At 37.9% G+C, this 61,030-nt stretch overlaps 1 protein-coding gene across 2 annotated transcripts; it reads left to right on the top strand.

Annotated features, from left to right (window-relative positions):
* Nucleotides 1-576: 576 nt before the first annotated feature.
* TTC39B (tetratricopeptide repeat domain 39B) lies at nt 577-54,048 on the top strand. 2 transcript variants are annotated; one of them, XM_014952607.1, is made up of 18 exons: nt 577-607; nt 23,133-23,237; nt 25,158-25,289; nt 27,176-27,252; nt 28,405-28,472; nt 30,453-30,517; nt 30,694-30,799; nt 32,178-32,243; nt 33,860-33,968; nt 34,852-34,919; nt 35,007-35,066; nt 35,390-35,551; nt 36,628-36,719; nt 37,033-37,153; nt 40,325-40,436; nt 44,011-44,128; nt 47,246-47,362; nt 48,372-54,048. In XM_014952607.1, the coding sequence occupies exons 2-18, from the start codon at nt 23,143-23,145 to the stop codon at nt 48,466-48,468; spliced, it is 1,665 nt and encodes a 554-aa protein (XP_014808093.1). In that variant the 5' UTR covers nt 577-607; nt 23,133-23,142; the 3' UTR covers nt 48,469-54,048. The 2 variants fall into 2 exon arrangements, with proteins under 2 accessions (XP_014808093.1, XP_014808094.1); XM_014952608.1 differs by lacking the exon at nt 577-607 and adding an exon at nt 9,774-10,063.
* Nucleotides 54,049-61,030: the final 6,982 nt, after the last annotated feature.

The raw sequence follows: 61,030 nt of genomic DNA, 5'->3' as shown, positions 1-61,030 counted from the left end.
CCCCTATCACCTAAAGAAGCCCCTACTTTTGTGCTGCTTTTAACCTTTGTTGCAATTGCTAATGTGGCTGCTTCATATCCATGAAAGCAGTTGAAAAAAACTCTGGAGTTTTGTGCCAGAGATATTTCGGCTCCAAACATTGCCTGCCATTAATCATACATTGTTGAAACTGGGCCTCAGTCTTTTTTTTTTTTTTTTTTTTTTTTTTTTTAGTGTGTAGGTATATTGGTCAGCTAGTGCATTCAGGATACATCAGATGTGGTGCACAAAATCCTGAGACATAAGTCTGTATTGCCTTCTCTGATTCACATGGTGGATGTTTGGGAGTCTGAAAAGGGAAGAGGTCTTTGGTTTAACCTCACTGCAGTCTGATGTAGGAGGCCCATAGAAAATATGTCTGTTTGGGTAATGATTTGCACTGAAAACATAATAAAAAATCAGTAGACTGAATATTCTGATTATTCTGTATGTTGAAAAATTAAGTGCTATCTGGTAATGGTAACTCTGTTGTTTTACAGAGAGTTCCAAAACACGTGGATATTTGACTGAAACAGTTTTTTTTATTTTTGCAGGAAAATTTTGAAGATGCCTTTGAAAACATCCCTGTGTAAGTAGAAAGTTTTAAATGTGTATGTCTTTGTTAGAAGTATTTTTACAGCAATGAAATACTGTGTGCACACCATTCCAGAGAAGCATGATTTTATATGCACTGATTACATTCACATTTTCCATATAGTTAAGGTCCCCAAGAGTTGGGAAATGGAAGTGTAATTAGGTTGATATATGTGATGAAGTATTTGTCAACAAATCTGAAACTGTAAAGAATTAAAAATAGCAAATTTAGTAACTTGTAGTTATACACTGATGGCTTCAGACGTTTCTGCATGGTGAAGAAACGGTAGCTCAGCATTAATGGAAAAACTTCGGATCACACTTTATGCAAGACCATCTAAGCAAGGTTTTAAAATGGAAATTCCTGTACTTCATAATGTGCTGCTGCACAGATTATTTTCCCTGGAGAAGTGTGATGCAGTCACTTCTCTGGCATTAGTTTTCATGCTGAAGTAACATCTTAAACTGTGATGGAAACAGATGATGCTACTCATAAGTGGCTTTAGCTTTTCTGTAGGATTTTACCACATTTTTGTGCCATGAAGCACGTGAGAAAGAGAATTCTAGTGATATCCTCAGATTGCTAAAACTCTTCTAGACCCAGGAGCAGTAGCTTTGGACTGAACTTAATTGCCAAAGCATCCGTGGCCATGGCAAATTATACTTAGAGATTTGCCAGACCCTCTATTTGTATCTTTCCTGGAATAGTAAGGTCTGCTCTCTATGTAAAACTGTAGTTGAAAAATTAAAAATACAGCTTCCTGGGACTCTGATGGAAGGAATTAAGAGTCGGATATATTTGTGTTGAGAACTTTTCATATTAAGGATTAGTTTTTCTTCCTTTGACTCCCTATCAGTTGCTGTATGATCAGGTAACTTCTCTCTCTGGCCCTTGTTTCCCTCATGAGAGGGAAGGAAGTGATTCTGTACTATTTACTTTATGAAAGTATTTATCCAACACTCATTCCTTCTATGAAAAGTTTTTTTTGTTGTTTGTACTGATACCTGAGTTGGGCATGGGTGTTTATTATTGTCATGCAGAACTTCGATTTGGTCTTTCTGAGTTTCTCTCTTGTGCTTTTAGCTGTCATACAGAGATGCTTTTTATAGTGGTGTAGAAGTTTAGTGTTGTTAGTTTACTGTGGCTGGTATTGCTTCTGTTTGTAATAACTGTTATGTTGAAGAGTAAACGTGTGGTGATGGAGAGAATATTAGTGGGACAGAAATCATGCTGTTACTTAATCTCTGTAGTTGAACAGTTGTCGCTGAGGTTGCTGTCCTTGACCACTGGCCAAAATTATGATGTCTGTGCTGTTATATTGTTGAATGATTCTGATATATGTGTATTCTAAAACTAACTTTACATTTGTTCAGGTTTCACAGCCTTTGGTTCAGCCTTTTTCAGTAATGTAGGACCACCCAAAGTTTTTGTTCGGGTGGTCCTGCACAAACCTAAGAGAAAGCACAGTGTGAGTAACTGCATTCCCCAAGCTCCTACTCATTTTTTCTGAAACATAATGTGGTTATAATGAATCTGATTATTTCAGTTTTTCATGTAGAAAATAAATGTACAAATTCATTTTCCTGTCTCAAGTTCTTATTTCAGTTTGTGGAACAGCTACATCCAAAAAAACCCAACTTGCATTACATAAGATCCATCAGAACGGTGTTTAAAAAGTCTCTGAAAATACCCTGTAGGATTTGAGCTGATGACTGCATGTGTTAAAACAGGCTGCACTAAATGTAGTGAAACTTGCATAGATAGAAAAGGCAGTATCTGTCACCCGTTAGAAGCCTAGCACACTGGCTCGCTGTAACATGTGCAGTGTGCACTAGATGTTCTTCATGGATAAATGCTCTCCTGGTTATTAGGTTAGTCGAGTAATGTGAATATAAGACAGCAGATTTAACCCTGAAATAATTCAGGGATTAACCTCTGTCTTCAGTGGCAGGCCACCAAACAGTATCTCACTTTTTTGTAATTGTCAGGAAGGTGTGATATCCACTGAAATGCAGCTTGCTTTAATGTTATGTTGAATGTTCAGACTCATAAATGACTCCACACATCCTTCTCAGGCATGCTTGGTGGTAACTCCCCCAAACAGTTGGCCATTTAAGTAATACTGCAAAAGTGAGATGCTTTAGTATTAGTTGATGCAAATGAAGAAAGTATTAAGCCTCTCAAAGCCAACAGGATGCGTAAAGGAAAGGACAAATATGTGGGTTTCTCAGCATCAGACTCTGAATGCTTTCATGTTTTGAGTATACATTTGAGTACTATATTTTTTAGACAGACTTTATTCATAAAGGCATGAGTAGTATTAAAGGGAAAATATTTCTAGTTTTCTGTGCTTTTCTCTGAAGTCTCCAGCTTTATTCCAACTCTTACAATATGTGACTTTAGAAATTGCTGTGAAATTATCTAGGGTTTTTAATTGTAATTTTTTTTTTCTTCTGTGGAAGAAAAACTTGGAGCTCCATTGATGGTTTTGATCTATATCTTGTCCAATTTGAATAACCTGATTGCAGCAAACTGGCAGAATATTAGTAATACAAGTCTGAACAGCACTATTCTTCCAAACTATTGTGATTTTCTCACTTTAGCATCTTAGAAATTTTTATTCCACTGTTATAGTATGAATGCAAAATGGGATTTGGAGTATATCTGTATCATAGGGCTATAAAAACTTGCGATGGGGGGGGGTGTCTTTGTTACTTTCAGAGAGTGTTACTGACCTTGAGTAGCTTTCATCAGATATTTTTCAGCTGGGAGGTTGTTGCAGGCTTTGGTTAGTCAACTTCAGAAGAGGTCTGTAGATTCTTAACCACCCTGGAGAGCAGAGGAAAAAGGAAATTTCTTAGTGAGATAGCTTTGCAGGATTCTTAAAAGCATTAATGATTGACAGTGTTGTCTTCTTGTTATAATTAAATACTTTGATTATCAGTGGCCATAGTAAGTTTTGAGTGTTTCTGTTGATGTTTTCTTCTGGATTCCCCGTGTGCACTTCAGCTGTTGGCAAAATGTGCCATGAGCACTGAGCTAATTGAGCTTCATTTCACGGAGATTATTGTCTTACGAACTCACACCTTCTCCCACCAGATGACTCAAGCTTTCCCTGCACATGTCCTCATGACCTACTTACCTCTCCTTTCCCCTGGCTGCACCTGCGTCCTCCTTACTCCTGGGTGGTCAACAGCTGGCTTAATTTCTCAGCAGGCTAACAAAACAGAAAATTAAGTGTTGTACTATGGACTTTACCTCAGTAGGTGCCCCATTCAGGTATTTCTTCAGTATCCAGGTGTTGATTTTTAATTATCTCCTGAGTCCATTGCTTCTCTGTCAAATTTATCTGATTGAAACTGGCCAACAGGTTAAAATATTAAGAGCACAGGGATACGTGTGTGGACAGTTGGCATAATTGTCTTTGAAAATTAAGTTCATAGAGAGACGTTTCAGTTTGTCAGTATTTGAGCAATAAGAGTAGGATATTCTAGCTGGAATACTTGCTGCTGCTGACTTGCTCTGTGTTTAGACACAGATACTCTGAAGTTACGGGAATTACATAGAAATGTGTGTATTCTTTTGTATCTAAGCAGGATTCTGCACTTGATTAGACTCTCTCCTTTACTCAAATTCTTCAGAAGGTTCAGCTATTAAAAAAAAGTTCCTAAGGAACTGAAAAAAACCTTGGGATTTCTTGTGGAAGCCTTCAGTCCTATCTTCCTTTAAGGTCTTTGGTTGTAGTTTTCAGATTACGTTGGTAGTTTGCCTGAGAGGAAACCTTTCCTCAGTCTAGTGCCACACTGGATATTCTTGATCTTTCCCTGTCTAAAATGAATGGTAGGCTTTTTTTCTATTAATAATACAATAGTAGAAATTTGATTGAAGCAATGAATGAACAGATATTCAACCTTTTGAGAAGCTGTGTCTATTTTTTTGATTTTGCTGTTGATAATGGTTATCTTAAGATTTTCCTACATATCAGTGTTTCAATGTCTTTTATTTTGGATAAGAAAGTGGCATTGTTAAAGCTCCATGATTCCTTTGAGTGGTTTATTGTAGCTTGGTTATACCCAATTGAATTTAACTAAAATGGACTTTTTTTATAGAGACTTGTGTCTACAAAAATTGTTGATGTTTACTTACAAGATCAGGACTGGTTCAAATTCTGCCAGATCAACTTGTTGGTTCAAGAATTCGGAAAGAATGTGTTGGAACCATGTCTTCATAATATTTCATATACCACTCTCTAATTCTTCATGTGAAATATATATAGAATAACACTGCTGTGTGTATTGCTCCAGGAAGTGCTAGCAAATGGTTTTGCTAATCTAACTTGGCTTTAACTGGCTTAATTCCCTAAATATTATTGCTTAACTCTAGATACCGGGTTGTGCAGGTTAGATGTTAAAAGGGCAATGAGTTATCTTAATAGGGTAAAATCCTTCCCTAAATCTCTAGTGCTGGCTGTCATATCTGAGGACAGGTCCAGCAGGAAATCAGTCTTTGCTCCAATGTTCTAAATGGATTAGATTCTTTATCTGGACTCTTTTGTGGTTTTCTACTCATGGTGGCTACTGTGGGTATACACAGCCACTCCCAAACAGGTTTTATAATGAGCCCAAGACACTTTGTGGAAAAGTGGAGGGACCATTAAATGGAGTTCCACCTGTAAATGCCGTTCTATAACCTTTCTTTGGCTTCAGTACCAGTGAGTATTACAGTAGGCTATTGCAGTAGCAATTCACCTAATGTCTTCTCTGCCAGAGAGAGTTACTAAGTTTTCAAAGTGCTGGCTTGGCGGTAACTTTTGATATAGCATCTTCAGCCTTACCAAGAGGATAGGTGGGATGTATGCGAAAATAAATTTGCCGTTACATGATTGTGTTAATGCAGAACTGGTCTCAAATCTTCATATTTTGTTGTTAAAGCAACCAAGTAACTGAAGACAAATGGTTTTTTTTCTGTTTTGGAAATTCAAACCTCTGCCAAGAAGTTTTGTGATGGTAAGCTACTTTTTACCAAATATTTCTCTACATTTCCACTGGAGAGTCTGCTTACCTTTAAGTTTTGAGGTTACCTTGTGAAACAGATTTGCTAACACTGTTATATGCCAAGCATCTAACAGGTTCAAAAACGTACATGGATGGAACAGATTTATGTGTGTTTTCTTCTTTTATTTAATTCTTGCTAAAAATGCTTTGTCAGTACCTGAATTGTGTTGTGGAAAAAACCAGAAAATTTAATTTCAGTCTTATTAAACAAGATAATTCTCAACTTCTATGACTTCCCCCCCTATATATTTCTGCTACCTTATTTTTCCCCCAAATTATTCAGAAATTATTTTTATGGAATACAGAGATCCATGTTGTCTGTTGTCAGAGTATAATTTTTGTAAAATTACCTCTTCTGTGGTTTTACAGGAAAAAGAGGTTTGAGTTCTCAACAATTTTTAACTGTCATCGTATTATGCCTAGCACATACTCATCTTGTCATTGCTATTTTGATTTTTGTATGTATTTTATCCTCTGAAATTGTCAATTTGTTCGGAACTTGTATGAAATTTTAATTGTATTTGGATTTCCTTCCATCTCATTTTACATACTGTTTCTTAAAAAGGCATTTGTGTGGGACAGGAATAAGGTACAATTGAGTTGTTGTGCTTTTCCAAGGGGGTTGGCATGCAATCTTGGTGGGTTTTTTTTTTTTTTTTTTTTTTTTTTTTTTTTTTTTTTTTTTTTTTTTTTTTTTTTGAGGTAAAGGCAAGATGTTGTTTTCAGTTACCACCCCATTGTCAGAGGTTTATGCAAATTAATAACAACACTTAGAGTAACTGTATTATGGTAGCTGCCTGGGTATGTTTATAAAAGATGCTCTGTAGTCGTCATTGGGAAGAAGCACAGTAGTCTGCTTGACTGCTGCAAATAGTTCATGTGCAGAGGAAGCCTTCATGTTGTGCTATTTGTGTGGAAATTTCTGACACCAGACCCTGAGTTGTGGCATCAGTGGAAAGATAGTGAGATCTCATTTAAAAATGAAATTGTGAAAAGATGAAAGGTGGAATTCTGTAGAAAAGCAAGATGTATGATTTTTTTCATGACTACTGGAATTACTAGCATTTTTTAATCTTTATCAATATCAGCAGAAAAAGGCATATTTCAATGCTATGTTATCATTCCTCTTTTGCATTTCCTTTTCCTAACCAAGGCTGGATACTGTTAATCCTTGATCCTACCAAAGCAGCTCTGTGTGGTATTACTGGGGTGATAGATTAAGGGCCAGAAGTGTTTAAGGAAGTTAGAGCAGGTTATCCTTGTAATCTCAGAAGTGTAGTTAAGATTTCAGTTATACCTGCACATATGTGTGTTTTGTCAGTGAGTGAAGTTGAACAGCTGAGGAAACAGCCCTAAATTCAAGTTTAAATTCAGGGAGCCAAAAACTTTTAAGAACAGTGCTTGTCTCAGTATGTTTGAACACATGGTCTGACATTGTCTTAAAGTGATGAGAAATAGCTCTGACAACTTAAATGATCAAAGTTTTCTTATGTTTGGTCCCCAAGGTCAAGGGAAAAAAAAAAGTCCAGTAAAGGTGATTTTTGTATCTAGTACGTAGTATTTTCGTAGCTACTGTATATTGTCAGTCTCAAGATTTGGAGCAGCGGCAGCTTAATCTCGTTAATCCTTCTCTACCCCAAAACAATTCTTGGATTATAAATTGTTTAAGTTTGAGGGGGTTTGAGTGGGCAATAATTACGTCATTCCTCACTCTTACATATTTATTGCAACTACACCTTTTGCCTCTGCTGTAAGATTTCTCTGTGTGTTTGTATTTGAGCAGAAGTCTTCAGGCCACACTGTGCAAACTTTTATATTGGTATTTTCTGTTGACTTTGAAATGCGCCATTCCACCTGTGTCCATAGCTTCTTAGAAAGCAAGGGGGTCGGAGGTGGGAAACCTGAGAGGGAGGGTTTTAAAAAAAAAAAAACCAAACAAAACAACCAACCAGGCACCCCCCTAACAGAATATCTCAGGGGCATTCTACACAGAACTGCCTGAAACTCTGCATCTCTTCCACGCCGTGCTACTCTATTGCAAGCCTTCACTGAAAGGCTGGCACACAGAAGGATACCACAGCCTGTTTTTTCTGTGATCCAGTGTTTACCAAAATAAGCTTCTCCTAGTTGAGCCTAAATATTTGTGTTGCGGCTCGTGGCTTGCTCTTCCATGAAAAATAAATTAACACCATGACAGTAAACTTGAGTAGTATTTTTTGGGTGGGCGTTCACGGAGTTTCCTGAAATTTATTAATTGTCATGTTGGAATCTTGATGTTGTGCTGGAAGGCATAACCTAGTTGATTGCATCTGTGTTTTCTTTCTTTAAATTCCTTTCACGGAATTAATGTTTATCCTGTGTTTTCATAACTTGTAGGCTATAATTTGCTCAGATACTGAGGAGGGTTGTTTTTAGGGAAAAGGGATTGGAAACCAGATTTGCCACATTCTTAATTTTAAAATATCAAACACAAAAAATATTCTCTGATCTGTGGTCTTTAACAATGTTGTGTTTGGTTTGTTTTTTGGTTTGTTGCATTTTTGGGAAACAGTCTGAGCGGAAAGTGGCTTTGAGTCTGTTCTAGTGGTTTTTTTAAGACAGTCCAGGGAAAATCTTTTGAATGTGTGTTGATACTTGCAGACAGAAAGCTTACTTTCGTCAGTTTTGCGGAAACGTACTGCTGACTCTTTCTTAGCTTTTACTGGGAAGTACTTTCTGAGGCCTCAGGTGTGGACTGTCTTCAATTTAGCTTCGTTAAAGTCAGCACATGGTATGTTTTGTGTGTGAACTGAGATGATTTTTATGTTTTTTATGATTTTTTTTTATTATTTTTTTATGTTTTTACGTTACTGCTCAACCTTGATTCAAAACGGATTTACCTTTCATGTGCAAGCAGGATGAGAGAAATCCTGGCACTTTTGACCCTCTCTGCCACAAATAATGGTAACATAGTAAGTGACAATATACTTAAGCATTGCTTCTAAGTCACATGGTGAAGAACTTGGATATCTCTCAGTTCCTTGGTTTTTAACACTGTCAGGCAAAATTTCAGGGTAAAGGTAGGCACATCCTGATTTTTAAAGGTGCTGTTACAGCTGTCCATCTCATCTGTCCTGCAAAGCCTGTCTTACCTGATCCATAACCTTTGGTTTCCTCAGGTATTTTAAGAAATACTGTGCAACTCTTTCCTAGTGTGTTGCATTCTTACTTGTATTTTCAGAAGTAAATTTTTTAAGTAGATTGATTTGAAGTATTACATAGCCCCTGTCTGAAATGGGTAAAAGAAAATTGATAGTTTCCTACATTGTGTTTTAAAGGCTTTCTTTGAGGCATTTTTTGTGAATAAATCTCAGTTCATGATAGCAAACATAGCTAGGAGTAGGTGCTATTAGCCCAGGGAGTACAGCTTTAAAGAATACTTTTCAAAGGTAATGATGGGGGACATAGTTTAATTTTCTGCTGCTTAGCTCCCACGTGCTGAGCTTTCCCATATCTCATCTGGAGAGATTAGACCAAGGGGATGAAACTATCTCTGTTGCAGCTGTTTTGCTTCTGACTCCTCCTTTCTCCTATTGCTGCTGGTATTCATGAAGATAACTGTTTATTAGCTGTCTCTCTGCTGTTGATTTGGTTTGGTTATGAGCCAAAAATTTTGATTTCTGGGGGAAAAATTTCAAGGGGTTAATAAATAAAATAATATTTATATTTATTTGTTTGACTACTGCCAAATAATGAAAATCAAGCATAAGCTAGTTAGCTTTCTTCAGTGCTGCTTGCTACCAACTCTTACGTGTTTGATCTATTTTTACTGCAGCTGCATCAGTACACTTTTCCTTTTCTGCCTGACTTTAGTTATAGCATCTTTTCCTTTTTTTTTTTTTTTAAATCTTTTTTTGTTTTATTTTTTATTCAGGAGGTAACTCCCTGAGGTGCTTCCCTTTTTGCCTTTTAAATATAAATCACTTTGCGTTCTTCATGTCTCCATTTTCTCCTTGCAGTTAGGAGTGATGGATTAGAATTAGGCTGCAGCACAGATTGGGAAAATCTCCCAGCATCCTCTTCCCGCAGAGGCATCAGCTTCCAGCATTGACTGTAGCTGCTGCTACTCTAACTGACATTTCTTTTGAATTCGGCTATGGAGAGTGCCTCTGATGCCAGCTGCTGGCTTGTGAACTTTTACCCTTCTATTCTTTTTGCTTGATAACTCGTTAATGGAACCGCATGGATGTTGAGAAATAAAACAGAATCCGTTTTCTCTTTATGCTTTTCTTCTGGGTTTTTTTTTTTTGGTGTGTGTGTGTGTCCGTGCCGTGGAAAAAGAACAGAGTAAAAGAAGCAGCACTTATTTTTGCATAAGGATTGCATTTACATACCTGAAGTTAACTGAATTAATCCTGTAAGTATATTATTGCTGCCTACTAGTCCTTAAAATCTTGAATGTGGTGGTCAGATTTATGGGATTTTGTCTGTGAAAATTTACTTTGGCAGGTATATTGAACACTTAGATCTAAAAAAAATTTGTAGTTTATTTCCTTGAAGAGGAGGGAAGGATGATACATTCACAATGGGTTTATGAAATAATTGTTTCCCTCTGCACTTTGCAGTGATGAACAATGCTTTTAGAGAGCAGGAGCTTCTCTGCTGATGTCACTGCTTAATCAGCTCGGATGCAGTAGGCTGTAGAACACCGCAAGGTGTGTATTTTGGGATGCCATTCTTTAAATTGTGGTAGTTTAAGGACAGTATCAGACTTGCAGTTATTTTCTTCATCGGTAGAGTATGTCTTCTGTTTTTGGTAGCTGTGCTGATTTAGCCATTTGAAATTATATAATTTTTGACTTAAATATAAATGATTTATTTCATGGGATGCTGTTCTGTGCTTTCTAAGTAACGAAATGTTAAGTATAATACAGTGTGCTTTTAGAGATTTTAGTATTTTAAGGTTTCTGACACTAGCTATAAATTCACTGTAAAACAAATTCCAGTAAATTGAAGTTTAGGGAGAGGGTCTTACTTAAGATCGCGCTGTCCTAATTGTTTGGATCTGAGCCAACATTTGCGTGACGCAGTGTTAGTCCCATAAACATCTGGCCTGATCTGGTGTCCTACTTGCTGAATGATTTTTTTTTTTTTTCCTGTTGTGAGATAAGTAGAGTTTTTATTCGGTTGGTGTAAAACTGTCAGTAAGCTGTCTTTATTACTTCTATACGCTAGCTCTTTCAGGAGGATATTTCTCAACCTATTTTCTCGTCAGTTTGTCTTATTTAGAGCTACTTTCTAAGGGAAATAAGGAACGGGGGTTTTTTTTGGTGAACATCTACATATTGTATATTCAGTTTTGGCAGTATCACGCTTTGGCATATTCAGGTGCTCATTTTTCTACACAGTATTGCTTGTATTGACCTCAGCTGGATTATTTGATACAAACCGTTAGTCTTATAAGGGCTATTCAAACATGGCAAATTCTCAGTTTACTTGCAAAGATCTTGTGTTAAAACATACATCTAAAAATACTGTTGGATCACTGAGATCTATTAATAAATCTGATAACAACCTTTTATAGTGCTGTGCATTTCCATTGTTGTCCAGCAGAAAAGTGTAAGGCAGGTTTTTCTCCGACTTGCAAATCGACATTGATGCTGCTTTGTTTATTCTTTCCCCTCTGTCAAACTGTGGTCACTTCTACATACCTGCAATGTGATTGTTTTGCTGACTGTTTTTAGGGTTTCATGTATTGTGCAGTGCTGTATCAAATTCATGCTGGGATAGCTTGATACACTTGAATAGGATTATTTCGCAATCATTTCAGTGATCAGATAAACTGTATATGCATATTCAGGTGGGTAGATAAGTAACCCAGGTAGTTGTCATGTGTCCTGCTCCCACAATGTGGCTGATTCATTATGGAAAAATTTGTCTTGCTTACTGTGCATGTGCAGCGCAATTTGCTGTTGAACTTAAAGAACTTAGTGTCAGATGAAGCAGCTGATGTCTTGTTTTCCCCTCAGGCTGTAAAAACACCTGGCTTGCAGTAAGTTGATTATTGACACACTGATTCAGTTTTGGATCAACCATTAATCAGAAACGTTTGTGAACGCTCATTTTTTTTTCTTAAAAAAACCCCAAACTGTCTAGAAATGTATCCTGTCTTTTTTAGAGGGGCAAACTGTGATGTTGGCAATAGCAAGTGCTTGTCAGCCAGGACGATGAGTTTAGTCTTGGCACAGTTTCCTGTGGCACCTGGGACTCAAGCAGATGATCAGCTTTGCCTTGGTTTTCTTCCTTTGTGCTCATTCAGTTGCTGCTTTGTTGCATCTACAGAGTAGTCATAATATGTGAGATGCAGCAATCAATTTATTGTGGTGTTCAGGTACTGCATTGGTAATATATTGGTAAGCAAATTCCATGTTTTCAGGAGAGATGACCATCAGGAAACTTCCTTTATCTCATCACCCCTCCCTGCCCTCTCAGTCATGGACATAAAATAAATGTTTTTAAGTCAAATGTTTTCATCACTTTCTTGTATTTGGTTACCAGATTCTTATGAAGCAGCACTGGCAGGTGCAGTCACCAAAATTTGAATTTTTCAACCAAAATTTGAATTGCAAATAACACTCATTTGCAGAATGTAGAGCAAAGGAAGGTTATTGGCCTCCTGAGAGGTCGTGATCCAACATTTAAAGTTTAAGGTGAGATGAGACTTTTAAGAAAGAGTTCTAGTTTGTATATAAAATTTTTGGTGTGTTTGAGGGTTTTTTAAATGCTTTTAATTCATAAGACAGTTATCACAAATATTTCTACTGCTGTGACCAGTATTAATTCCTGAAACAAAACTGCTGATTCTGTAGCTAAATATGTATCTGTGAAGTTTAGAAAAGCTAAAATTAGAACTTGCTTTGCTGAAATGGAAGGGCAGGGAACACCCCCCCTGAAATGCCAGCAACCCCACCCCTTCCCAGCTTCTGATCTGTGAGGAACAGCCGTATTTGCCTTCCCTCCTGCCTTTCACTAAATTACATGTGCCTGGTAAGGCTGAGCTAAATTGCTCAATTAAAATGCTCTCAGTGAAATTCCAATAGTCTGTGAAAAGCCATCAGTTTCAACTTTTTTTTAGCAATGATAAGGTATGAATAAAAAGGTAAAGTCGTTCTCAGTTTATTTTCATGCATATCATTTTCATAATTGTTTATTTTTGTCCTACTCAGCTCTTCCCTTCTTACTGTCTCTGTTCTTCTGAGAGCTCCAACTCCTTTTCTACAGTTGTTCCTTTTGAAAATACAGTATTTGATGTTTTCTCTTTATTTTATTACATATACAGATACGCGTGTCAGGTAGCTACTGTTGCGTCTTTCCTCTCTGCATCAGCACTTCTGCCGCAGCTGTAAGATGAGGGAGAAAAAAGAATTTAAAACACAAAACAAAACTTGAAAGACCCCCAACCAACCAACCAACCAAAAACCCCAGTGCTGTTAAAAGGAAAATCCCTAATGATTGCTTGACCCATGCAGGGACTCACTGATACAGATTTGCAAATAACTGTCTAAATGCTACTATCTCATAACGAGGTAGCGCTGAGGAGGAAGGTGGAACCTCACTAACTGAATTGCCTCTTAGTGTGGCAGTTCCATCCTCTGCTATTACCAGTTCTGTGGGTGGGAAGGTGTCTTCAGAATTCAAGTGAAAGCTAATTCATTTGCCTCTGGATGCTCTAGAATGTGATTTTTAAATACATAGTGTGCAAGAAAATCCTGAGTTTTGCCAAAATACCAAGCAGTCTAAACTAGTATAATTTAAACTAAACTACTATGGTTAGGGCGGGTGTGTGTATTGTGTGTTTTCAGGTGGGGTTTCTTGATTTTTTTTTGTTGGTTCGTTTTTTAAAAAAATGTGTTGAGCGGATCATAATATAGTAAGCTTTTAGAGTAATTTCTGCCTGTTTTGCAAATCTGGCTAGCACAGCACTGGATAGCTTTGCTGCCAGTTGGGTTTCCTTAAATGAATGTTTAGCACACAGACTACAGCATGCGTTGGTGAAGTTCTGAAACAGTGAAGACACTACGCCTTCAAAGGAATTATTTTATCAAGTCTGTCTTGCATCAGCATGAAAATTTTTTCAGTGCTTTCCATAAGCTGATAACATTTCCAAGGAATATGCAAACTGCACAATTTTATTTATCTAAAATTCAAGCTGCTTATAAAAAGGGATGTGTGCATTATGAATGCAGAAGGTAAACCAGGACTAGTGAATTTACTATATGGGTAAAAAAAAAGGCATTTGTTATAACTGACACAGTCTAAAAATTATAGCTATTAGTGATGATAATAGCCTAGGATAGGAACTGATTTATTTAAGTTGGAAATAATTTCAAACCTCTAGCCTTGTGGCTTAAGGTTTTTCTGTTGTGTGATTATAAGTGGAGTTGAAGTCCGAATTTTAGATGAAATGGTAAAATGGTTTGCAAAAGTTTTCTGTTTACAATATTAAAAACTGTTTATCATGCAGTCTTACATTTCCCTAATTATTTTTAAACTAACACATCAGGTTAGGAATCCTTTTTGTTCGTAAACTGGAAGTGATTGGCAATTTAAAAATACTGTGAACCTTTTATGTAAAGGATTTAACATGCTTTAATTTGTTAGCTGCAAGATACGTCTAAATGCGAGCAAGGTTACTCAGTTTGATTCCACCTTTCTGAATTGCTCTCCAGATGGGAGGAATGCATAGCATGCATACAGGTAGAAGAATAAAATCCAGCCTTGTGGAAACTTACCTGATGCACCTTGCTTTTTCAGAGCCTGATTGCTGTACCTAGCCAGCAAGATACTAAAAGACATGTGACAGCACTGGCATAGTGTGGGGGGTGTTTGCAGTTCCTTACCCATGTCAGTAGCCTCCAAGACAATGATACATGCTCTGCGTTCGTGAGGGTTCCTTAGATTCAAACTTGATACAGAAATTGTTCCTGAAAGTGGTGCGTTTCTGCTTGTATTTATTAAAAACAGCCACACCCCAAACCAAAAACAAAATGACAAAGAAAAACCTCAGACAGAAGTCCCACATTTGTGAGTTTTAGTAGTAGTCCCTTGCAGTAAGAAGAAAATCCAAGATAACTAGAAAGCTGCTTTCTTTGGTTTTATGAACCCTTCCTAGTCTTCACTGTGTGTAGGTCTGTGGATTTTATTACCAAGGACATGTAAGCCTTCAGCCTCCCTTCACCGAACGTAAAATGGAGACTTAACATAGTATCTCAGCAGCATTTGGCAAGAAGCTTGTTTTATGTTAGCCTTCCCTTTGTGTCATAGTACTGTTGGGAGGGTATTTGTAATGAGGAGTGGTGCCACATGCTGCTCTGTGGTAGGGCTCTACAAAGTGTCTCACTGTTTATCTGAAGAGATTTATACTTGTGTTGCAACTTGGTGTCTGGATTAATAAAAGTGATAGCAAGTGACATTGTCCCTCAGGAAATGGTCCAAAGTAGATTTCGGCACACGGTTAATCTCAGGCACAGCTCAAAATTAGTAACACAGCAAAAAGGAGGCCAGGCCACGGAACAGAAAACCTTCATCTTGCAGTAACACATAGTGTCTGGGTTATTTAACAAGTGATTGGTGATGTGGTGGTGGCTGTTTTTAATGTTTTTGATCTTTGCTAAATCATAATACCAGCCAAGAAGACATCAAGTACCTTTTGGCAGGTAAAGCCATGCAAGACATGAACATGAAGTGGTGATTAATGATGTCTCTGTGAGCTGTAAACTGTGACCTTCAATACTGTAGGTATGAGTGCGGCATTTCACCTTGGCTGGGAGAAGGTCTTCCAGGGAGACGGTGGGTTCCAGCCCACCAGGACTCTGTTGAAGGCTCAAGTTTGTTTTATGCTAAGCATGCATGCAAGTAGATGTTAGCACAGAAGCACAGAGCTCTGCCACATAATGGGAAGAAGCAGAGTGTGCCTGCACAGTAGTCCCCTCAGTAAGGGAGGGAGGGGAAGAGAGATCCCATCAGCTATAAAGCATCAGAATCACCACTGTTCTTGGAAATCACAAAGGATTGATGCACGTAATGTAGAGCAGCATTCAAAAATATCCTGAGCCTCCTAGTGAAGAGGAACTATTGAGTCGATTATGGTGAGGATCAGCTGCTATTTACCATTCCAAAGTCACGTCCTGGCTATTTGAGATGCCTGACAAGATAATTACTCTTTTTGACGTGGTAGAACATAAACAGTTAAATATTGAGTTTTCTCGTTGAAGAGATTCATTACTAGAAAGGGGAAGATCAACTTCAGAAAATGCAGAAACGTTCTGAACAGTGACAGCTAGTATCAGATTTTGACAGTATATTTGACTTACCATCTTCCTGCAGATGACAAGAACCCCTGAGAAAATACATTTTAATGCTGTTTTGTCGTCATTAGCTTTGGCAGTAAATGCTCTTAACAGATGCCTGTGTATGTGTTACCCAAGAAGAGTGCTACAGATGCTAGTTTCTTTTTTCCTTACCTGTTGATACTCTGGTTGACACCCAGAACAGTTTTCGATTGAGTTTAAGAAAATACATGCCTCTGAAAGATTCTTCGTCAGGTGAAGCTTCTGTAGACGTTAAGGGTCACTTGTTTGCTAAAGTAGTTACTTCCTGGGAAAGTGTTCTCTTGGATGTAATGCATTTTGTTTTCCTTACCCTAATCATTGAAATAGCATCCTCTCCCAATTTTTGAAGACCTTATTTTCACTCCTTTTGTTTATGTCAGATTTGCATCTTAATGTGGGTGTATTTTAAAACTGAATTGTTATCACTAGTTTCACATTTCTATGGGTTTTTTTTCCCCTCAAGCTAATGTTAATAAAGTGATGTGAAGCTCAGTGCTAAATACATAATTTAAAATGTGGAAAATATAGTTAAAGGTAAACTTTTCTGCAATTCTCCTATTTCTAGCACCTGAATCCTTCTCAAGGGAAGAGTTGGTAGATCATTGCACCAGGGGTGATTGTATTAAAAGCTGACTAAATCTCTTCGAGATACAAAGACAGAAGCATGGTACCAAGTTAATACTGAATTTTAGCTATGTAACTGCCTTTCAGGAATGCTCTTACACTGAGCCGTGTTGTGGGTGGATAGGCGTTACTGTCTAACTTACTACAAGTTTAAACAGCTTTTTTTGAATACTAGAGCAATGACTTTTTTTCATTTGTTTTAGGCTAGTAGTTATGCTCCCTTTTTAATTAATCTGTAGGGAAAAAAAGGAAAGCGGCTTAATAAGCTGTGAACTGTTTTGACGTTTTAAATTACTAATGCTCTTGCATTGTGTACATCCTGGGAATTATCATGCTAATAGTGAATATTCCAGTACATCTCAGGGTTTTCAAGTTGGTATTCATATTCTTTGTTTCTATCACAGCTCCAAGTAGTTGATTAGAAGAACCTACTTAAAGCCGCTAATAACTTCCTTATGGACAGTGTATTCCCACTGTTTTGGAACAGTTTAATGAGTAGCTCAGCACCAAGCCCAAGATACATAAGCTATTTCTGGAATTCAGAACATTTGTTTTTTTATCATAAAAGAAGTTTGAAAAAGCTGAGAAGATAACTTTAAAAAATGCTGTGTGTCAAGAAAAAGTATCCTTAAAGTACCTAGATAGTAACACAGTGCCGTGTTTTATTCTCCTTGTAATGTGACACTGTTACCTTTGTCTAACACCCAATATAGCACATTTTTCTGTTCCTTTTTTTTGTTTGTTTAGAAGTGAACTGTATTCACTGGATGTAAAATCCATAGTAGGTAGTGTTAATCCTGAGGTAGTGTTAATTTGGTCTACTCCAGGATAAATTAAAGCATATGCTCATCTGAGGTGATAAAATGTGCTGTGTTTCTGTCAATTCTCATAAACTGTATGTGGAGGTAGGGAAAAAACTGAGATTGCCAAAATAACACTGAGTCAGAAGGAGAAGAACATGAGTCAGAAAGAGTGTGAGTCAGCACTGCTTACTGAACTGTTCATCAGTCTGCTAACTTGCTGAAGAAATTGATTTGTGATGTTTTGGGAGGAGAGGAGGAAATGTGCTTTTTCTGAGCCTCTACATAGAAGTATTCCTTGTCTGCCAGTGGAGATAGCCAAGTTGCTTCCAAGCCAGTATACTCCTTTCTTCTGACTGTTGTGGTATCAAGTTATGAATCTGAGTTGGAGTGATTCCTTCTGGTTATGCTCCTCTGCTGCAGAATGTGGGAAAACAGTCAAAAAATATATGTGAAGAGTAATTAAACTGGAGTGAGACTCTCTGGTAGGGAATATGATTCACTTGTTAGAAATAAGAGTCTGAGAAAACTGGCTTACCAAATTTTATACCTGAGGTAGTAGAATAATTTCATAAGCTTGCTTGTTGTGAGGAACATGTAAATGTATTGATGTAAGGAATACTGTTTGCGTTGTCTGCAGGCTTTGGTTGCACATAAAGGCAGCAGAGCAGGAACTCATCCGTAACACAGGAAAAGAACGTGACAGCAACGTGCTAGAGAGGTCTGCTGCTTTCCCCTTTAGTAGGAAAAGATATTTTTGACAAAGCACCGGGACTCTGTTTATGGAATAGTTTTGCAAATATTGATACGTACTCTGGTGATGCTAGAGTTGGTGGTATGATGGTGTTTGGGAGCCTGGTGGCTAATGGTCCCATCTGATAACAGCTAAAAAGTCAGCTATGTGCTGTAAAATAAAGATTAGATATTTTCCTTCCAAAGGAAGTCCAATAGTTGCTGATTGCAGGGTAGCAATTGTGTGGATTTATAGTGAACAAATACAGAAAATGTGTTTCTTTTTACTGAGATGAGGGGTAGTGAAGCAGTGGAAACAGGACATTGCCCTTACATCTTGATCCTTGCGTTCAGAAAAATGGTACAGCAGTGGGGTACTGTAATACTTTATTTGTTGTTTTCACATGAAGTGATAGGCTGCTTTCTTACTCTTTCTAGGCTGAACCCAAATATTTTATAAGTGAATAAAATGGAGATCAGTTGTTAAATTACCTACTGCTATGAATTATCCACCTTACCTCACATCCTTTTATGCACTGTGTGATTTTAACCTCTCCTGCTTGCCGTTCGGTGCCCTCTCTTGCTTTGGAAGACTGTTCATATTTCCTCCATACCCTGTCTCCCAGCTCATTGCTTCCCCTTGGGTTTTTGTGTTCCAATAGTTCATGGAGTTCTTCGCCCACCTCAAAGCTAGGAAAAGTGTTGTGTGTGAGGGGAGGAGGCCAGAAGGTCCATCTCTCCTCCGCAGTCGTGAAGATTCTGCCCCACCACTGCTTAGTGTGGCCACTGGAAATTGTATTGGATGGCACCTGGAGCAGGGCACTGCGTCAGTGGTAGTCACAAAATTGTGGTGTGCAAGTAAGGAGAGTGAAAACTCAACTTTGATTACTGGATATTTTTTTTTTTAAGGCAATCACTGCAAATTTGATACTTAAAATAGAAAACTCCACTTTTTTCCCCCTTTCTTGAGAAATTGTTTAAAAGCATCTAGCCATTTGTCCTACTGAGAAAGACAGAGTAAATGGAATGTATAACCCAAGCAGGCATGTACTGAGTGAAACATAGTTTCCTGAAAAGCAAATGTGGAATGAGAATGCAGAAGCGTGGGACCACACAGTGATGGTGATGGCATATTCTTGACGGACTAACTCAGGTCCTTGCTTTCATACTAGAAAAAAACCCAGCCTCTAAATCTAGCTAAAAATTCATTTTTTGAAAAGTATTTGGTAGCAGATGGTATTAATCAAGTTAGCTAAGAAAATTGTTTTTAAAAAACTTTCAGTCATTATAAATTAGTCTTTTTTTAATGTCTCACCACTGTTCTTTGAAGGGCATACTCTATAAGACATTTGAAGAGGATGTGTAAATATACATTTCTCTACTGCTTGTATAAATATTTTAATCTGGACAGATTTGTTTACATATTCAGAGTCTGAATGCAGTAAAACATAATTGCTTTCTTCATATTTGTTTTGATAAATGTTTTGATTCTGCTTTACTGAGTAGGAAGTGTAGGATCTGAAGAATACTTATTTCTGATGGTTGTTGTTAACGGGGAACCTTCAACCAGTTGAGCAGATTCAGTATGAACTTGAATTAGGTTAGGTCCATTCTTTTCCCAAATAGGTGGAATGCTTCATATAGTCTGGTTCTCTTGATCCAGGCTCTGGAAAGAAATTTACTTTGGGACTATGAAGAGGTTTTACAGGCTGAGGCTTTGGCAGGTGTCTGAACGAAATACTCAGCCAGGATATTTTGCATTCTGGATTTAGAAGTTAGAACATGCAAAATGAGTTTGTGGTTGGCTCTGATAGGTTGAGGTTTTTTCCCTAATTAAAGAGTAGGAGGTGTGAATTTGTGATGTGATAATATAGAGATACTCTGTGTGTCTACTACATGGCTTTCTTGGTATATAGGTTAATTTTTCAGGAATGAATGGTAGAAGACATCACTGTGTTAGAATTGTAAGGCAATTTGCATTTTAGCTTGTAAATCAATACATGAAGTGATGATTTGCATTTACAATGTAATGTCAGATGTTCTAATTTTTCCAGGATTGTTGATGTTAGATCTTAGAAGTGCAAAGTCCCCTGTTAATTTCAGTGCAAGTAGCATCTTAAAGATAAAAAAGCTGTGTCCACTGAAATGTGAAGAAGAAAGTTCTTAAACCCTATGTGACCTACAGCAAGCTGCTGCTTTCTGATAAAAATTGATATGCTTAATAACACTTTCCTTTTCCCCTAATCAAGGAGGAGCCAAATGGAAGGAGTTAATTGGGGTATTTGAGAGATAGGGGAAAAAGTAAAATATCAAAGAGATAAAGCAAACTGTATCAAAAGGGTAGACCAAAAATTGGGCATGGTACTGAATTCATAGTGAAAATGTTGTCTCATTTTGTAACCATCTTGGAACAATGCTACTAATCTTCTCTTTTAATTTTTCAATGAGAGATATGTTTCAGAAACTTTCAAGTTCAAAAAATAAACCTATGTTTACTCAGATATACTTCTGTCATTAAGTAGCCTTGATTATCAACTGTGCAAAGATGAATCACACAGGCTTATATACGAAAAGATTTATGACTTTCAAAATTAAAAAAAACCCACCCAACCACCTCTACTTTTTCACATTTCAATTGTAAGTCTTAAAGACAACACTTATTATAAAACCAGTGTGTTTAGATTTAAATACACAATGTGAAACATTCTGAATAATAATAAAACACCATAATATTCTTCTAATTAATGGAACTGCCTTGTAAAAAAAAAAATTATCTAGATAACAAATTAAGTAAGATTAGCCAGTGTAGTCTGAATTATAAAGTATACCTTTATGTTCTATATTTTACAGTGTAGGCTAGGGTATAAAGAGTGGTATATAAACAGCAACTGGATCCTAACTTTTTTTTCTGTCCCTGCAGAAGGAGAAAAGATACTGCTATTGCTTTATCTGAGGGATTTTTATTTGTTACTGGGGCTTGTGTGTTTATACATAGATCTAAGTAAATGTGCTGTACAATAAGTTCCCTAAAGTACTTTTAAGGACACTGGAAGGCAGTTTAGGTATGTTGCTTAAGGGTATTTAAGTGAGAGAACATGAATTGATAATAGCAACAAGACAGAATGTCACTGGGGACATGGGCCAGCAATGAAGAGAACATAAATGTAGACTTGCTCTCCAATAGCAGGCTCATAAAGTCTTTGGAGCCTGTACCCGGTGTAGTAGGGCAAACACGGGCCATGTCGCAGTGCTGGTTCCACAGGCCCACTGAGGCCCAGGTGCTGGGATGAAGCCTGGGGTGTGATGGGCTGGCTGGAACCCTGCGTGTGTGGGAAGAGAGGTGGCCACTTTGCTGGCCCACTTGTTGTGGGTGACTGGATCACGAAGGTGCCCCTTCTCTGCTGGTGTGACAGTGGCGCTTCTGTTGGAGAGCTGGGCCTTGAGAACACCTGGTGCATCTGCACAGCCAAAGGACCTGAAGGCTTAGCGAGTGGCTAAGGGTAACAGCATTTGCAGCTCTGCTTTGGTTTTTAAGAGCCATAGGATTTTGCTACATAAAACTACATAGATCTTAAAACTGTATACGTCATAGTCAGGTTGAGTCCCAGAATGGAAGACAATAAAGGTATTTAAATTGTCTTTAAAATTTTTGGTAACAGTCTGGTGGTAAAACTGCTATTCACGACTTCATTATGAAGAGCAAGATGTCCCCTTGTCCAGGTCATTTATGAATATGTTGAACAGGACTGGGCCGAGTATTGAATTAGAGATTTTATTTTTCTACAAAAGATGAATTTTTCAAGTACTGCCACTAAAAATGACATAAAATAAAGCTGAAAAAGAGTTTTGGGATGTCATCTAGCGTTATCCCGATTTTCTGCCCCAGAAGGCTTACAAAAGCCAGAGCCAGTGTTTTTAAAGCTTTTGGGTGATTGAGAGAGTAGGAGGGTGGGGAAAGTTGATGACTCTATGTATAAAAACCTGTCCAGTCATATTTTTGTGTCCCCCTTTTTCCTGATTTTTGGTGTGTGTGTGTGTTCCTGTCAGATTTAGACCAGCTGCACTTCCCTGTTGTTTCTCTTCTTAAATTCCTTCTTCAGCATTCTTTTCTTCTGGTCAGCACTTAAATATTCATCTCATTGACATGATCTATTGCTTGCTACTGCTTAACCTTACTTGGATAAAGCCCATTATAGAGCCTGAACTTGTTGTTCTAAAGGGGTAGACAGATTATCTTTTCCCCATCCAGCTGTGCACATTGAAGGCTGTGTAGCTTCTAGGTATTCGTCATGACCACAAATGTCCAGTTTGTCACCCATTCTGTTCAAGGAGCAATTTGTGAGTGCTCCTGAGCCTTTCAGACAAAACTGGCAGAGGTAGCAGTTTTGTTAGATGGCTTCCTCTTAAGCAAGTGCAAGTGATTTTACTTGAAGTGAATTAGGAAGAACAAAAGCTTTTGGCATAGCTGCAGGCTTCTGACAGGACTATTTTTGGTGTAGCTGTTTGCAGAGCGAGTGTCTATTTACTGCTTTCTTGGATTAAAATATTATTTTGTCATCTCTTCTGAGATTTAGACCCGAGTACAGAATCTGAAACTGCATTTGTACTGATACAGAGAATTGAGAGCTTGGACACGGTGATAAGTTTTGAATATTTGTATTGCATAAGTAACAGCAAAAAATTACTCCACTGCATATTGACCAGTTAAAAAAAAGGAGGACAAAGCCATAAACATCACTTGAATAAGCAAAGAGGACACACCCATGTAGCATGAATAATGTGTTAAGCATATGACTTGTTTTTATAAAGCTAGATTTTGAAATCAAGTAATGAAATTGCTATAAAAGAACTCCTGTGTTGTAAAAGGAAAAAAAAAAAAAAAATTTTATGTTTATGTTTCCAATTTGACTAAACTAGGAATCTTTTTTTTTTTTTTTAGGGCATCCAAGATGGATCTCAAGTGTGCTCTGGAAGAGTGTTCAATGGCACTGAACTTATTTCTAAACAATAAGTTCTCTGAAGCCCTGGAACTACTTCGTCCATGGTGAGGTCCTGTTATTTGCTGAAGTTACTGTAAACAGATAGTGTAAAGTGTGCTATCTGGTAGCTGAAGACTAATTTAAAGCCTCTGAAGATATACTAGTTCTCTTTTATTCCCATTTGTCCAAAGGCATTTCTCAGTGTCTTTGGGTTTTAGCAGTGCACTTGTTTCTCCTTAAGATGTTTGCAAAACCCGTTAATGAAGCACTGAATTTCTCTGCTAGAGTTTAAGACCAACATTAAACAAAATCTTGGGAGGATGACACAGCTATCCAGTGTTTGCTTTTAATGGTATGGGGAGCTCAAGTGTAGAGAAGTTAGGCAGGAATAAATTAGCTATACTTACACACAAGTTCTTTTCTCTGAGCGTTGTCCAGTGTTACTTGTAATAGGGCAATGCTTTGAAAGGCCCACCTGCACTTGTGTATGCTAAACTATTTTGGGGTAGTATTGCAAAATACTAAATCCTACATGCAAGGATTGTGCATGTGTGTATTACTAAATACACATACGTATTACCCAAATCTTTATGTTTCGTATTTATTTCTTTTTGCACTGTAAAACAAAAACCCACTTGTTTCATACAATGGTGTTTTTATCTGCAGTGAAGTATTTGTCTTAGTTAACATTTGCTATGAAGAAAAAAATAATATTCTGAACTCCATGGTTTTGATGCTTTGAGTTCCTGTTGCCTCATAGACTTTGATCTTCTTAGATAGCATATTCAGCTAATCTGCAAAGGAGGACCTAGCTTAGCAAGGAAACAAAAAGCCACCTTTAAAAAAGAACAAGACCGATTGTTTTACTGAAAAATAGCTTTTTAATGAAAGTTAAACTTAAGTCCTTAAATAATGTAAAAATTTTAGGGACATGTTGATATATTTTAGAAATAAACACTTATCCCAAGGGTCTGTCTTCTGGGATTCTGCCAAAATTTTCTGTCTTCAAAAACTGCTTGACAGGTGGCTTCTTGATTTAGGGGGAAGGAAAAAGTTGAGGAAACTGGAGAGGGTCCAACAGAGGGCTGGCAGCATGGCTAGAAGACTACAACAATCGGTGGGGTTGTGAGACCTGTGTTTGTTTCAGTTTAGCAAAAAGAAGTCTTGGTGATTAATCTCGTAGTAGTTTGGGGCTATTGAGAGAAAACTGCAAAGAGAGAGACATCTTTCTCCGTAGCGGTAGATGGTAAAACAAGAGGCAGTCACCACAAGTTGAGGCTTAGAGATTAAAATTGGACATTAGGAAAAGGTACATTGATAGTATAGTATCAGAGAGGCTGCCAGAGGGGTATGCAGTCTTGATTTTCTTGAACCTCTTGAAACTTGTTTAGACAAAACCTGAGTTCACCTGACATGACATTCCCAATAGTGCTGCTGCAACTGGTAGGTTTGACTATATGACATTCAGTAGCCGTATTCCAACAACAATCTTTTTTTTTTGATGGTGTAATTATGTGGAGAAATCCAGGGTGGTTCAATGTAGCCTCTTCTGCAGGACTGAGCATATGCGTACTGGCTCTTCTGTGACACAAATGTGGATTTTTGTAACTTTGGACTGAGTAATAATCTCAGAAAGATGTTCTTACTACTTATGTTCCGTGAAAGCAGATGGTTGAGTATTTATGTCAAGGCTTAATTGGCTAAATTAAATAGATATACCAGCGGACTATAAATGGCATATAATTAAGTGCAAATATTTGTGTAACCCAGATGGGATATTTTCTGGAACTTACTGTGACAGTATCCTGTGAAGGCAGATGTGTATCACCCAGAGGAAGGTGATACTTGCTAGGCTATATTTTCATGTCTATTAGTTTGCTACTTTATTCTTCTACCTTTTCACAAATTAAGGCAAAGTCTCAGCATTAAATTTTGTATTGTAATTTAGAGTTTTGCTTAATGCACAAAACATATGTTTGCCCTAGGTCTAAAGATAGTATGTACCATGCCCTTGGGTACAGCACGATTTTAGTAATGCAAGCTGCTATGACCTTTGAACAGCAGGATATACAAATGGGAATTTCTACAATGAAGGAAGCTTTGCAAACCTGCCAAAGGTAAGCACAAGCAATGAGGTACTTAATTCAGTAAGTGTTCCTTGTAAGATATCCCAGTTGCCTGTATGTTTTCAAAGAAGGCTATTGCCAGTATGATGGTGATCTAAATTTGGAAAGGTGAAGTGTCGCTATCCAATTATTATTGGTAAGGATGTATTTCTTAGTATTTGGGGAAAAAAAGAACTTGTTGGCTCTGCACATGCTTAGACTTTGAAGTTATTTAAGTGGCTGAATGGCTGCATAGACCTACATGTGAGCTGACACTACGTGATTGAACTGCCCGAGTTATTTAAACTTATGACTTCTTTTTTTCCATGGGGATCAAGAATTTTAAAGCTCCATATTTTGAATTTTCTCTTTCATCATGAAAATACTCTTTTTTTAAAAAAAAAAAAAAGTTGTTTTCAAAAGTGGATCCAAAAGTCTGATAGGATTAAGCTTATACTGAAGTTTCTTCTAAAACTATATAACTTTAAAATTACTGTTACAAATGTAAATGTTTAGGCACCTTAAAATTAAAGGGCTTTTACTGCCATCAGGAATGTTACAAACCTTGGAACAGCAATGAAATAGAGTAGAAAGAAATTATTAGTGACCTTTATTTTTTTTTTTAATTAAAAACCTTAGAAAATGGGTTGTCAAAGCTAAAATGCTTAACAAACCTATGACAAAATCAGAAAGGAGTGCTTTATTCTATTGTACCGGTTTTTCATCATACTAATTAAGTCATAATTTATCATGAATGGTTTCCAAAAGAATTGCCTCCAAATGTTCTTAGTTTAGGCATTTATCATCAGCTTCTTAGCAATGACAAAAGAAAAGGAAATGGGTCAAAATTATTAGATACTAACTGAAGAAAATAAGGCTCAGCAGTTTCTGCCTCTTTTTCAGGTGTGCTATTGTTTCACAGTTTCCTCTGAACTATGTTCTGTAGTATGTCTGAAAACTAGGTGCCTCTTTGTACTTCAGATAGTTTCAATAAGAGCTGATGTACCTGCAGGATACAAACTTCTATGCATAAGTGCTCTGTTCTAGTCTGTCACAAAACTCAAAAAAAAAGTGAGATAAAGACAATCAAACAACTCAAAAGTGAAGAATTGCCAGAACTACATGTGTGTGTCTTAATTGAACATGGTTTTGGTATGTGTTATGTTAACATGTAGTGTCATAATCTTGTTGTCAGGATTCTGTACTTTTCAATGTGCAAAAGATTGTGAACCAATGGTAAGCTAATGCTCAGTATTTATAATTAGTGACTTCCTGCATTACAAAATACATTTCTCTGCTGAATGTAGAATTGTTTCTTTAGCTGCTTCATCATGTTGAGCTGTTTGTAAATATAATTAATTCATTTTTGGAATGTCATACTAAAATAAACTAGCAATTTATAACATGGACAGTTGAGATCTGTTGACAGTAAAATATGTGACCTTGGCATCATATCTGGCATAAAATGTCATAAGATACTGAAGTCGTAGAGCTCTGGTTGATTTTTCATTCTAATTCTGAGCACAAGCTTAAGATATGGAAAAATATATATCTATATATGGAAAAATTCCATATAGTTATTAAGTCCAGTTCAAGTGGCTTGCCCAGCGTCAGAGACCTCTGCCGCTGGTGGATGGAAGTCAGATGGAAGCTCTTGTACACTTAAAGTAGATGAAATGCATGCTTGGAACATCAGTCAAGGTTGGATAGGCTCCTGAGTCTAGATGCGTACCAGTGGCCACGATTAGACAACTCAAAGAATTACAACTACTGGCAAATCATCCTTTTAATAAGAATGTCTATAAATTGTGGTTTAAAATTTATAATTAATTCAAATTTGTGTTGAAATACTGGTCATGCTGTGTGCGTTTCTTTTCCTCTGTGTACAACCGATTTAGATTCAGAAAAAGAAACACAGTGGTGGAATCCTTGTCCAATCTAGTTTCTAAACAGTCAGCGGATCAGTTAAGTGAAGGTAAGTGCTTTATAATGAAATGAAAACAAAAAAAGGCTCAAAAACATCCTACCAACATGTACTAATATACTTAACCACCTAAAGGGTGGGGTTTTTATATTTGAATGCAAAGCTTCCCAAAATAGGGGATTCAGCTTAAATTTTTTTTTTTTTGGCTCTGAGCATGTTTGAATTAAGAAAGGAATGCTTTTAGCCTTTCACAGTGCAGGAGTGAAGAGAGAGGTTTTTTTGGGGTTTTTTTGGATTTGTTTTTTTGAGTTTTACTGAAGACAGCTTCCAGAAGTTTAATAATCTGTGCTGTGGGATAAGTCCGTATCATTAGTTGCATTGGATTCTGAATATATTAACAAGTTTTGCGCTTGTCTGTTTTGCCTCAAGGTGTTTTGGGAAATGGTATGAGTACATTGTTCATGGCTCTGAAAATGCTGATCTCCTATTTCTGATTGGGGCAGAATCAAGTATGCATATTTTTTTTTTTTTCTAACCTGACACAAAAGAATCCTCTTTAGTACTGGACACGTCGAGCTCACCATGTGTGCACTCTACATACAGCAGCCTTGTGCATGCGGCTGGTCTTGCAGCATGGGTGCAGGGTAATTTGTCTCATGTCTGTTAAGTCAAATGTACTTCAGTGCTGCATGAGGACAGAAAGTCCGCCTGGTGCTTTTGTTTTGCTGAGCATGACTTGGTGAAAACCCCTTTGTAGTGTCTTACTGGACTTGGAAAAAGCCTGAGCCACAGTGAGTGTTACTATTCATCTGTAAAAGTTTTTTTTCTAAGTCGTGGAAGGAGGGTTGGAAGAACTAGTTGCTGTAGGCTGACACTTAAACTTAGGATCAATGGAAGTACAGGAGAGCATCCGCTAGAATGACAAGTAGTCATTTTGCCCTAGTCTAAAGTCAGTTCTGGCAAGATCAAAGGTGTTGTCTGAGGAGAAGTGAGATAGAAGACTATTTTTAGCTAGCTTCCCAATTACTGCTTCTATTGGGATTTGTGTGTTACAGCTAGTATACTCCAGTTGTCAAAACAACAACAGCAGAATCTTCTTTTTTTTCTTTTCTTGAGAGCATTTTATTTGTTCTCTTTTTTTGCAATAAATAAAACATTGACAATAACTTCTCTGATAGTAAATAACTTTTCTTTCTTATATAGAGGAAATGCATGCTGAAATCTGCTATGCTGAATGCTTACTACAGAAGGCAGCTCTCACCTTCGTACAGGTAACATCGATTGTTTATTTTGTATCTCTGTGTATCAGTTTAATGGAAAGAAATTAGTAGTTGTAAAACGTCGTTCCCACAATAGATATGCTGTTTGAAACACAAACTTCTTCCTAGTGAATGAATGTTATTTTATGGCAGCAACTGTAAGTATGGTAAATGCTGTGCTACCCAGCAAAATCCTCTCTTTGTTTATATGAATAACCAGTGATGTTATTGATACCCAGGAACCAAGAACCTAAGGTATATTGCAGTCTTACACAGATGGTATGTTTAAATGATTTACGTCACATCTGAGAGCATCCAGCACTTGTTTAAAAGGATGATCAAGTGTCAGCAAATGTCTTGTTTGAAAGTGCAAGTCTTTTTTCACACAGAAAGGATAAAATGTTTCCCAACGAACAAAACTTGAACTGATGCACACTTATCTCTGATTCAGTGTCACTCTCCACACACTTCTCACATGTTATCGGGAGCAGTATAGTAATGAATGATTATAAAATGAGCTTTCCTTAGCTTTGCTGAGGTAACAATACAGTTCACTGAAAGATCTGTTGTTTAATACTCTGTAGAGCTTCCTGTTTGGCTTGTGGTTCAGGGACTTCATGCTACTGTGTTTTCAAATTCTATTTGAAATTTGATTCTTGAAAACAGTTAAGTCACTTTTTTTTTTTCATGGGTGTTTTACTAATATTTTAATGAATGTATTTGAAATAATCCCTTTGGAGGCACAAAGATACTGAGATCAAGTGGACGTAAAAAGTTAATTTGGCAAAGCTTTGTAAACCACTTAATACAGTACTTTGACCAGGAGTGCCAGGAAACATTATCAATGGAATGCTAGTCTTTCCTATAACTTTTTTTTTATAGTTACTAACCAAATGGAAGCAACCCTCTTTTGTTTTGTGAGTGGGCTTTTTTTTCCAGGTGTGGAGAGAACTTTTAAACAATTATTGAAGGAGGTGAATTTAGGACTGTATCAAATGAAAAAAAAACCCCAAACCTTAGGCGTGTACTTTCTTTAAAGCAGCACCTTGCTATCCATCATGTCAGAGATCCATTGCTGTTGACTAGAGTACCCTGCTCTGCTGATTGCTGTCATACCTCATGCTTTTCATCACTGACTGATCTTGATTCATCTGAGGATGATGATGATAATGAAAATGTAACCATTTAGAAACAGGTAGCAAGAGTGCTTGCACTGAAACACTTGAGTTTGGGTGTTCAGTCCTGCAGGGAAAACAGTTCCGCTCTTTTGAAATGGTGACCCTTTTATGGAAGCCAGAATTTCTGTTGATGGTTCTGAGGCTTTTTTTGTGCTTTTTCACTTTCCACATCGTATATGCTGTGCCCAAGTATTTAAACGTGCATTTCTGAAATGCCTGCATATGTTCTCCTTCTGTCTGAATGCTAAGAGAAAAAAATTGTCTTGTTGAGCTGTTAGCCATCTTGCTTTTCAGGAATTTATTTTTGATGGCTAGCGCATTGTGGTTTTACTTTGATTTTTCTACAGGTTAGTAAGCACATATGTTGGGTAGTATGTGTGATTAATGTTGATAAGCAATGGGAATTCATGTTCAGAGGACTCTTTGGCAGGTTTGTCTTCTGCCATGTCCTGGGCTGGCTTGTGTGTGTCAGAGTTGGTAGTTCAAAACTTTCATAAAAGGGTGCTACAGCACCATCTGGTGGAGATCTTTCTTGTTTCATTTATACGCGTTGGAAATTCTGTTGAAAGTGACTTTTTTTCACACACCCCCCCCTTAAGTTTTAAGGCTTGTAACATGTGCTTGAGAAGTTTCCCTGACAACTTAAAGCAAGTGTTAACTTCCATCTAAGGGATGAGTCTAATAATTGAAAAACCTTTTTACTATTTCCTATAATATTTAATATTAACTTTTAAGTTATAAATAGATGTAAATTTTACTGGAATACTGTAATAGTTGAATGCAGATTTTTGTACAATTAATTTTTTTCTTCCAGGATGAAAATATGATCAACTTTATCAAAGGTGGCCTCAAAATTAGGACAAGTTACCAAATATACAAGTAAGCCATTAGAAAGCACTTAGATTCAATGTTGGTATAAGCAGGTGCAGTTGCATTAATCCTCCAAAATAAAAAGAAATACTTTTACAGCAATTGTAATGGTTATACTTCATATAATTTCTAAGTCATGTTTCCCCCTTTTCCCCTCCCTCTTTTTTTTTTTCCTGCATCAAAAGAGAATGTCATCAGGTGCTACAGATGACTCAGGGGAACAAAAGCAAAATTGAAACTTATTACCAGTTTGAAGGTGGAGTGAAACTTGGAATCGGAGCATTCAACTTGGTATGACTTTTTCAGACTACAGAAAGGGTGTTGGGATAACTCTGTAGGATTATTTGCAGATAAGATACTGTAATCCTGTTTTAAAAATTACACATTTATAAAATGGAGATACAGGCTTTGAAGGTTTTATGAAATATGAAAACAGCAGTGGCTTTCTGCATGCATGTCTTCTAGGATTTTTCCACTAACTTATTCTGAATTACATTTAATTCTCTTGGACTAATTTATGTATTTCTTAAAAGGAAAAGCAGTTACATTTATCTGTGTGTAGCCGGAATTTTTAAGATGCTTATACAGGTGCTTACAGCATACCTGGAGTGACTGCTTTTATTCTAACACCCCCATATATACCATTCTTTGGAGCCAGTGACATAGGTAATTACAAAGTCAGAAGAGTGAGCAGCAGTGTTCTGAGTTTGTGCAAATGAAAACCGAGCGCATCCACTAGCGTTTTTCTTTACAATTTACTACAGTTGCCTTTTCACGTCTCTTGTGGCAAGGGTGAGAATTGATTTCTACTTGTATGTTAGTTTCTGTGTCATTCCAGGCTGGAGCTGGCCAGTTTTGAGTATGGTCAGAATAAGTCTGTCTGCACTTGGTCAGCCAACAAAACCCAAGAAGCTGGTAGATGTCTGTGTTCATAAGTGCTCTGACCTTCCCTATTCTTCATGAAATCTCCTCAGTAGGAAGCTTAATAGAAAAGTCTCTGCTGGGCAGAATCTACTAGGATGAGTGCAGCTTTCAAGCACAAACCTTCTTGTAATGCTTGTTGGAAAGGTGGTTGTGATTTTCGTAAGTTTTCTGTTATTTAGGATGTGGAGAATGCAGTTACAAGGGGAACAAAACATGCCTGTAATAGAGGGCTAAAAGATGGTAACAATAGCTAGTATTTCTAAAACAAGGATGCTTGCTAGTCTGCTAATTCAGTGCTCCCACAGTAGGAACAAGTAGAACTTTTGTGATACCCATGTGTCATTTGATTGGGAGTGAAGGAAGATGACAATTGTAGATTGTAAGTACTACTAAAGCACATAATATTTTCATTCCAAATGACCCACAATTTTCAGACAATTCTGATCAGTTGAAGACAGAAAAATCTCTCATTATCTAAAGGAGCACAGCTGGGCTCTGTCTTGCTGTTTCCATGCTGGATGATAATCAAAAATCTGAATTTCCCTGAAGCTGCAGACTAATTGTATATTGTTGGTCATGCGTGTCTATTTTTGAGTTCTTCTGTGGTTTACTTTTTGACTAATGTATAATGGTATTTAATATAGTAGCCGGCGTTTTTGGCTCAAGTTTATAGTGGTTATGCTTTTTTCTTTTTAAATGTATGTAAGTTTTTACTTATCTTATTTTTGTTTGAAATGTATTTCAGATGCTGTCACTTCTACCAGGAAGGATTCTTCGACTTTTAGAATTTATTGGATTTTCTGGCAATAGGGTATTGGATCTGATATTTGTTTTTTCAAATTAGTCTTCTGTCAGATAAAGACTGGATGGATCTAGCATGATATATTTCACACTAGAAATTATAATGATCTGTATTGTTTATCAGTATTTTAGTGTGATTGAAAAGATGAGAAGTTAGCTAGATGATGCAGGCATAAAAGCACATATGGTGATATCCTAATATTGAACAAACATGGGAAATGACGGGTTTGCTTTAGAGGGGGTTTTCAAATTGCAATTTTCCTTCCTTTTGCTGCTCCTTAAGGAGAGCTTTCTTTTTATCAGCTTTCTTTTCAAGCCTATGCGTTCAGAAAGTAATGTTTCTCATCCCAGTAACTGAGGAGAAAGTCATAGTTCTACATTTTTCCACCCACAGTCCCTTCCCATTTCATTGGTAGAAGGAATTTCTGAATACCATATGTCCCTGTGGAATCTCAGTACGTCTTCCTCATGTACGAGGAAAGTATTTGTAATCATAGCCTTGTTTTTGTAAACATAGCCCTTTAAAACTTTTTGCCACCCTTAAGAAATAAAAGAACCCCAAACAACAAACCAAACAAATCAACCCACAGAATTGTAGGTAACTAAACTTGAAGTTATTTGTTAGACAATGAGTCACCATATGGTCTTACTGCTGTTAGTTTGTCCACAAATATGGTTCTGCTTATGTAAAATTAGACTTCAGTAGAGACCTGTTCATTCTTTTTCTTCCTGTGCAAGACCTGGTTCATACTAAAGCTCTTCCAAAATAAGCATTTTTGCCCTGACTGAAAAGGCAATAAATGCCGAAAAGAAAAGAACAATCAATTTTGGAGTATCACACTTTTTTTTGTGGTTTCATTTTTTTTTTTAATTCTCCTATGATGGCTAAAGTTGCTATGCAGTAAAACTTCTGTTAAGTTAGTATTTGTTTGAAGGCAAAAATGTTAAAATCTGATACTCTTCTGAAGAGCCACTGCTCTTGAGCTCATCTCAACAATCCTCAGGCAGTCAAGCTGTCATGTCCCATAAACTGGGAAGGATGGGAAGAAGTTTCACGTGTTAAGAGCTGAATAAGTCTGCATGAATCTGGATCCGTTTTCTCAGCACACACAAATTCCGTTGTAGCTTCTGGAAATGGTGTCTAGAAGTTGCTGTGTCAGCAGAGGTCATATTTTGATCAGAACTTCAAAATGGTGCCTGACTTGTTGGAAGAGAAATGAGGATAACAGGGGATTTCTGTGAAGGAAAACTTGCCAGCAAGGAGCACTGGAGCAGTTGAGAGAGATTTTTATCAAATACAGATTTAAAAGATGTTATTCTGAAAGGCCAGAAAATAGTGGGGAAGGGATGTAGACCTGTGTGTCTGCATGGTCTATGTGGTGTTCCCATTTCACTAGAGCACTGAAATGCATGTGTAATTTTATTCAGTGTTAGCTTAATCTTCTCCTTGCTGAGTGCTATCAGCTGTGGCAGAACTGTTTTGGTAGAAGGTTGTGTGCATCTCAGATAACAAAATGCTGAATTACGAAATCTGAAAGGAAAACTGGATTTGGGGGAGCCAGAAACTATTAAAAGTAACTCTGTATACTGATAGTTAATTCTGCATGTGTTTGTGATGTTTCTTAGGAGTTGGGCCTCTGTCAACTACGTGAAGGCGCATCTGGCAGCAGTTTGAGGGCCATTCTGTGTACTTTCACCCTGTTGGTTTATCATACTTACGTCTCCTTAATCCTTGGTGAGACCCACTGTGTAGCTGTTCAGTCATGCTACACATTATGATAGCTATTGTGATCTTGAACTGAATTTTGGAACTGTGGCCAATTAGCTTTGTAACAGGAGATTGCTGTATACTTAATTATGACCTGAAATGAGTATCTCTGGCAAAGCTATGTCTGCAGAAATGGTGAGGGTGGATACCGTAAGCCAACATCTTGTTCCATGTCATGGGCTGTTTCAATGTGTGACAGCAAAATACCACAAAACATTTTTAAGTTCAGACAAGTCCTTATCCATAAATTAATGTCAGATATTGTGAAAATTATCTCCAGAAAGAAGTATGTACTCCCAAACAATTTATTTGGAAGTTCAAACATATGGAGAATTAATTGCTTTTGCTAAATGGGGCTAAAAGTCACCATTCATTCTGTATGCATCTTTGACATATTTTCACATTCTTTAGTTTGAAAGTATTTTAGTCCATGTCCCTCAGGCTCATCAGGAAATTAAGGAGAACTTCATTTCTTTCAGTATCACCTGTACTTCATTACTGAGCTCAAAATTAGGAAAGGAGGCAGCTGAGGAACATTTTCCTAACTTGCTAAAGCAATTAAAGGGATTTAAAAATATAACTAGGATCTATAATGGAACAGTTTAAAGAACATTCACATATTCTATTCTGTTTCTACTTACAGATATTTACTGTAATCTCAAAAACATTTAGTACCTTCAGGACAATAATTCATTTTTATAGAAACACAATATGATGCAATAATTCTGCTTTTGCATAAAAGCAGTCATTTATTAATCCGTTTAAGCCATAATATGACTTGGAAATTAAAATCTCAGTCTATGAAACTTTTTTTTTAAGTACATTGAGGTTGGTTTGTTATGTTTTCTAGGTACAGGGGAAGCTAACCTTCAGGAAGCAGACAGTCTCCTTGAACCCTACCTCCATAAATTTCCAAATGTGTGTATTCTCAATAAATTTTATAACAGCAATGTACTTCCTTAACCATAAAATAGTAACTGGGTATTGTTCTCATCTCCTTTCAAGGGTTCCATTATTCTATTTTATGCTGCCAGAATAGATATACTGAAAGGAAATTTTGAAAAGGTAAATAATTTTTTTTTTCTTTATAAGGTTTCTATTTGTTCAGTGCTCAACTTAGGGGGAAAAAGTATCTGATTCATCTAAGTAACTCATTTTAGTTGGACTGATAATTGTGTTTTTATCCCAGTTCATGTTCAGTGTCAATGTTGATTCCATCTCTCTCTCTTTCTCTGTAAGTGAGACGGAAAGGGGAGTTCATCTCCTTTTACTAGTCAGGTGTTCTCCACTTGGGTGCTAGGAAAGAATTTGCTCTGTAGTTAGATGTGGCTCTCATGTGGAGCAGTAATTGAGGCAATTTTCATCATTCTTCCTTAACTGCATCGTAGGCACAATCGAGGTTCCAAGAATGCATAGCAGCCCAGCAAGAGTGGAAACAGATTCATCATCTCTGTTACTGGGAATTGATGTGGTGCTACACCTTCCAGCAGAACTGGCTTCAAGCATATCGGTATGCAGACCTGCTCAGCAAAGAGAGCAGGTGGTCTAAGGTAAATGGGCAGGTGGACGTTGTTATAATGTACCAGTAGCCTCTCTGCAGTTAAACTTGCATTTCCATTCACACAATAAGTGTAACATTTGCTTTCTTCTGAAACCCGTAACCAAAGGCACAATGGCACCAAAAATGGTAGGTTTAACTGGGAGGAGTTTTTATTTCATATTGTGAAGTGCTAGAGCCATAACTAGCAATGCTTCAGCCCCTCTTAAAACAGAGGTACTTACCAGAGCTGTGGTGAAAGAAGAGGGAGAGGAAAAGTGTTAACTTGCATCTCAAGTCAAGTTCTAACACTCACTAATAAAACTTGGCTGAAGGCACTGTGTTTATTACTTAATTATAAACAGATGAGAGCAGGCCCACTGAACAGATGCTTTGCGACATGAAGTGGGAAGGCTGCTGGAGACAAGGTCTCACAAGAAAAGTTTGGGATATCGACCTTTTCTGTGTAAAACAGTTTCTCAAAGTATGAACCCAGCACAATGTCCAAATAATTTTGATACATGATTTTTGTTTGTTCCTTTCTAGATTACTGTTTTATTATGCTTAGTGGAAAAGGGGATACATCCAATTCTTGACAAAAGAGGAAAAGAATAGTATATTCAATGTGAAGTGCAAATGTCTTGAATAGAATTATGGAAGTTTTTTTTTTACCTCTGTAAAGTCCAGTTACTGAACCTTCCTTGAATTAGTACTCACATATTTTCTTCTGTGTTTTTTCAGGCATGTCTCTAGATGTAACAGATCATATAATAACATTAGCTGACTTTAAAATAATGTCATTTAATCTCATCTTTTTATCAGTGATCTGCATAATAAATTGTCCTGTTATTTTCAGGAGACACTGTTACCATTCTAACTTATTTAGAATATTAATGAATATGTTGAAAATAAAATTATAGCATAAACTATGTGACAAAGGAAAAGTTAAAATTCTATGGTTCCACCTGCCTGAGAATTACTGGAAACACTTCGCTGCAGCAAGTGGGTTGAGAGATTTGAGTCCTTAAGGTATTGACTGAACACAGCAAATTAGAGGTGGTAATATGTTGCTATTTCTTTTTGAAATAGGCAATATATGTATTCCAGAAAGCAGCAATTCTATGTATGCTTCCAGAGGATGATTTGAAAAGGACTGGTGAGGACATTGTATCTTTATTCAGGTAAATATTTATATAGCAACTAGGTGTGCAGTCATCTTCTCCTGTATAAAAGTTTTTGACTGGAGTTTCTTCGTCTTGTGTGACTTAATTCCTGCTTATAACCAACAACTTTCCCATTTTTCCTCTTTGCTTTTAGTGTCATAATATTTAAAATGCTCCTTTTATCAGTAAACATACGTTCTGCAACTGCTGTCTCAGTGGTGTGAAAAAAGATGTTATACTTCAGAGGAGAACAGCAAATCTTCTTAAATGAAATAAGATTAAATAAAAGTTACATAAAGCAACTTTTGTTTTGCATTTTCCCTCCTTGTAGACAAGTGGATGGTCTAAAACAGAGAATTGCGGGAAAATCTATCCCAACGGAGAAGTTTGCAGTGAGGAAAGCTCGACGCTATGCAAGTCCTCAACCAGTGAAGCTGATACTGCCTGCCTTGGTATTTATGCTTGCTTTCTTTTTGTCCATTTCAAGTAGAAAAGAAACACATTATTCTTTCCCTGTATAATGAATTATACTTTAGCAGGTGGTGTATGTCTGCTTTTTTTAAAATTTTATTTTTAAGAATTATTGCATTAATAGAATCACAGAATCACATGGAGTTGGAAGGGACCTCTAGAGATCATCTAGTCAAAGCCCCCTGCCAAAGCAGGTCCTCCTAGAGCAGGTTGCACAGGAACGTGTCCAGGCAGGTTTTGAATGTCTTCAGAGAGGGAGACTCCACCACCTCTCTGGGCAGCCTGTTCCAGCGCTCTGCCACCCTCAAAGTAAAGGAGTTCCTCCTCATGTTTAGATGGAACTTCTTACATTCAAGTTTGTGCCCATTTCCTCTTGTCCTGTCACTGTGTACCACCAGAAAAAGACTGGCCCCATCCTCTTGACACCCACCATTTAAGTATGGGATGGAGCACCTCTCCTATGAAGACAGGCTGAGGGAGCTGGAATTGTTCAGCCTGGAGAAGAGAAGGCTCCGGGGAGACCTTATAGCGGCCTTTCAATACCTGAAGGGAGCCTATAGAAGAGCTGAGGACTCTTTGCCCGGAAGTGTAGTGATAGGACAAGGGGCAACGGTTTTAAATTGGAAGAAAAAAGATTCAGATTAGATCTCAGGAAGAAATTTACTATGAGGGTGGTGAGACACTGGAACAGGTTGCCCAGGGAAGTTGTGGATGCCCCATACACAGTGTTCAAGGCCAGGCTGGATGGGGTTTTGAGCGACCTGGTCTAGTGGGAGGTGTCCCTGCCCATGGCAGGGGAGTTGGAACTCGATGATCTTTGAGGTCCCTTCCAACCCAAACCATTCTATGATTTATAGGAGTTGACCAGATCACCCCCTCAGCCATCTCTTCTCCAGATTAAAAAGACCCAAGTCCCTCAGCATTTCCTTGTAAGAGAGATGGTCCAAGCCCCTAATCGTCTTTGTGGTCCTCTGCTATATCCTGTCAAGCATTTCCCTGTCCTTCTTGTACTGGGGAGCCCAGAACTGGACACAGTGCTCCAGATGGGGCTTCACCAGGGCAGAGTAGAGGAGCAGGATAACCTCCCTCGACCTGCTGGCCACACTCTTCCTGATGTGCCCCAGGATGCCACTGGCCGCCTTGGCCATAAGAGCACATTGCTGGCTGATCCCATAATGCAGTGGGATTTTTGTGATTTGTACTAGGGGCTAGATCATGCTACTAACTACAAGCAGTCCAAAACCGGAGTCAGATTTTTTCATGTGGGAGTTCAAACATACAGAGGATGATTGCTGTTGCCACATGAAGCTGAAAGTCACCTTTCAGCAAGAAATCTGTGTGGGTTTCTAGCATATATGTTCATGCTGTTTAGTTTGGCAGGATTTCAGACCTGGTCCTCCAGACTCATAAGGAAGTTAAGGAGTACATCAGTACTTTTTGTTCTTCTGGTTAAAACAAAGAGCGATGGGATGTTTTTGGTTTGTGGGTTTTTTCCTTATATTGAGTCTGAGTAAAACATGCAGGAGTTAATGATACTTTGTGAATGCTGTTCTAATGTCCCATGCTTTTAACTTAGAAGCATTAGTCGTGCGCAGTCTGTTTATGTGTGCACAGCAATGGTATTTTGTATATGTGATACTAAAATTTTTCTGCATGGATCATTTAGCAGCAACTGAAGATGAAAAACATAATTTGAGAAGAAATTTCTTATGTTACAGCTCATTGATATAGAAAGAGGAGTCCAAAGAAAACTAATCCGTCAGTTTTAAAAATTCATTGTATACTCGATTGCATGAAAGACCTAAGCAGTAAAGCCGTCCTGGGCTTGTAACAGCACAGTGCTATTCAGTTGTGAGCATATTTATCCTTGGTCTTGCTGTCAAATCCAGTATCTTTTAATTTAAAAATTTTTCCATCATGAGTTAAGCTAAAATAAACGTAGTGTCAGGTGTGAATGCAGTAAGCATAAATTAGGACTGCAGAATTAAAACAAATCTAGCATAAGGTACTCGATAGTGTCAATAACGCTATTTCAGGCATTGATAGAATGATTTCTTTTCTCCCTCTGAAACCCACATCATCATGGCACAAATATAAATGGAAATATTTCAACAGTGTATTGTATCAGCTTCAGCATGGCATCAGGCTTTATATTTCAGTATAGTAGTACAGTACAGTAGAACAAATAATACTCTTACATTTGCGATGACTGAGTAAAGATCTTGGCAAAGTTTTGTGTTGATTAGCATTAACTCTGCATGTCTCTTCTCTCATTCTCTTTATGTGTTACAATGTGATAATACCTAATGCATTGAAACAGACATATTGCTTGCTATTGCACTGAAGCATCTGGAAAGCTTTGTGCCAGGATTTGCCTTGATTTTTTTTTAAAAGATAAGATTTTGTACTAATTATATGGAAAACGTGTATTGAAACCACATTTTTATCTAGAAAGTTTTACCTACTTTACCTATAGATTACAGCATCTGTATATAAACACACGCATGAGCATGCATTTGGGTGCACATGTATATATGTATACAGTACATAAATGCACACACAAATTTATCTGTAATCCTGTAGAAAGTAACTGCTTTCAACTGCTGCTTCGGTTCGTATGGCAGAGGCACATATTGAACCTAAAATACCCAGTTCTGCTGATGTGCTGTGCTACATAGGTGATAGTAAACTATCACGTGATAAAATCTGTGCAGTTTTGTTTTTAAAGATTTCTGAAAACGCATGATAGAACCCATTAAAAAGGTGTCGAAACTTTAAAAACTTAAAAACCCAGGTTAACTTTGCCCACACCCATTCGGTGTAATTTTGTATCGCTTATACATAAATACTCTTATGCAATCCAAATTAAATTATTATTAATGCAAATGTGATTGTCTTTGCAAACTGGTGTGTAACTGAGAGGATGTCCCATACCCATTGTGGGTAGTTATTTGAAGTCATACAGATACTTTTATTCATGGGGTTCTCAACAGTGAGTGTTTTGGCTTTGAAACCTTGATATTGTTTAAAACAGGTTTTGTAGGCAGTATTTTTATGTGCTTAAAATACTCCATAACAGCCTTCCAAGAGATAATCTTCAGTTAAATATTTATGTGATTCCATGAGTCTGTCTTGTTTGTTTTTTTTGTCAGGAAATGATGTACGTTTGGAATGGCTTTGCAATTGTGGGCAAAAGAGCAGATCTCACTGAAAGTTTACTGGTAACAATTGAAAAAGAAGAAACTGCTCTACAAAATGAAACTAGTAAGTGATCAGTTAAGATGGAATTAAAAAACTATTAAGAAATGCTGAAGTTTTTATTTGCTTCTGTCTACTGATGTTTTGTGAGGTAAGTTTTGACTCAGGCAATGTGCTGTTGAATCTGAGTATGGCAATTTTGGAGCCACATGGAAGTTAGTAGTGGTTCTTCGATATGTTCTTCATCCAGCATGATTGATGCTGCAGAAGAATACAGAAAATTAAAGGATGTGAGGTTACTAGTTACAGAACTTAACTGAGAATGAATAAATAAGTATTATCCCTTTGCACATGAAACTGTTTTTATTGGTAATACATTAAAAATAATTTCTGTGCAACCTTGATCTTTATCAATGATCTGGACAAGGGGATTGAGCGCACCCTCAGTAAGTTCGCAGACGACACCAAGCTGGGTGGCAGTGTCGACCTGCTGGAGGGTAGAGAGGCTCTGCAGAGGGATCTGGACAGGCTGGATCGATGGGCTGAGACCAGCAGGATGAGTTTCAACAAGGCCAAGAGCCAGGTCCTGCAGTTGGGTCACAACAACCCCCTGCAGCGCTACAGGCTGGGGGCAGAGTGGCTGGAGAGCTGCCTGGCAGAAAAGGACCTGGGGGTGTTGGTCGACTGTCGGCTGAACATGAGCCAGCAGTGTGCCCAGGTGGCCAAGAAGGCCAATGGTATCCTGGCCTGTATCAGGAACAGTGTGGAGAGTAGGGCCCGTGAGGTGATTGTCCCCCTGTACTCGGCACTGGTGAGGCCTCACCTTGAGTACTGTGTCCAGTTTTGGGCCCCCTACCATAAAAAAGACATTGAGGTGCTGGAGCAGGTCCAGAGAAGAGCAACAAAGATGGTGAGGGGTCTGGAGCACAAGTCTTATGAGGAGAGGCTGAGGGAGCTGGGGTTGTTCAGTCTGGAGGAGGCTGAGGGGAGACCTTATCGCACCCTGTAACTACCTGAAGGGGGGTGTAGAGAAGTGGGGGTTGGTCTCGTCTCCCAAGTCCCAGGAGATAGGACAAGGGGAAATGGCCTCAAGTTGCGCCAGGGGAGGTTTAGATTGGATATTAGGAAACATTTCTTCACGGAAAGGGTTATCCAGCATTGGAATAGGCTGCCCAGGGAAGTGGTTGAGGCACCATCCCTGGAGGTGTTCAAAAAATGGGTTGACATGGTCCTCAGGAATATGGTTTAGTGATTTTTTTTTTTATAAATTGAAGTGATGCATCAGAAGTTATACAAGGACATACAAGAAATGCACACTGATAAAATCTGAATACTATAGTAAGATAAATGAGAGTAACTTGCAAGGCCAAGACTGAATTGGGTCCCTTTATTTTTTTTTTATTCTGTTCACATTTCTGCGTAATTGGTAGTATGCCTCTTAAATCTCAAGTGTTTTCCTTGTTGGTTGTCATATTAAAATGAAAGATAACGATAAGGAGGATGTTCCAATAAAGTCACGTTCCCATGAGTGCTGTGGGGAGGGTTCTGGAAGGAGCTGTAGGGAATCTGATGCTGTATCCTGCGGAGGCTTGTGCTGTAAGTGCTAATCCGATGCAGCAGTTAAGTAAATTTTCTATCAAATTCCAAAGCAAAGGTGCACAAGGTAGCAAAATAAAAGGAACAGAAATAAGAACAGTATGCTTTTCTTATGGAAATACGCAGTTTACAAATAGGATGTAATCTGGAAGCTATTTGTCTTCTATCTGTATCTTTTTTAATAATAACTGCAGTCAAATGTAGTTTTGTTCTGGACTTTGTGTCTGTGAACCTGACTTGCCTTTAAAGATGTGGGCTCAGAGAAGGTAAAGACTCTGATTACCAGAATTGCTTCTCAACTGAGACCCAAAGAAAGTGGTTAAGACTATTAGCAGAGTGTGGCAAGGATACAATATTATTTTAAGAGACAGCTGTCAGTACTAGATAGCTTTAAAGGACTGCTAAGGTGCTGTTAAAAAGTGTGTTAATTGTACGCAAAGGTTTTTTAGGGATTGAGACTTAAAGCTGTTGATACAGGCACAGCAAGGAATCTGTCAAGGACTGAAAGTGGTTTTATGTTGTACCAAGCTGAAAACAGAGATGGTAGAAGGAACAGATGAAAAGCATTAGAAATAATTTTTTTTCTTTCTTCAGAATTTCTGGAAATCTTATTCTGTCACAGTCATCTCCCAAGATATAAAAAAGGAGTTTGTAACTTCAAGAAAAAAATCATTTTTTGTATGTTTTCCAATCCTCATAATGATATTTCCTCTGGTATAGAGGACTGCTTGAAGACGGTTCTCCCACATGTTGCAAGGTTGCCTGTATTAAATTGGCCTGTGCATTTACTGTCATTTACTGTCAGTGTTTTGGCATAATAGCTTTTCTTCCTGTGGGAAATACCAGTGAGATACTAGTTGAAGTTGTTAAAGACTGGCAAGCTTTTACTGACATCAGTGCTTGCCCCCAGTAATTTCAAGGAATGAGTCTTTTAGGAGACAGTCATATGAATGCGATTCTTTAGCCTAGCAAAACAGGCTAGAGGGAATGCAAAATACTCACCCACTGCGCTGCTACCTGTCACTAAAAGCGCAGTCTGTCAGTTTTTATCTATCAAGACTTTCTGGGTTTAAACACAGACAGAAATAGTCCTGAGCGTAGTGGCAAAGCACTTCGCTGAATCCTAAGATGCTTTAGTCTTGCATGTTTCAGAACTGTTTACGTAGGATTTTTTTGGCAGACTATTAAGAAAAAAAATTAACGTGACCTTAGAGAGCTGGTAATTAGTCGTAAACAACATGATCTGAAGGGCGAGTGTTTTGCTTCCTGAGTTGTTAATATATGTGCTGCCATCTGTCTATCCATATGTGTTTTCTTCCCTTTCTTTTCCTTCCCTGTACCCAGCAAATGCTATAAACCAAGGCAACAAAAAAGGACCACATTCGTTAAGATTATATTTCTGAATTGCTTCACAAAAGCTCTTTCTTCTGATATTTTTAGTCCTGTTGAACATAAAAACCTTCTTGAATTTTCCAAATGTTATACACTAGTAGTGAAGCTTCTTAATTGTTAGAGATGATGGGAATGCTAATAAACTCATTTTCTCAAATTTGTACTGCCAAATAATGCTTCTGAAAAGTTCTCCAGAACAGAGTCTTAGGGTGCTCATGTTGCTGGTTGTACTGGAGGTTTGCCAGTGCTCTGCAACAGGGGAAGCTATTAAGATAATGTAGAGCAAAGGACATTTCAGTCTCACTGTAGGTTGTGCCTCCTGTTTTAGATGTTACAAGTACAGAAGTCTTTAACTGATGCCAGTTTATACCCTGCTTTGTACTAACTTCCAGATACAAAAGACTGGGGAATATCTGGCTGTTCCAATTTCTTCCTATTTCTTCTTAGCCCGTATCTTTAAAGAGAAAGAGATGCACGCAGCTTCTTTAGTAGACAGTATTTTAAATTGTGCCAGAAGGTTATGTGTGTTTTGAGGTATAAAATCTGAGAAGCAAAGTCCTGAGGCTGAATACATATTCCCTAGTGAAAATCTAATTTTCCTTTTCATGATGTCTCCAAATTGTTTGATGATGTATCTTGCTTTTACTTTTAGATCACAATGAATACTATATGGATGATGTGTGCATGTTGCAGTTACTGAAAGGCCTCTGCCTGAAACACTTAGGAAGACTCATGCAAGCTGAACTATGTTTCAGTAAAGTAATTCAAAGGTAACAATAACATGAAAAGACTTCTTGCCTTTATATTTTATAGCCTTGGGTGAGATTTCTGATACTCCTGTAGAAGCCATCATGTTAGAATTTTGATTAAACTTCAGTATCCTGTTAAGGAGCTGGAATTAAAATCCCTCTGAAAGTAGCTGGAGAACTACAAAACTTTGCTAGTATTTTTCTATAGCAAATTAACATTATATAGCTTTATGTAAATGCAATCAAATAAATCAAACTGATGGATAATACATTTATCTGAATATGTTTAGAACTAGTATTTTTGTATTTGCAGAGCTATCAATCTAAGTAAAGATAGTTCACGTGGATTTCCTGTTTTAGTGTGTTTTCAGGATTTATTACTTAAGGATTTAATGCTTCTTTTTGCAGATGATAAATTGTTGCTACTTGTTTCAGTTGAAAACTCGAGTTTTTGGTGTTGTGGATTTACAAATACATTACAGTAGATATGGATCTGATACCTAATAACTTTTCTTTATGTAACACTGAGTCATGTACTGATTGTAGTTGTAAACTTCTAAGAATTTTCAGAGTAATTACGCTGAAAAAGCAGATTTTACACTACTAATTAATTTAGAAAAAGTATTTAAGGATAATTTGTTACATATACTTTTACTGCTTGTTCCCATTTTCTTGCCATCTTGCCTTCTCATACTGTTTCTGACATCCCAAATGAGTTTAGTCAAGCGCTTTTCAAGTTGCAGGGCATGATTGGTTTCAAGTTATAGGAATGCTGTTTCTGAAAACCTTGCTCCAAATATAGTTGACACACTGGGCATTCCTAGAGCTGAGAAGTCTCAAAAAACTTCAGACAACACTTCTTAAAGTCAATGTTTTGCATGGGGCAGGAGGAAAAGTTTTCTGGTAAATTAAATACCTACATTCTAGTCAGCTTTACTCTCTACATTTCTTAGACTGCTACAGTACATTTAGACTGTTTATGACATAAGCAGTCTCCCTGCTTTAAGATACACTTCCGTGCACCAAGGCTTTTCTTGGCAGATGAGGTGCCTCTGTAGAAGTGTTCCTCTCCCAAGTGTTGCGAGAGCTTCTGCAGTGCTTGTTGCAAAGTTTTTCACTCTGCACTGTTGGTTGATGTTACTCCATTCAGGTAAGCATCAAAGAGTTGATTGCAGAAGACACAGGACATGCCTTCTTCACCTCATTCTGTATTGGCAAGATCAGCCTTCAGGAATTCCAGGTCCACAGAGCCTTGACAGAGGAGGGTCAAGCTGGGAAAAGTGTGGACAGACTAGTCACACATATATATCCATGGCAACTCAACATGCTTAAGTACATGGGACACTGGCATATAACCATGAATGATGAGGGAGCTGGCCAATGATATTATAACACTCCATTATCTTTGAGAGGTTGTGGCAATTAGGGGAAGCTCCTGAGGACTGGAAGAAAGAAAATGTCACTCCTGTCTTCAAGAAGGTCAAGGAGGAGCACCTGGGGAACTGCGGGCCACTCAGCTTCTCATATGTCCCTGGGAGGGTGGAGTAAATAATTCTGGAAACCCTTTCCAAAATCCTGAAGGTGATCAGGAGTAGCCAGCATGGATATATGAAGGGGAAATCATGCTTAACCATCCTTATAGTCTTCCACTGTGAGATGACTGGCTCAGTAGATGAGGGGACAGCAGTGGATGTTCTTTATCTTGAGTCCATAGAGGCTTTTGACACTGCCTCCCACAATATCATCACAGACAAACGGATGAAGTCTCAACTATGTAAGTGGGCAGTGGGGTGAATTGAGAACTGGCCAAACTGCTGTGTTCAGAAAGCTGTGATCAGTAGCATGAAGTCATCTGGAGGCCAGTCACCAGTAGAATAGTGTGGAGCTTGATGCTGGGGCCAATAGTTCTTAACATCTTCATTAAAGACTGGCATGATGGGACAGAATGCAACCTCAGCAAATGTGCAGGCGATACAAAGTGGTAGAGTATGCTAGATGGTTGTGCTGCCATTCAGAGCCACCTGGGCAGGCTGGAGAAATGGGCTGACAGCAACCTCATGAAGTTCATTGAAGGGAAGTGCCACTCCCTACCTCTACAGGCAGTAGTACAGGCTGTTGGGAGCTGACTGGCTGCAGAGCAACTTGTCACAAAATGCCCTGGGGATCTAGGGCATTATGGTGAACTACAAGTTGACCATGAGCCAGCAATGTGTCTTTGCAACAAAGATGGCAAACAGTGTTCTGAGTTGCATTAGGAAAAGTGTCATCAGGAGGTCAAGGGTGGTGATTCTTCCTTCCTTCTCAACACTGGAGATGCTGCATCTGGAGTACTGTCCAGTCCTGGACTCACTGGTACAAAGGAGGCATGGATATACTGGAGCAAGTCTAACAAAGGGTCACAAAGATAATTGAAGGCTTGAAGCATCTGTTATGTAAGAAGAAGCCAAAAGAGCTGGGAGTATTCAGCCTGGAAAAGAGAAGACCTTAAAAGGGTTACCTTCTCAATGGTGCCAGAACCAGAAGTACAAACTGAAATACAGGAAATACTGTTTGACCAAAAAAAAAAAATCTTATGTTTAAACACTGGCACAGGTTGCCCAGTGAGACTGCGGAGTCTGGAACATGGGAAGTTCCATCCAAATATGAGGAAGAGCTTCTTTTAGGTGAGGGTGCCAGAGCCCTGGAACAGGCTGCCCAGGGAGCTTGTGGAGTCCCCTTCTCTGGAGATTTCCAAGACCCACCTGGATGCAGTCCTGAGTGCTCCTGGGCAATCCTGCTTTTGGCAGGGGAGTTGGACTAGATGATCTCTAGAGGTCCCTTCCAACTCTGACAATTCTGTGATTCCATGTAATAGGGTCCCACGCTTGGAACTGTGTTCATGGTAGCTTGGGTAACATACCACAATGCAAATAGGAAGTAGGAAAGAATAAATGTTTACTTCTAGAAGGTCATGTTGAACATACTTTATGTCCACTCTTTCCAGGTATAATTAATGTGCGCAGAGTTAACCAGTAAAAAGGTTCCAGAGTGTTTTCTCTGGCTATGTGCTTTTACAGGCAGTGATTGCATTTAAAAGTTAACTGGTCAGTCAAGGAAATGTTGTAATTAACTGCTTTTGTATTTTTTTTTGTTTTCTAGTGAGAAGCAAATAAAATATGACAGTTATTTGGTGCCATTCACCCTGTATGAATTGGGTCTCCTGTACAAGCAACAGGATGAGAGAGAAAAAGCAATAAGATACATCGAAACTGCAAAGTGAGTAGATTCTGTTTTTTATTTTTTGTGTTAAATCCTAAGATTAAGAATAACTGAATAACTTTAGCTGTGAAGGCACGTGTGTATTCTTCCTGCCAGCACCTTTGCAAAATACAAGTAATTAGAAATCTGTGTTCTTGACATGAAAAAGTTTTCTGATATAGTTGCATGTTACAGTTTCAATAAACTCTTTTCTTCAGACAAGGTGGCGTAGACAATATCAAACAAGACAGAGTATGAGGGGAAAATGTCTCCTTTTGATTTAGGCTGCAGAGATGCTGAGGCTCCACTTCATGCATGGGATGGAGCTGGAGAGTCCAGAGAAAAGATCTGTCCCACCTCTGTCCCAGAGAGCATCAGGGGGGGCTTACATGTGCTGCAGTAAAGGTGTTGGTGAGAGTGGGTTAAAAGCCAGTACCACCTCCCTTTTTCCTGTCACATCCTGTCACAGAAGAGCAGCACAAAGCTAAATTTATTGTAGAACAGCATGTTCGCTTCATCTGTAGATTGTAGTATGGAGCAGAATTTGCTCCTTGTGTGTGTACAGGTAGTTGTAAATGTGAGTTAGAAACAACTTCCTAAAACCTTTTTTTAGAAACACAGTAATTCCTTTTTTTTAAATTACATAATGTGATTTCTCTGTGTTTCATTACTCTGAGTTGTGTTTTGAAGCTGAATATACGCTTTCAGCTAACAGCCTTTCTTTTTTGTAGTCTTCTAGCTTGTCTTTTCAGAGCAAATTTCAGTAATGGGAAGGGCTGTTGAAAAGATTGTAGTAAGTGAAAGAGATGTTAAGAGACGGATCTAATTTATCAGGACTTTTAATTTTTAGTTCTGGTATAAGTCTCTGCTCAATTTGTGGAGGTAGCATCAAGTGTCTTATAACTCATCCATCTCTGTTGCTTGTTGAAGAAATGAAGGCTGTTAACTTCGGTGCTTCAGTGCATCTATGAAGTAGAAACAATCCAGGCCAAAAATGTTTTTCTTAAAATAACTTTATTCTTTGCAGAAACAACTACAAAGAATACTCTATGGAATCCAGGTTGCACTTCAGAATCCATGCAGCCCTTGACAGCTTAAAGGTGTCGCCTGCTTCAACACCTTGAATGAAGAGGGATGCTTTTCATGCATACAATACATACAATAGCCTACACAATCTTTTTGCAATCTTTTTTTTTTAATCAAGAAACAACCTGATGATTGTTTTCTGTCATCTCTGATTTGATGTATGTCATTCCTTTAGAATGTTCTTTTTCTGTATAGCGCATACACTATATCTACTTGATACTTTAAAGAAGACCTTATATTTTGTTTGATAAAAATAATTTAATATTTGACTTGAATGGGGGATATTTTAAAAAAGTGATGGTGCAATAAAGTTTTATGCAAACACTTTATTTTTTTATATGAAACCAGGTGCGGGTTATGCAGTGGAACTGGTGATAATTTCTGCATTTTGTGAAGGTTTGATTTTCTGCAGTACACTTGAGACCTTCTTGCCTCTGGGACAAAAATGCAGTGTCTGCAGATAACCTTTACCCACATTTGGCATACCATGTTCCAAAATTTGTGTTCCAGAGGAAAAAAATAATCATCTTCGACTTAATTTCATTTTGGGAACAAAATGAACCCATCTTAAGTGCACTATTTTTACACTGTCAGATAAAGTTAGGCAGGGCTACACGTATAATGTCTTTGCAGATCTGCTTCACTCAAAATAAGTGATTACGGGGGATATTTTTCAGCTGTAGAACAGCAGGGCTACTAGGGACATTAAGAGATTGTGTATTCTTTTTTTTTTTTTTTTGCCCTAAAAAAAGCGATCAGCAGTCTTGGGTCATTCCTGATAGATAGATGTTTAACTTGTTTTTTTAAAAAGCAAGCTTGTACTGAGAGAGGTTTTGTAACTTACACAGGATGTTTTTCCCAGTGGGAAAAGACTAGGAAATTTTTCCCGATGTCAGCCCCAAACTGATTGCTTCCCGTCTTCTCTGTTACGGGTCTGGAGAAAGGATTATTTCCCTTTTTTGAAGCAGTCTATTAATATTTGAAGACTGATCCCCTTCTTGATATTCTCTGTTCTTGGGTTCCAACCCAAATAAATAAATATTTGTAGAGTTTATTTATTTTCCTAATAATATTAGGAAATATTAGCTAAATAAACATAATGGGTCTCTAGAATTGGAAACCTAATCCAAAGTCTGTTGTCTTCACTGGTCTGGATTTGTGCCTATTGTAAATGCATAACTAAATTGTTGCGTAAAATTAGACACCTTTGGTTTGAAGCTTAGATACCTGAGAGACTGAGTCACCAATAAACGCTTATTTTAAAATACATTTTATTAACTGTAGCTAAAGTAGAAAAGATATTTGTTTCTTTATCAGTAGACAATAGCGTACGCTACCAACTGACTTCTCTAATTACTTGCCCATTCATACATATCTGTTTATAAGATGTAGACAGCAAAAATAAAATTCTGCATGTGATATTTTCAGACAATACTTTTAATACCTTCTTGAGTTTTTTCATGTTCAGTCGAGGATTATTTTGGTTTAATCTGATGATTGGATTATAGCAATCGAATGGGAACACATCATTCTCTTGTGAAAGGCAGTGAAACCAACTGCCAGTAACAATGCTATAATTTGTATTTCAAATAGTAATTCACTCTATAGAAAAGTTAGAACTGGGACAACAGACTCAGGGTGGAGCATGAAGTAGTCTCTGATATCTCGATTTTGTGGGGAGTGTCTTACAGTTAGTGTTTTATGGGTGAGATTTGGGATATCAAAATCAAAATAAAGCAAACAATAACCTTCCTTAGAATGATTTTTTTTTTTTTTTAAAGTTTAGTACAGAGTGTTATGTAGCAGTGTACTTTTTTCAAGGAGAATGATACTGGCTGAAGAGAGAGTAAAAGAGAACTTTGTTTTCTTCAGGTAGCCTTCCAAAGTCAACATTAGCACCCTGTGTATGTTACATTTTGTCTCTTTTGGGACCTGCCTTTCTGCACTCATGCAGGGAACAGGCATATCAACGCAAATTTGTGATACCCTCTGTAGTGTTTTGATGCCCTGAGGTCCCCAACATAAGTACTATTGACAGCTTGTTGTCTTTTCTGTGCTGCTGTTCCAGACCTGTTTATTAGAAAGCCTGACTGATTAAGATTCTTAGCTTTATTCTGGATTTTTTTTTTGCCAACTTACTAGCAGTGGAAATATAAACGTGTGAGAGTGATTTGTAACCCTTCACTTAAGGTAGGTCTCAGTAGAGCTGTAGAGATGCTTTGTCTTCCAAACACTGCAGAAAATGCGCGTGTCTCCCCGACACAATGTGTCATTGATGCACTATTATTTAGTACATGATGTCTAAGTTAAAAGTGATTTGTGGCTAAGATTTGGGACAAAAAGTCCATGGCTTTTTTTTTTTGCCTGCTGTATACTGTACTGGGCCTTAAATACAACTCTGATTTAGTCTTATGTCTCTTTATAATCTTCACCTCGCTTGCTTACGTCCCATGGGAATTCTGAATAATATGCTGAAACTTGGAGCAAAGCTGAGCATTTACACTACGATGCTGTAATCTACATTGACAATTGCAGGAATTGCAATATATACAAGAGCAAAGCTAAGTCCTTAGTTTAAGCAAGCAAGGCTAAACTTACATAGTTATGTTATGACAAAAGATCATTCTGATCTTTCTGATAATAAATATATAATTATATTTTTTAAGGTGAGGAATAGTAAAGTAGCCTGGTTATAAGACAAAGCTTCTCTTTGATAAAGAATTGTCTACTTAGAAAATACTACAAAAAACTTCTTGTCTGTGCATATCATGTTTAGTCTTGGTGAAAGTTCATTGTATTATGGTTTTTATGTCCTAGCTCACCACTTTTTAACAAAAATTGAAAGAAAATACATATTAAAAGAAAGCTGATTGGATTGTTTTGTATCTGTTCTGATACGGATGGGAGGCAGCTGTATTTAGGACCTTACGGCCAGAAAAATGTACAATAATCAGATGATGTTATATTTGTAAAACACCTTGCCAACTAATGTATAAAAGAAGTAATATCTTGTAACAAATACGGCTTAGACTTTGCAATTTTATTACTGCTCTTAATGCTTAATATCTTTTTGTTTCTGTATGTTCTTACACTGCATAGTTCAACAAAGAATGTTTATATTTGAGGTTTATGGTGCAGTTTTTTTACTTCTAAACTATTGAGGTGTGCGCATGTTCATGTCTGGTACCTGAGTGAAGCCAAGGTCAGAATAATGGAGGATGAGGGATGAAGAAGTTCATTCTGATTTTAAGAGTGTGTAGAAATCTTCATTGTGATGCATTAGAGTGGATTCTCACTTCAGAGAGCTACCTTGTGCCGAGTTTGGCACTGTATTCTACTTGTGCATAAAGAAATTTCAGCTGAGATTTATCGAAACAGTATCAACAAAAAAGGCCCAACCTGAAGTTTAAACCATCTGTCTTGGGAATATAGCTCTTCTATATAACCGGTCTAGCCTGAGAGGTTGTAAAAAAGCTATCAAGGTCTAGGAGAGGATAAAGGGTCTTCTGAAATGTGGACAGCAAATGTAAAATAAACTACTTCAGTCTTAATTTCTCAGAGATCAAATAATACCTTTGAATGGTATAAAATACAGGAGTGATTAATAATTAACTAATTCTGTTATCAGTTAGGTCATTAAATTCAATGAGAATTAGACTTAATGTACTGCTAGGATTCATTTAAAACCCCAGCATATAAAAACAGGGAGAAAACAATCTTTTTACATGCGTGCAGGGCTTGGTTTTAGTGACATTTAGAAAAGTAAATGTTCAAAGTTATTTTTTTAATGTGGCATGGTAAGCGTTTCTGTAGTTCCATGTGACTTTACCCTGTGCTTCCCAGCAAATAGGTCAACTTAATTACCATGGTTTGAATGGTAAGAATGCTGATTATGGTTATCGTAAGAATATAGATAACTTAGCTTACAGAAAGGCCGAGGAACGGAGATGCTTCTGTATGTTTGTTGCTGTCTATAAGACACTGATTAAACTATTAGACATAACATAGTCCAGAATAAAACCTTTGTATATAGATTAGAATAAGGGATGAGTCAAGGATGTGCATGGAACAGAAAAAGGAAAAGAAGATACTCCAAAGAAAGATATAAGCACAAAAATAGGAACTACATCTGCATTCGTGCAAGTATTTGGCAGAAGTTAATGTCACATTTATAAGTCTAAGCTATAGTCATCTGAGCAGCTCAACACTTGGACTTCCTGTATTCCAGCCAGGGGAAGAATATCAGTGGTGCTGGGATCTTGGCTTTGTTCGTTCGTCCATGGGTCTCTTGTTGTTAGTTAGGTTGTTTTTGTTTGTGTCTTGTCTGTTTTGAAATCCAGTCTTGCCATTTACTCATTTTTCTTTTTATAAATCCTGTAGACAACTTCATAGAGAAATTTAAGCATTGTGGCTCTGAACTTTGCAGTCTGTAGAAGAGTAACCTGTGGAAAAAATCAGAGCCTCTGGTTAGCATAGCAAATTCAACATTTAATGAATGCAATATTAAATATTATACTTTTTGTAGGAGTGTAAGCATGCAGTTCCAATCTACGGGGAAGCACATATCAGCTAGGTAGGAATACCTGCCTAGATTTAGTCACTCATTTAAAGAGACAGCTTCTTCAAAGGCATTAGCAGTAGGAGGTGTCTGTTGTCTGTGCCATGCTTTTATACCACAAAAGTTGTAGTTAGAATATTGAAGTTGAGTAGGCCAGATTCAATACCTACCTCATCTGAAGCCATAGGATGAAGAATACTCAGTGTTAATGACATGCCACTGTGTGTGGGAAAACTGCTAAGGTTTTTTCTGAAATCCCACTTGTGAGGTTAATATCCTTATATACTTGAGCATGTAAGTGTGGATCTCAAAGCTTAATTTCCTTATTGTAAAATGGGTGTAAGATGATATTAAGATAACGTTTTTTGTGATGCTTAAATGACCTGCTCTTACTTCAGTATCTAAAATGAGGGTGGAGGGATATGTAAAATTAGGTTAATGCTACTTATATAGCTTATGTTAGGCTTAACTTGCTTCAGGGCATTAGGAGATCTTCAGAATTAAACTTGATGTAGAAAAGAGGGCAGTATGAATTTAAGTATGGTTTTATTTTTAATACAATTGTACTCATGGGGCTAGAACTTACCTCCAGGCAAAAAACATTGTCTAAGTTATGCTGAGGTACCGGTATAAAACTTAATGTCCACAACACCCAACCCCCCTTCATCATATTACTTATCTCTCTTTTAAAAAAGGTTCTGTATTGCATGCATTGATGAACCTACTTAAGCAATATTCTACGAAGGAATCCAGCTGTAGTTTAAAATTTTTATGGTTTAGAATGTGCATGCTCAAGCTTTACTTTGACAAGATGCTTGCCTTAAATCTCTTTATAAAACCCTACAGTCACATTAATATAATTGCTTGAAATCAATTTGCATTAGTTCCTGCATTGGAGGAGTCAAAACTGCCCATGATTGTTGACAATGGGTAAATGTTAGATGTTTTTTCACCTACTCTTTATTGTTTTATACACTTGGATAGAAGACAAATTGAAAAAAAGTTTACACTTGTTTTGTGTATAATACAAATAAAGTTCAAGATCAGTTTCTTTTCACAACCCAAATGGAAAGTGCTCCATTTTTTTACTAGACTGTCCGTACTCTGTGGAAGCAATTTATTTAATTTATCCCAGTTAAAAATGCAAATCATGCAATAATCCTTGTGTCTATTATGAATCTTTCAAGTGGTAGCTACTTTAAATCAGATTCTTGGGAGCTGAAAGAAGAGGGCTGGAAGTGGGACATGTTTTGGGGAGTTTTAAGGTCCATATCGATGGATGCTACAGGATGCAGTATACTCTGGAGACCAATGACCAAGCGCCTAGTGAATATGAAACAACAAGCAGGATATGGTATAGCTCTTTTTCTTCAAACTAAGATGTTAAATAGTTCAAGCAGAAGAAAATAAATAAACCTTGCCTGAAGATCGGAATCTGCAACTGGAATACTGTATGCTGTTGAGTAATAACAGTTCTGCTTATTGAAGAAATCACCCTCTTTTAAGGAACTCTGAAGAAGAGCCAAATAAGCTAGCTTCACATGCTGGTTACATGTTGTAAGTGAAACAGTTGCTGCACTGGTATCTCTGGAATTTCTGGACTCAGGCAATCTGATTAAAACCGAATTGTATCTTTTGTTGTCTACACAGTTCCAGTGAATAGTCTTCAATGCCACCTGGTAAACTGGTAGACCTTATATTACAAATGTTCCATTTTCTATCTTTTTCAGTTAGCCTACGTTAAAACTGCTGTGGTTCTTATTTGGTATGCTACTCAACCAGTATATTGCAGTAGAACTACCAATTGGTTTGCAATACTGAATTTAAATTTTACTGACTGACATTGGCAGGACAAAAATGGAAAGTTAACTCCTGCTTCAGTTAACTTCTTATGCAAGCAAGCTTTGCTTAACTTCAGGAATCTTAGCTATTCACTGAAGTGAGATTAGGTCTACCACTCTGAATGCCCTCCAGTCTGTCCTCTGGAAACTTAGTCCGGGTGGACTTTTAAAACTGTTACATGCCCAGTGTTTCTGGCACGTGAAACCCATTTGGAACAATGGGAAGTTTGTCGGCAGCTGTTTTTCCTTCTGGGCACTTCTGAAGCTAAAAAGGAAAAACAGAGCCATCACTTCACTTTTTCTTCCTTGAATTTTTCATTACTTGCCTAGGATAGGTGGGTTGGAAGCCTGTTATTACTGCCTGCCTGACTGTCTGAAATTGGTAGCAGAGCCTTCATAGAAAAGCCTTTTGTCTTGGCCTGTGCTCTGTGCTCCCCTGGAATAATGCAAAACCCAGACGCCTGCTTGTCTTCGCCAGCTGTAGCTATTGCCCTCATTCAGGTGGGAAAGGAGATAGCCATGAGGAAAGGGGCAGGAGAAATTTGGGTGTGAAGGGCTGGGGTAGAAGTAGGGATACATTGTGTAGGGATTTCCATAGCACCCAAACCACTGATGTTGCATTGGACTGTGGGACCAAACAGAACAAGGTGAAAGGATAAAGCGAATGTGGTGGTGACAGAAAAGCTGTCAAGTAATAAAAATTGTGGTGCAGAATAACCATTTGCTGGCCAAAAGGAGTCGATATGAGCCAGAGGTAATGCAGAACAAAGCATTTTTTTTTGATGTGTGAGAGGAGAGCTGATGCGGATAGACCTGCCGTGAGGGAAAGGGAGGTGTGCTCCTGAGGGGGGTATGGAGTGAGTTCTGCTCCTGCAGGAAAAAATACTCAAAGAAACAACATACAAATTGCAAGCCAATATAGTTATTTTGAAGTCCTTGAATCCTTCCAGTTCCTGAAATCTAGACAGTTGCTGATTTCATGTAGCTGGGGTTCCCTGTTGACAGTTGCAGAGAAACGGTGTTCTGAGTGTGAAGGCTTTCTCTCTGCAGTCAGTGCAGCCTGAATGGGAGTCTCTGCCTGTCTGAAATGGCCATTTCTTAGAATGACAGATTTTTTTTAAAAAAAAAAAAACCAACAAAACCAACATGCTAAATTGTGAGAAAAAAAATCGAAGTTTTGTAATGCCAAATCTTAAACATTTAATGATTTTAGTTTTTTTCCAAGTTGAGAAAGTTTGCTTTTGTTGGTTATTAATTGCTGGCTGACGTGGCAAGACTTTATTTAAATTCATTGTGTTTGTTCTGGGTTAGAACCTAGACATTTACCTACAGAGAGATGTGAGGTGGGGTCACATATCCATCTGAACTTTGGGCATCTATTGTAGATTTCCTCAGAGGACCTCCAGAGAGAAAGTTTAGGGCAGTCATCTCAAATGAGGATTGATACTCATGAGACTTAATGACTAATTTAGATTAAATTAAACTGACTAATACGAAAATAGATCCTTATAGGTACTGTAGATCCTAGAATAGATGAGTTCTTGCAGCCGCCTATGTTCTTAACAATCTGAAACACTGCTCAGCCAAGTCCAGTTGTGTTATGGACACCAGCTCTAGCCAGGGCCAATGCACAACTTTCCTAGAATAAGCAGCTTTCCCAAGAACACTGTTCTTAAAACAGGGCTTATATAGACTTCATAGCAACTGTCTGCTCTCCACCGTAGCACAGTTTCATACCTACACTCATTTTCAGAGGATAAAAAGAAAGAAAGAAGTAACTTTGTGAAATAAAAGCAGCAACGATTTGAGTAGAGGATATAGAGGACAGGGCCTGTCATCCTAGTACAGGAAGCTAGGAAAGAGTTGATCATAGACTACAGCTTTTTTTGTAATGATAATAAAATGCTCCTGTCCAAATTTTTGAACAGCTGTTGTAGTTAATGTTTTTTGACGTAGAAGCTAATACAACTACAGCAATTGTATTTTTCACTATCTAATAAATTGTTTCTATCCAAAAATGTGTGTTATCTATCTGGAGGTGATTGTCTGGCACTTTGAGGAGGATGGTTTACCAATATAATCCAACTAAAGAGGTTTTTCATCTTATAGGCCAAAAAAGAGTTTTAATCCCTTATTGGTCATCAAGATGGGGCATAACAGGATGGAAAGGAAGGCAGACTACTAATTTTCTTTCTGCGTTGCCTGATAAACTATGTCTGACCAGCATGTGTGTGCTGGGGGAATAGGGACTTGGAGGTCTTCCTTTCCAGTTCTGTCTGTTAAGCAATTTGTTCTTTGGTTGTGGAAATACTAACAACCAGCCGTATGATGATTAAATTATACAGTTATGTATTGTGATAACCATTATGATAGGTGGAAAGGTTATCTGTGTTACCTATTTTAGGTGTACATTAAAAACCAAACCAAAACCGACCAAAAAAAGAACCTTAACACCCCAAACTAAAACAAAAAAAACCACCCAAACCCCAATGGTAACTTGGCACCAGGGACCCTAGAATGAGCAGGGATATTACACAATTTTAGAAATAACTGGGAATACTCCATTCTTCATTGCTTTTCATTTAATGAAAGCTTATATACCTTCAGTCAATTTATGGTGTGGAATAGCTTAACTGAATTTCACCTTCTCAAGTATATTTTTCCAATCCATTAAATAATTAGCTACACAGTAAAGTGCATACTTCTTCCAAGGAAGAGAGCCTCTTCCTTGGTCAATTCAATGGATTAATTTATATAACAACAGTCACAGTAAAAATGGGATGTAGTAGTGAAATGGCCATGTAGAAGTCCTACATTGCATGATTTCGCCAAACAAAACCATAAATATTGGAGCAGAGTAAAAAATGCTAGTGGAAGTAATTGCTGCTTGATAGGCAACATCTTATTAATGTTTTTTTTAATGTAGTTCTTTGAGTTGTTTGGAGTATAATCCCTGCCCATTCCTGAGAAGTATTTTAGAATGCAATGTGTTTGTAAAAATGTATCCCTAAAGAGGTACTTCTGCAGAGAGCCATAGTATTGACTAGTAATCCTGGCAAGAGGAAATTTGGGTGTGTTGCAGTTACATACTGCCTTGTGAATTTGAAGTTCCTCGTTTAGAACATGTTGTATGCAAATTCATCTCATCATGTTCTAAGTTTTAATTGTAGCTTGTGGTATTGTTGTAAGAAGTGTAGCTCTTTCCTCTGAAACTTAATTTACAAGATAGTTTTACTAGCACGGATCTGGTACCTCTGCCAATGGGTGAAATTTTTTATTAATGATTAAATCCATTAGATTTTAATGATCTATCTGTTTACAGTTTTTAACTCTTAGACTTCCCAACTTTCAGTCACAAGATCTGAATAAGTACATTACATTAACAGGGGATTCTTTCTGGGGAGACACAGTAGGATCTTCAAGCAAAATCTTAAGTCTGAATTTGGATTTCATTTAGAATAGAAAACCATTGTTTTTACCAATTTAAAGCATGCAGTTGAATCATAACACTGAAATAACAGATTAGGGGCAAATTTTAAGCTGGCATGCGTTGCTGCGACACCATCAAAGGAGCTGATGATTCCTACTAAAAGACAAAGAGGGGTTGGACTATTCTATTTCTAGTCCAGTGCTCCATCTGCCAGAGAGAGTTTTCTGTGTCGTGCCTGTGCTGAGCCAGAAGCAACGGTGGGAGATGGGTGGAAGCCCTGATCTACCACCTGCAGCGTGAAGCGTGTTCATCCATAAACCCAGCACGTTTCCAGCATCCTGTCCTGTCACCTTGTTCCCCCAGCACAGGCACATTCTGCATTTGATAACTTGCACGCTGGCCTAAAGTGGTCACGGACATGCAGTCAAGGCACGTTGGGTGAATGGAGTACTTAAATAGTGCTTTAGCTAGGGACAGGTCAAGTGCTATGTTTATGTGTAGAAGTATGTTCAATGAGTTTTCACAAATACAAAAAAAAAAAAAGAAAGATGATGTTCCATTACACTTTAGAGTAAGAAGTTAATAGGATTAGTAGTATTTTTGTTAATCCTGTTTACTGCTGCAGTAGTAGTACTTGCTAGGCAAGATAAAAGTTGTAGTGGGCTGACTGCAGAAGTGCAAGGGGTCAGCCAGTATGCTTAGGGAGTTTGCAGCACGCATACATGAGAGTTTTCTGCATGTGAATCTGTTGTATCGTTAATTACTACGCTTAAAAACCATTGTTGCTCAGAAAATAAGTTCCTTAGATAAATATAGCTGTAGATTCTGTCTCTCAGCTAGTTCTGGGTGGACACCCAGGTAATGTTTAAACTGCCTCGTTCTACCTAAATATTGGCAGCTGTTACCCAAATTGCATGGCAGCAGCCTGGGGCTGCCCCCTTGGATCTCACAAGAAAGACTCTACATTGTACCTCCTACTGTAAATGCCAAATATTCCACCGTTACCCACCCAGTGCATATAGATTCTGGTGTGCTTGGTGTGACCTGACTATCTGATCCTACTAATGGCCTCCTATGGCCAGCTATACGGTACCACTGTAAAACACTTGTGTGGTTTACATTACTGAAGAGACTCTGGAAGTATCTGGGATCACCTTGTGAAGAAACGAGGAGTTTCTAATGCTGCAGCAGCACCCTCTGGAGTTTCACACCGTGCTGCTGTGCCATTTAGTGGGGTTTCTAGCAACAGTTTTTTTCTTTCCACACTAGCACCATGCTGACATTTTTGAGGGACCTCATGTTGGCCACCACTCAGGCGTTAAAAACCAACATACCTTCAGTAAAAGCATGTTTAACTCAACTTAGCTCAAACAGTATTGGTTTTAAAAGCAAAACAAACAAAAAAAACCCCCAACATCTGTCAAATCTTTCTGGAAAACTGGGCTTCCAGGGGAAGCTGTCAAATGGAGACATCAGAAGCAATTTCATCCAGAAAAGGCTGAAATTTTTAAGGCATAAAAAGCTAGTGGATATTCAAGAAGTGTAGGTATTTTCTCATCAAAGTCTTCACTTTGTGTAATGTTTCTGTGAACTGCGGAAGGGCTGTGAGCATTTCTGTTACAGACCCTGGGTGAAGCTGTCTTCTCAGAAGTTCAGGAGGCCTTGTGGGACAATTCCAGTTAAGAAATAAGAAGCCATAGCCACCCTGAAACACCAGTTTCTGGATGTGGGAGAAAAATCATGAAAATATTTTATGGTAGAAAATCAGCTGACAATCAAACAGAAACTGAGCTCAAGTTTGTGTATACTTCAGGCTTTTTGAAAGGTCTGTTCAATCTCTTAACTTGGTAAGTGGCTGATTTGTCAAAGGACAAGGTTTTGAAGAAAGCCAGATGGAAGGGCATTGAACTCCTTATTTTGTTTGAAAGAAAATGGATTGTTTTGTTGCAGCATGAGATATTTTTTTTGCTGATGTTCTGGCAATCCCGCCCATTTAAGTATATTACTGCCTTTCATTCCTGTTGTTAGTAGCTTGCACAAACTACATTTTATTAAATTGCAATGTTATTAGAGGGTGTTAGATGAGGAGAATGTAATTACGAAATCCAGAGGCTGGACACCTGAGAACAGGCTGTGCCCTGTTCTCATGATGAAAGCTGACATGGGCTTGGTTTATGCCGTGCTCCTTGCCGCTCTGTCCCATTGCAGGAGCTCAGAGCAGTAGGATGAACTGCTAGCAATATGAGCAGCAAATCACTAAATCTGCAAAATTAAAAGAAAGGTAACACAAAACATAGTTTTAGCTAAGAAATGTTTTTTCAGTTAGGAAAAAAAAAATCCTATTCCTTCTCCTGTTGCATTTCTCCTCCCTCCCTTCCTCTCTCACTCCCTTCCATCCATCCACCCATCCAGCCAGCCATCTACCCACCCATCCCAGACCTGATGTTGGCAGCAACACATTTGCAGAGACCTCAGGCTTAGCCTATGGGGTTAGATTGCTGCACAAAGGTATTATAGAGTGAGCCTTCTCACAGCTGGGCAATCATGATCACATCTGCTGGCCAGGGAGCTCACAGCGGGAACTGGAGAAGTGGCTAAATTACCCAAGTGGTTTCTCTGGTGAGGCTTTCCTCTGAGCAGAGCACCCCTGGCTTGCAGTCTTTCTGGGAGTGAACTGCAGCGTTGGCATGTAGCTGGGCATGAGGTGTTCTGCCAGCAGGCATCACATTAGCCATCTCTCTTGCAGTTGGAGCATTTGAGCTGAGACACCA

The sequence above is a fragment of the Calidris pugnax genome, unplaced genomic scaffold (assembly GCF_001431845.1).
Source record: "Calidris pugnax isolate Ruff unplaced genomic scaffold, ASM143184v1 scaffold208, whole genome shotgun sequence".
Lineage (NCBI taxonomy): Eukaryota > Metazoa > Chordata > Aves > Charadriiformes > Scolopacidae > Calidris > Calidris pugnax.
The sequence above is the reverse complement of the archived record's forward strand: the minus strand, read 5'-3'. Positions and strand labels throughout refer to the sequence as shown.

Excerpts from the sequence above, each read along its gene's own strand:
- TTC39B (XM_014952607.1), top strand. The coding sequence starts at position 23,143 with ATGGATCTCAAGTGTGCTCTGGAAGAGTGTTCAATGGCACTGAACTTA. Across the intron at positions 34,920-35,006 it reads ACCTCCATAAATTTCCAAAT|GGTTCCATTATTCTATTTTA; the intron begins GTGTGTATTCTC and ends TCTCCTTTCAAG. Across the intron at positions 36,720-37,032 it reads GACATTGTATCTTTATTCAG|ACAAGTGGATGGTCTAAAAC; the intron begins GTAAATATTTAT and ends CCCTCCTTGTAG.